Below are 72,089 nucleotides of genomic sequence, written 5' to 3'. Positions count from 1 at the left end.
CTCTAAGATGATAAATTCCTAAAAATAAAGGGAGGTGTCAAACTTGTTCTTTGATCAGTGCCCTAAAGACATTTTATTCCTGAGAAAACAAAGACATAGACCCAACTTCAAAACAAGTCAAAGACTTCCCTTAAACTGGCTACTCAAAGTCCACCCTAGCTCCTCTCCCCTCCCTCCCTAAAAGATTTATATATGATAGAAATTAATTAAAATAATTTTTTCTCTGGCTTCTGTATAAATACAGTCAGAAAATGAGAAACTAACTTATAGGATTCTGGGTCATTCTTTATTTTGAAATCATGAAAGCATGAGTGTTTTGTATTATTGCCTCCTGTATCTCCAGTGCCTGGCACCTAGTAGTTTCTCAATAAATATTTTTGAATCCATTCAAGAAAACATGTATTCTCATTTGTATAAAAACAAACAAAGAAACAAAAAAAAACCCATGAATTCCTGGAGGCATGTGTAAGAAACAGTAGTTAAATCTGAGAAGAAGTGGTAGGGGGGAAGAATTTTGTATCTTTTTCACGTTTAAATGTTTACTGTGAGTTTGAATCACCTTTATAATTAGGATGAAAGACTAGTTAAAAATAAATCACTTTTGGGTTCACTTAAGAAATGGTTTTAGCAGAAGCAAGGAAGAAAAAATCTTTCCCCTCGAGCTTGAGCAGTGGCCTTGCAGAATGCCCTTGGCGCCAGGGGCCGGGTGGGGGCTGAGTTCAGAACTACTGGATGTAACCTTTGAGTGAGACCTATAGGCTATTTGTGTCAAAGCTTATGTTTTTGTTTTATTTTGTTTCATGTAGAGTTAGGAAACTTTATTAAAAATAAAATATATTAGGTCAGATAGCTCAGTTGGTTAAAGTGTCATTCCAATATGCCAAGTTGTGGGTTCAATCCCCAGTCAGGGCACACATACAACCAACCACTGAATACATAAATAAGTGGAACAACAAGTTGATGTTCTCCTCTCTCCCTCCTTCCCTCTCCCTGTCTCTCCTTTCCTTTCTCTAAAATCAATAAAAAGTTTTTAAAGAATATATATTAGATATCCAACTATCATGAGTATTCTTTTTTTTTCTATCTGCATATGTTTTTGCATGCATAATTCAGTATTGTAGGAACTGGCTACAAATATACATTTTCTTTTCTCATTAAACTTAGTGGGGTGACATTGGTTAATAAAATTATGCAGGTTTCAAATGTACAATTCTATGACACATCATTTGTATAAGGAGGCTGAAGACTGGGGTGGCGGGCACACAATGCAGGATACAGACAATGACGAATGCTTATGGTCCTTAGTCTCAGATGAAATACTAGGGAGAGCTACTTTGAGGGAGATTTTGAAGTTGTATAGCTACATCTGTTAAAGAGATGGAATGAAAAAGACCGAAGGCATTTAGCATGAAGTGTAAGGAGTCCGGAGGCAGATGGCCTGGGTTGGAGCCTTTCCCTTGCACGTGCTAGCTGCGCAGCTCATCTCCATCCGTTCATCTTGCTAGGCCTCAGTTTCTCATCTGTAAAACAGAGAGGAGAATAGTTCCTCAAGTTGCTGTGAAGATGGAACACGAGTCAATGTTTGAAGGCACCTAGGATAATGTCTAGCATCATAACGTACACTCAGTGTGTGTCAGCGTTTATGGACATACAGAAGCATTGGCAAAAAATTAAGTTAAAAAACACAATGTAGGCCCTGGCTGGTTGGCTCAGTGGTAGAGCGTCAGCCTGGTGTGCAGAAGTCCCGGGTTTGATTCCCGGCCAGGGCACACAGGAGAAGCACCCATCTGCTTCTCCACCCCTCCCCCTCTCCTTCCTCTCTGTCTTTCTTCCCCTCCCGCAGCCAAGGTTCCATTGGAGCAAAGATGGCCCGGGTGCTGGGGATGGCTCCTTGGCCTCTGCCCCAGGCGCTAGAGTGGCTCTGGTCGCAGCAGAGCGACGCCCCGGAGGAGCAGAGCATCGCCCCCTGGTGGGCAGAGCGTCACCCCCTGGTGGGCGTGCCGGGTGGATCCCGGTCGGGCGCATGCGGGAGTCTGTCTGACTGTCTCTCCCCATTTCCAGCTTCAGAAAAATACAAAAAAACCCCAACCCACAATGTATATATGTATATTGATGAAAATCTCAATGCCTCAGCTGTCTAGGTTCTGTCATACAAATACAGAAATGTACCAATATCCTTTTCCTTCCTTTTGTGCATGTTAAGTCGTTCTCAATTTGATATAGGCACAATTTCGTTTTTCTACCGGTAGAGATAAGGACAGCTCCAAAGGTAAAAAATAAAAGATCTGATGGTGAAATGAGAGTCTTTGGATATAAGTGATCATTGAACTGTCTTCTACTTTTACCTCCAAACAAACACATGTAAGAGAAAAGGCAGGAAAGCAAAAATCCAAACGTGGAAAACAGTGGCTGCACTCACACTGCACAAATGACTTGGGCTGTGCTTTTGTGAACATGCCTGTTTGTTCTCTGAAAGACAGATAATAATGTAGATTTCAAAAGAGACTGCAGGGCTTACTTGGAAGGTGGGTGGTGCAGTTGATTTCAGAGCATAAAACTTCACTTTCTGTGATCTGCCCACTTACAGCAATTTGCAGTCCTAAAGCACTTTGCTTGATGATCTCCCGAAGCCTCTAACCAAAGACCTAGCAGGAGGTCTGTCCACTCCTCGTGCTGAAGCAAGCTGGCCTTCCCCTCAGTTCTTTCTGTGTGTTTCATCCATTAAATACACTTCCTCTGTCTGCCACTCGCCCCCATGGGAACATGTCCTCACAGGTCTCCAAATCATCCTGCCCCTCGCTTCCCAGGGAAAATGCAGCTACTCAATTCAAAGTAAAATAAAGATTCTCTGTCAGATCAATCCAAATGACTTGAAAATCAATCTCCCCCCAGAAACCTTCATTGGGTATCAATTTGGGCCTTCTGCTGTTTTCATTGGATGCCAATCAGAAACACATTTCTATTGTTGCTTAGTCTTAGTGGAAAATTGTTTTAATCACATTTTTTTTCTCTATACCTCTCATTACTAATTTTTTTCACAACATTCATTTATCCTTTATTCCTTCCAAATACAGACCTATTTGTATTATGATCTGTGACATATAGAATAATTACAGTTATCTGGCAGATTTATACCCCCATCTTGTCTCCACCCCACTCACCGTTCTCTTGCGTCCTGAGGCAGCCACTGGTCCCTACCCTGCCTAATGCTGAGGTCCGACCACAGATCCCACCGCCACACAATTTGAACTTACCCTTTGACATGTGGTTCCTGCCGCCCCCCATGACTGACCACCTATGTGTCCACTTAATAACTGCCCCAGGGGAGGGCCAGTTGTCAGTGTACAGAGCAGGAGTTGCTCAGTGAGCCATCAGCACCCATTTGGAGAAAGTGACATCCCAAAGTTGATCTTGGTTTCTCAATAAAAATGTTAGCTGCTCCCTTGAAATCAGAGACATTTGGACTTTGAGCTTTGAGAGCATTTAAGAGGTAACATCAATTACCAGGTGAGCACTCTTTGCGAACCACGCACTTTCTACACCCTTTATGTGAATTAATTTGTTCAATCCTTGGCACAGCCCTACAAGGGTAGGTATTATTAATCCCATTTTACAGAATAGGAAACTGAGGCTCTGAGGCATTAAGTAATCTGCCCAAAGTCACACAATAGTAAGCTGAGGCCCTGGGAGACTAAGTAGTGAGCTCACTAGAAGAAAATAATGCCTCTCTTGAGTCTCTTCTGACATCATACACTTGTGCTCCCCACCTGGACCCCTCTCTGGTAAACTGGCAACTCTGTGTTTCCACTGTAACGCACACACATGCACGCATGCACACGCACAGTTCTTGCCTATCATCTGGACCACTTTTCTGCTCTTATCAGTGTGTACCAGGTCCCTGCTGCTACTGGGGGGTGGGGCCTTGACGTACTGATCTGTATGTTTCCAACACCTATCAAATTGCAGTCACTTATTCCCACTGCACATGGTTTTATTCTCTTATGTTTGTGTTGATCGATTGGTAGCAATTACCAGGAATGCTGCTCTGGGGGTCTGCAGTTCCGAGGCAGGAGTGACGGGGCTGATAAGCCATGGCTGCCGTGGGCGAGAGACCGGCGGTGCCTCCACCACACAGTCTCCTCCCCCGTCGCAGGCGTCTCCCCGGGACCCAGAACATGCACACCTGGTACATCTGGTTACGCTGTGCCTGAATGAGTATTTTGGGTTTGGTCCAGTTCCCTGCAGACCCAAGCATGTTTTGCCCATGAACCACGGTGCTTTCAGAAGTACTGCTGGACTGGAGTTCCATATTCTCTGGGAATAAATCACCATTTCTACAAATCCTTGTGATGATGACACCTAGGAATATCAATCCCTGGAAGTCCCAGAAAACTGTAGCAAATCAGAAAAAAACCAGAGCTGTGAGCAGAGATCTAAGAGTCTCTGTGCCCGAGTAGGTTGAAATGCCAGGAAGGAGGTCAGCACAGAGAAAGGGGGCCGAGGCTCCGGGCAGGTGCCAGGCAGGCAGGCAGGAGGAGAGCGTGGGAGGCTGTGCCAGGGGAGCCACGGGGGTGGGAGGGCTTCAAACAAGTGTTCACCCATCCAGGTGCTGCAGAGTGTGCCAGGCCCCCAAACAGGAGGGTCAGTAAGGCGCGGCGCCACGGCACACCAAGGAAGAGGCGGTGAGAACATTGTCTGCAGGGAATTTCAAAAAAACAACAGAGGCAACTAAAACCCCACTGCTTTTTATAAGCAATGCCGCTGATTAAAAAAAAAAAAAAGCTTTCAAAAAAATCTCTGATTGGTCTAAGTGCTCATCAATTGGTGTGCTTACTGTTGAGTTTTCACGATGCATATGTAAGATTTATATTAGCAGATTTTTATTTCCTATATTTTAGTGAACACTATAATGTACATGGGAAATAATTCAGACATCCCAATTACGTAATTGCCATCCATGTATATTTCTAACATAAGGAATTACAGTCTGAAATTATTTGAATGTGCTTCAAACTCAGCATGTCTCCAAACATCACATATTCCTGAGTTTAAACAGAAGATATAAAATTTTAAATGATAAAACATGGATTGCAAAGACGAAGAAATACAATTTGAGTCCTTTCAACTCTGCCATTCTCTGGGGGTTTTATTTGTATTTAAACAAAGACCTGCACATTATTGCAATTTCTGGAATTTATTGTCAAGTGGAATTTTTCTGAGTGTCTGCCAAACTCGGGTTCAGATCATTCCTCTATAGCTGTTGTTTTGTGTGAAAGAAACTTTTCAAAATTAAAAAATAAAAATTTTAATGAGTTATTTAATTAACCTTAAGAGAAAATAGATTGACAGATCTGGTTATCCATTAGACATGAATATGTAAAAAGAGTTATTTTGATAAAAATCATTGGCAAATGTGCAAGAGTCAATGAAACACATTGTAATACTGTCATTCAGTTCTGTAGCAGACCAATCGATAGACATGAACTTTTTCCTTGTGTTCAAAAAAACACAGGAATGTAATTAAAACACATTAACTTATTTTCTTTCTTTTTTTTTTTTTGCATTGTAATATTATATTTTTAACAGGCACAAATACATATATCCTCATATAACACACACACACACACACACACACACACACACACGACCTAATAACAGAAAATGTTTGCTCTCGCATTTCTTTCCTGGCCACTACTGTTCATTTAACTTTGTGATTATTACTGAATACCATGCAGTCATATTGAGGAAGGAGGTTTTCAGAGATGGTCTCCTTAGGATGTCAGATATGCTAAGTATGCCAGGGAATGGTCCCACCCTGGACATGCCTACAGACCCAGGACATGCAAGATAAGGTTACTAAAGGGCATGAGGGGTATGAAAGAAGCATGTGCAGGCAACAGTGGGAAATCTAGGCTTCCAGTACTAGAGGGGCGGGGGCTGGGCGGGCTATTTCAGGAGAATCCCTGTTATCCAGTTGTGGGAGTTTACGTCCATGCCTGGGCTATGCTTCCTGTGAAATGGTGAGGTCTGAATGGCAGCCTTGCCCTGTGGGAAGGAACATACCTGTACTTCTTTCCACTTACCTAGCTGTGAGACTTGGACAAATTTATGTAACGTCTCTGGGCCTCATAAGCAAAATTTTAAAAAAGGGTAATGATAGTACCTGCCTTGTTCACTGTTGTGAGAATTAAACAAGAATAGAGCTTAGAACAGTGTTTGGGCACGAGGACATGACTAAGTAACAGTAGTGAGGAGACCTTGCAGTGACTGCAGGGGTGTCATCCTGTAAAAGGTAAAGGAATGGCTGGACAGCTGGGCTGCAGGTCCCGGGGGATCCAGCCACACCTCCAGGAAGTCTGGCCCTGAATGGTTAAAGAAGCTACAGAAGAGGGAGACAGGAGGAAGAGAAACAATGCTGTGGATCTCATCACACTTCCGTCCCAAGCTGCGGGCTGTTTTAGGATGCTCTCTCCTGTACCCTTTCAATTGCTATCAGTCCCATCACCCTGTTCTATTTCCTACATGGCACTTGATGCTTGCTGGCATTGTCTTGTTCATTTATCTGTTGCTTGTCCTCCCCCCCCCCCACCGTCATCTCCTTCCACCCCGAGTGTGCGTGCCGTATCTACAAAGTCTAGGACAGTCCCTGACCGCTGCTCTTATTAATTCTTGATTTGAGGCCATATGTCTTCTGCCCCACCCACAGGGGTGATTTGAGCTCATTTGTCTGCAGAAAGAGTCCCGGCATGTAGGAAACCTTGACAAAGCAGAGAACAAGAATTATTAGAAGCCCAGCATCAGAAGCACAAACGGAGTGATTATCATGGGAGGAACGGAGAATGTCTCTTGCTGTGGAGGTTGGATTTCCTCTAGAGCTGACCCATATCCCTCTAGCTTTTACTCCCAGACTGCTGGGCTCTGACACCATGTCATCAGGCACATGCTGCAATTAATCGTCTTTATAAAATAGCTCAGAGGCTTCCACCCAGCAAGTAGCCAGCCAGCAGGCTTGTGGAGGTCCTCACAGCCTTTCCTTTATGTGCTGCTTTGCTTCCTAGAATAAGCAGGCCTTGTCTTACTCTTACAGAGACTCTAAAAGATGGCAGGAGAGGTGTGTGTACACCCTGCTCAGGAAGCTCCATACACACGGGGGAGGAAACCTTTTGGCTGAGACAAAACAGCTTATCTAAATGTGCTCAGCAAGTGAGTGCTCAAATTCCCAGAAAGTGCTTAGTAGAAAAGAGAGTCTCCATGTGTGGGGAAGAAGTGTCAGCTAAGACAAAGACCAGCAGAAAGAAGAGAATTCCCCTGACTTCTAAGCTTTAACAACAACAAATACCATGAAGTATAGCATAGTGCCTAAAATGAAGGCTTCTCAGTTTGCTCTATATTTTAATGTAGGCACATGGGTACTACCTTTCTTGGGACATTTGTCCTAAATATACAGGGTTGGGCAAAAGTAGGTTTACAGTTGTGAGTGCATAAAACTTAGAGTTTATTTTTCTACTATTATTTATTATTATATTATTTTCCATACGGACAACTCTAAACCTACTTCTTCTCCAAGTTATTTATCTATAGTTATTTATCTTTGGAAAGGAATCTCATTGGAACACTTGGCAAAGATAAAAGTCAGTCCTTTATGACCACTGATGCAGAAATGCCAAAAACTCTGAGATCCATCGCAAACAGCACAATAAACAGTGAAACTAGAACTTCAAAAATGATCAAAAGATATTTCTCTTCAGCAATGGCAAAGAATACAGGTATCCCTTGTTTTTTAAAAGTTTGCTTTACGCCACTTTGCTTTTCTGAAAAACCCATGTTCTTACTTGTTTTCACTAATATTAGCGAGGCCACATGCTATCCTCCAGGGCTCCTGTGCTAGACATTTTTATAGACATCAGAGATACAGGGGCAAACATGACCAAAAGCTCATTTAGATGAAGAAGGTAGGTAGAGAAGAGAGAAAGGCTGAAGACGAACCTCTGGAGCACAACACTTAGAATCTGACAGAGTAGTAAAAAGAAGAAGGCAGAGAGACTATGGACTAACTTTGCATGACAGAAGGGGAATAGGGGAGCTTGGCATCATGAAAGCTTTCAAGACGATGTCTTCAAGGAGGGCATGCTTAACCTGGCAGTCATTATAGAGCAGGAGGCCACACACAATGAAGACAAAGGACTGACCACTTGATTTGGCAAGATTTCCGTCAACTAAGATGGTGGAAAGAGCAAATTTGTTGGAGTGGAAAGGGGAGAAAGCCAACTCAAGAAGGATGTGGAGATAACTGGGAGGCGAGAAAGTGGAAACATGTTTAAACAACTCTTTTAAGAAGCTTTGCCATAAAGGGGTTTTTTAAATGAAGCTAGTCTGGGATCTAAGTGAGTGGACTTCAGAAGACAGGGTGTGGTAAAACTAGAGACCCAGAACACCTCTACTTGGCTCAGCTTCTGCTTAGTGTGGCCATAGAGCAATTGAAGCCTCATGTGTCAGACTTCCAATTTTTCAAGAAAATCTAGAAGACCATATATTTTATAAACCTCCCAATTGTGCATGTTGATTCCATTTATTTTAAAAATTTATTGTGACGGTCAAACAAATCACATCTGTAGGCCAGATGTTTCAATAAAGGAAAGCCCTTGGTCTAGTGGTAAGAACTGGAAGGGAGGGAGGATGCCCATCTGTTCTCGAGTCTACCTCTGTTCTCTTTCCGAATAGCATCGACCTCTCATACTCACTTTTCTATATTCTGTTCTAAAATGGAAAAAAATTTAACCACTTAATTTTTGTTGAAGTGATAACAATTCATTTTACTTTTTCTCAATTGAATTATTTTGATTTATTCAATTAAGTCTTTAGTAACCCAACAAAAAAACAAAACTTTAAAAGCAGTACTATTTAACTTTTTTTCTTTTTTGTGGTGAGAGCACCCAAGATCTACCACTTAGCAAATTTCAAGTACACACATGATATTGTGAACTATGCTTACATGGCTGTATACCAGCACTCCAGAACTTACTCATCTCGCGTAACTGAAACTTTGTACACCTTGACCAACATCTTCTCATTTCCCCCTTCCCCCCCCCATCCCTGGCAACCACCATTCCACTTTCTATTTCTATGAATTTGACTATTTTAGATTTCACATATGAGTGAGATCATATAGTATTTGCCCTTATATGATTTTACTTAGCATCATGTACTCATTCATTCATGTTGTCACAAATGGCAAGATTTCCTTTTTATTTTACGTTAATATTCCATTGTGTGTGTGTGTGTCACATTTTCTTTACCCACTCATCTGTAGACGCATATTTAGGTTGTTTCCATATCTTAGCTATTGTGACTATATGCTGAATATTTCACATTGTACACATCAATCCGGTCATCGGGTTATAAACCTTTTAATACATACAATTTTTATTGGCAATTATACATTAATAAAGCTGGGGGGAAAGAATGATCAGATATTACCTGTAGCATGCATACATACTCCATGCAGGTAAAAGGACAGAAGAAAGTGCACACCTGGGACGCTGCCAGGTATTCCAACCAACTGAAGAAGCTCTGCTGTGGTGAAGCTTCAGTCTGTAAAGTGAACTACGTGTAGGATGACATCAAAACAAAAAGCAAGAACATTTACTGTAGCAGCAAGACATCAGATACCTAAAGTATAAATCTAACAGAAGATGGAGAAAACCTCTACACTTACAAACCTATAAACCATTACTAAGAGAAAATAAAGATGATATGAAATAAATGGAAAGTTATTCCATGTTCAGTGATTGGATTCATATTCAATATATGAATAGTATCATTTTTTTCCCAGTTGACCTATAAATCAATAGCTGCCAAATATCCCAGAAGTTTTCCTTGTGGAAATCGGCAAGGAGATTCTAAAATCTGAATGGAAATGCAAAAGGCCAAGAATGTCGAGGTAACATTGAAGACAACGAAGTTAGATAGCAAGATTCATTGTGAAGCTACAATAATGAAAACGATGTGGTGTCAGTACTAGATCAGACCAGTTAAACAATGGAGCAGACTGTAGAATCCAGGAGGAGACCTAAGAATGTAATTATTTCATTTATGATGAAAGATGGCCTTTCCCTGGTGCTGGAACAATTAGATAATGAGTTTTGACCCCACCATGCATAAAAATCAATCCAGTTATATTTTAGATCTAAGTGTGAAAAGAAAAACAAGGTATCTATAAAAAAATAAAAGAATATCTTCATGACCTTCAAATAGTCAAAGATTTTTACACTAGACATGAAAAACATTAAAGTGCCATAAAATGAAAAGTTTGATTAATTGAATCATGTGAAAATAAGTTCTGTTTATTAAAACTACTGTTAGGAGAATGAAAAGACAAGCCTTGATGTAGGAGAATATATTGGTAGTACCTCTAGCTAAACAAAGGGCATGTTCAAAATATATGTGGAGCTCCTTCAAAGTGAAAAAGGACCAATAGCCCAATTAAAATAAAAAATGGTCACAAGATTTAAAGAACACTTCACACAAGGGGATATTCACATTACCAGAAACATATGAATAGGTGATTGATATTAGTCACCAGAGAAATACAAATTAAGGCCACAAAGAATTATCCTTACAGCTCCACCAGACTGGCTATTATTTAAATGGATAATCTCAAATTTTGGCAAGCGTTGAGGGTTAACTGAAACTCATATACTGTTAAGAAGAATGTAAATTGGTATGATCACTTGGAAAACTTGGGTAGTTTCTAAAAATATTTAACATATGCGTGGAAGAATTTACTCATATGACCCAACAGTTCTATTTCTAGGTATATTTTCAACAGATTCGTGTGTGTGCGTCTCTGTGTGTGTGTGTGTGTGTGTGTGTGTGTGCATGCATGCATGCGCCAAAAGACATAGCCAAGAATATTGATATCAATATTACTTTTAAGAGCCCCCAAACCCAAATAGCTATCAACAGAAGAATAGCTAAATTATGATGTCCATATAAGGTCATGTTATTTAATAAAAGAATGAACAGATTTAAACTACATACAAGGATATAGATGAAACTCTCAAGCATATTGTTGAACAAAAAAAACACATCAGAGGCAAATGAGTGCATACAGCATAATTGCATTTACTGAAAGTCCAAAATCTGGCAGACCTCATCTATAGTGATTGAGGTCAGGATGGTGTTTATTTTCTTAGGGGTAGTGACTGGGATGGGGCATGGTGTCGTCTGGGTGCTAGTAACCTGCTATTTCCTGATCTTGGTGGTAGTATTCACATCATGAAAAGTTATCATGCTATGCACTTTTCTCTGTACTCTTTCTTGTATGTATGTTTATATTCAATAAACAGGTAGAAGGGACATAGTAATAAACAAGAGTAACATGGACCCTGACCTCATGGGACTAAGTCCAACAAGGGATTAAATGAACTAGCTATTTATTTCTTTGTGTAGAAACAACAGACCATCTTGAAGTTCAAAGATAGATGTACAGAAAACCCAAGTTTAGTGGCTGTTCCTTTATTGGGTTTTTATATTAGCTAGATGGATGAAGGGATGGATGGATGGATGGATGGATGGATGGATGGATGGATGGATGGATGAATGTAGGATACAAATATACAACTACTATGCAGAATATTTATAGTCCTTTATTTTAGCTCCAATGCATCTTAAAAATATATTTGAACAACAATCCTTTAGTGAGTCAGTTCCTGGTATGTCAATTGAAGACTGAGAAGACGGAATATCTTCTGGTGATACAAAATATTTATTTCTCATAATTTCAACACTGCCCAATATGGGATGGTTGAGTTGTGTCAATCACAAGTGACTCCATCCTATGCTAATTGATTACCTACTAGCGTGGTTAAGCTACTAAATATATATATAAAGGAAGTACAGTTGACCCTTGAACAATGGGGGTTAGGGGCATTGACCATCACTCAGTTGAAAATCCAAGTATAAATTTTGACTCCCCCCAAACTTAACTATAATGCTCCCTCAGCATCTGCAGGGATTGGTCCCAGGACCCTTGAAGATACCAAAATCCCTAGTGCTCAAGTCCCTTACATAAAGTGGTGGAGGACAATGTATACTATTGGCAGAGGGCCAATAGTATACATTGTCCTAACTATGGATCAAAAATACTGTTTTCCATGTACAGTTGGTTAAATCCACAGTGGGAAACCTCAGGATATGGAAGGCCAACTGTATATTTACTGGGGGGGGGGGGAGATCCACAATAAGTGGACCCATGCAATTCAAACCCATGTTGTTCAAGTCAACTATAGTTTATAGCTCTCAAAAGGTTCTCTTTTGTAACTGGTATTTGCTACAAGTTCCTCAATGTGAACTTTCTTAGCAAAATAAATCAGTGATATATCCCCCAAAAACTGAATTAGTGACTTGGCAATTAAAAATAGCATCATCGGCTCAGCGGTAGAGCATCGGCCTAGCGTGCGGAGGACCCGGGTTCGATTCCCGGCCAGGGCACATAGGAGAAGCGCCCATTTGCTTCTCCACCCTTCCGCCACGCTTTCCTCTCTGTCTCTCTCTTTCCTTCCCGCAGCCAAGGCTCCATTGGAGCAAAGATGGCCCGGGCGCTGGGGATGGCTCTGTGGCCTCTGCCTCAGGCGCTAGAGTGGCTCTGGTTGCAACATGGAGATGCCCAGGATGGGCAGAGCATCGCCCCCTGGTGGGCAGAGCGTCGCCCCTGGTGGGTGTGCCGGGTGGATCCCGGTAGGGCGCATGCGGGAGTCTGTCTGACTGTCTCTCCCTGTTTCCAGCTTCAGAAAAATGAAAAAAAAAAAAAAAAAATAGCATCATCTGTAACCTAGCAAGCCAGTGCCACAAGCTTGCCAAAAGCATCCAATACATATTCTTGTTTGAGATGCTTTATGGCCTGTCTTCCCACATTAACTTTCCTTACTCTCAGCCTGAATGGGCCCTCAGTAGTCATTTACTACTATAGGACCCCCTCCCACTGGCCACTCTTGACTAGACAAAGGTTGGAAACTGGGCACAGACTAAGCTCATCAGAGATTCTTGGGTAATTTGAAGATCCAACTGGTTTTGTAGTATTTGAGTTTGAGAGCCATGGGCTACCAGTTTCTACTATGAGAACTGGGGAGCAGCAAAAGCAGGACATCAGAGAATAAAAATGAGCTAGAAATGTGGCGAGAAGCAGAGGCAAGTGGCAGAGAGGGGCTGTGACCTGAGTTCACAGTGGTTTTACACTTCCAGATACTTCTGAGGCCCAGCTGTACTTCCTGCCATGAGCTTTCCTAAGAAAAAATTCTCTTATAAATTAGTGAAATTATATATACGTAACACATAGATACAGATAACAAGACAGCAAATCCCAGATGGAAGTGGGGAGGGAGTTAGGGGGAGAGGGCAAAGGGGGTGTATTGGGGGACATGAGGGTGGGGGTGAGGGAGTTATATTGAGTGAGACACATGAATCCATGTTAACACAATAAATTAAAATTAATAATAATTATTGAAAAAAAAGGTAGTCCTTCATGTATAGCTTACATTGGTTCCTATAACTTGAAACCAGGATGTCCTAAATAATATAATACAAGTTCTCATTCTGTTGTCTTGGAGGGAACATTAATGGTTCTAATCCTTCCATTAGGCTAATCTAGTTTTAACTAATTTTGACTTATATATAGTAAAAATTGATCTATGATCATGATGTAAGCATATGAAGAGAAAAGTAAAAACCACTCTCGTTCCTCCATCCCTAAATAACTACCCTTAACAGTACCTAATATAGCTCCTAAGAAAATGTTTATAAATATCTAGGCAGGTATATTTCTATAGAAATGAAATCATTTTATAAATGTCCTGTAGCTTGTTTTTTTATGTAGTAATATATCCACTCTGTCTCAATGTCAGAAAATATAAATCTATCTTATTATCTATAAAAGCTATATGATATTCTGTTACCTGGAAATATGGCAATTCATTTAACAAATCCCCTAGGATGAAGGCTGTTTTTAGTTCTTTAGCATTATAATCAATGCTGCAAAGTCTTGTCCATGTATCTTTAAGTACTCTTGTGAGTCTATTTGAAGTATAAGTTTCTAAATTGTATTTGCTGAGGCCCATCATTAGGCTATTGTTTAATCTCCCCTCCAGCACCATCACCACCACCCCTGATGACTCTAACTTTGAAGGAAGGGGCGCTAAAACCTCAGTAAGTGGGGCCAGAGCTGGTGTGGAGTAGTGAGTCAGATGAAGCTGGGAACACTGAGATGTGAAAGAAAATGCAATTTTGTATGACAAAAGCCAACCGATCTTTGATTCTTCCTAATCTGATATAACCAAGGTCATTTTGTTCTTAATGGACCAAATTGAGTCACTGTCATATAGATTTACATTCACCCACATCCTGTCTGGTAGAGTGAGATTTGACAACTGAAGCCCAGTCTTTCTGTGGCTGAGAATTCGTGAATTCCAGAGATACTTGTGAATTCTTTCATCTTTCTGAACAAAACAGGAAAATAGTAAGGATTTCTCCACTATCTAGATCAGTGGTAGTCAACCTGGTCCCTACCGACCCACTTGTGGGCATTCCAGCTTTCATGGTGGGTGGTAGCGAAGCAGCCACAGTATAAATAAAAAGATAGATTTAACTATAGTAAGTTGTTTTATAAAGATTTATTCTGCCAAACTTAGCGAAAATCCGACATAAAGTATGATACTTGGTAAATAATTATTATATGCTTTAACTTGCTGCAACTCTGCTTTATAAATTTTATAAAGTAAAGTTACTTCCCTACTTTATAAATCACCATTACTGTGGAATCAGTGGGTGGTTAGAAAATTTGACTACTAACAGAGATACAAAAGTGGGCGGTAGGTATAAAAAGGTTGACTAACGCTGGTCTAAAGATTTATATGGCACTCAGGTTAGAAAGCACATTTCAGTTCTTATAGGACTTCTTGGGTAGCTATAACTCTAATACCCATTTCACAGATGGTGAAACTAAAAGCCAAAAGTATTTGATGACTTTTCCACAGTAATAGAACCAGTAAGTTTTAGAGTCTGGGTTCAAACCAAGGGCTTCTCATTGAAAAACAGGCTGCCTTAGAACAGTGCCAATTAGCTGGAATAACTGATTTTGATCCCCAAAATAAAGCATTTATTTGTATTAGTACAAACTGTTAAGTGATAATTAGCTTTTTAACCATGGAAAGAAAGCTCCCCTTATGGTTTGAGTCTTTGAACTTCCTCTCAAGTTACTGGATCAAAGCCCACCACGTGTTAGGAAAGGATGAACTTCACTTAGCTGAGAGTTTATTAAGCATGAGCTCTTAGGAAATGGATGAGTAAATACTTCTGATAATTAGTCCAAAAGTCCTAAATTAGCACAGCTTTCTGAGAAATTTTGACATGTTAGGAAACCCTAGGAACTATATAACTGGCTTTCTGCAACCACACTCCACCCCCACCTTCACCCCCACCTCCCCCACCACACACACAAACTACCAAAGGTCATTCTTAAATTTCCTTGCGGTTTGAGTTCTGTTGCCAAATCAGCGGCAGTACATGTTGGCACACAGGGGCACACCACTCTCTGTGTCCAGTCGCCATGAATCTCCGTTGGGAAATACAGTTCCCTCAAGTGACAAGGGCATTGCGTTGTAACCATGAATGTTAAAAATAGATGTGTACAAGCAAGAGGAACAACCATGGAAAGTGGGTTTTGGCATTTCCCTTGGTTATGTGTACATCTGTTACCCACCAACTGATTTCTAGAATGTGATTACGGGTGCTTACAATAACAAGTTTTATACCAAATACCTCATTAATAAAAATGGGTGACTCTTCAGAGGTACAAATGCAAAGTATGGTAACAGAATTGAAATAACTATTAGGATGATTCAGACCCTAAAATTAAATAAATTAGCATAGGCTATAGGCTTAAATATTTAAGGTGTTTGTCTCCCTATCCTCTCCTTTTCTTTATATATACTTTCCATCATGATCTCCTTCAGAACCAGGAGCCAAGCACCAGTGAAGTCATAGCTTCATCTCCAGGCTGTGACCTCTCCACTGAGCTTAAAACTTGTGTAGCCAACTACCCTTGACATCTCCAAATGATTGTCTAAAAAGTGCCTCAAACTTAACAGATATACAAATAAACAAAAAAAGAATCTTGTGCATTTTTCCCCCTCAAGACCTATTTCTTTCCTGTTTTTAACCCAGAAGAGTAAATGTTTCCATTATTCACCCAGTTGCTCAAGCCCACCCTTAGGAATCATCATGGATCTCACTGTTTCTCTCATGTCCAATTTATTAATCAGCAGATTAGTGGAGATCTTTTCATAGCTACACCTGTTCTTCTTATCCAAGCCTCCATGTCTCACCTCTACTAAACTATGCCCCTGATTCCTGACAACCCAGTCCCCCTTGCTCACACCCTCTGTCTTCTCATCACACTTAGAATAAAGTGCACGTGCTTCATCAAGACCATAATGGATCCAGCTCCTACCTCCCTGTCTGACTCAGCTCATTACGCAATACAGACGCTCAGTAAGCTCCCTCCAGTGTACTCATTTCTCTTCCTCAAACATGCCAGCCTTGAACCTTCTTCTTCTTCCTAGAATGCTCTCCACTCAGATCTTCAGAGGGTTGGCTCCTGTTGTCATTCAAGTCTCAATTGAACCACCCCCTCTGGAGACCTTCTCTGAGAACCCAAATTTGTATTATTCCTTCCAACCCATACTTACTGTCACTTCAACATGTTTTCTTTTCTTTTTCTTTAACTGAATTTATTAGGGTGCCACTAGTTATCATAATTATACATATTTCAGATGCCCAATCCTACAACACATTTCTGTACAGCACATTGTGTGTTCACCTCCCCAAGTCAAGTCTTCATCCATCACCATTTATTCCCCATACCCTCCTCCACCTCCGTCTCTCCCAGCAATCACCACACTGTTGTCCGTGACCATGAGTTGTTTTGTTTGGTTTTGTTTTTTGTCCTTTTTTGCTCTATCCCTCCCCCTCTTCTGCCCAGCCTCCCCCCCCCACCCCACCCACTTCTGCCATAGCTGTCAGCCAGCTCTCAAAGTATGAGTCTGTCTCTATTTTCAATATGGTTGCCATCACTACCTGAAATTATATTTTCTGTTTTTTAATTTTGGGCCTCCTCCATTTGAAGGTGAATTCTTTGAGGATTGGGGACATCATCTAATTCCTCACTGAATTCCCAAAATGTGACCCAAGTTGAATGAACTCTTACTAATTTTTGTAGATATAGGCAAAGCCTATGTTTGACTGTTGATCCAGGCAGCATGAGGCTGCATTACTCCAAATGAGAAGTTGTTCATTTTGTCTCTGCCTCACCTAGGAATTCTTCTAGGGAGAGAATGGAAATCCCTACCAGGGCTCTCTGATAAGTGAGGCAGTTTTGTCACCAACTTAATCTAGTTTGCTGCTTTGTGTTCCCAGAAACATAAAGAACCAGAAAGCTCGTGACAGATTCATGATTTCATTTACTCTACAAATATTTATCGAGAGCCTCCTATATGCAGAAACTGGGGCAGGGAGTGAGAACTCGGTGCTGAGCGAGACAGGAACAGACTCTGCTCTTGTCGAACTCCTAGTCTGCTGGAGGAGACACAGTTAAGAATTAACTACACAAATAAATGTTTAATTATCTTGTGAGGGAAACTGGGAGGAAAGCACAGGATGCACAGACAGGGAGACCTATGTGCCCTGGAGATACAGAGAAAGACTCCCTGTAGAACCACCAGGCTGGATCAACCTTGAGGCAAATTGAGAGAATGAACCACTAGCACCGGGCCAGTCCTCTGATCTGCCACATTTTCCTTCTCCTCTCTTCTAGTGGCAGTCTCCTTTACTAGAAAGGAAGGCATTTTCTTCTACACAAGCAGCACAAGGCGTGGTGACCCCACTGAGTTTGACAGCTGGTCTTGTAGGACCTGCCCAGGGCAGCAGAGGGAAAACAGATGACCCACTTCAGAGACCTTTTCTGTGAGCTGCTCACTCCCGTCCTTGCTCATAGTCACTGAAGTCAGCCAAGAGCTTACCCAGTTGGAAACATACCACCGTGACCACCAATACTACCCCATCATCATCCTCATTGGCCAGCATTCACTCAGAGTATCCTGTGCACTGTCCAGCATCCTAAGCATTTACTTTCCTGATCTCCTTCCATCTTAACTACTATTGTGGTTGCTACAGCCATTTATGTCCCTTTTCAGATGAGAAAAGTGAAATATAACGAATTTAAGTAACTTGTTCAAGGCCACATGAGAAAGTGACAAACATAGAATTTAAACTCAGGGCTGTCAGCCCACTCTCGGCTGTCATCCTTATGCCACTTCTCTGTGTTAGACATCAACCAGTGGAACATTCTCTAGAGCAGTCTGACTTGCTCAAGAAGTTGTACTAGATATGTCTAGGGTCCTATGATTCCCGACATAACTTGAGATAGAAGGAGAAGCTTCACTTACATTCAAAGCTTTGCATTACTTGACTTTCCCGGATGTGAACTCTCCAGGGTAATCGCTTTACTAGTCACATTTTGTACTTTCAAGGCTCTGTGTACTTTGAAGATAAGGCCCTTTTCATTCTCAGAAACTTTATTTGAGTCAGAAACCATTGTGACCACTTTTGCTGATAAGGCAACTGAGGCAGAGGATCGACAAATTAATATGGCCCAAATCTCCTAAATTGTATCAGAAGCAGATGACAAGCTGCAGGCCCCTTCTCTTGTGGCTTAGGCTGGTCCCCACTGTCTCTGAGCTTCAGCCCACTCATCCACAGCACGAGGGACCCTGACAAGGGCTTCTCTGAGAATCGCCCTTTTCCCCGAATTCACGTGCACCAGTGTTGGGAGTAGTGGTTACCAGTTAGCTCTGCCTGCCCAACAAGCATGATCTCTTCTTTTGGTGGCAGCTTGTTAATGTTCCTGTGTGGTGCCAACTTGTTAGTGTTCTTGTGGGGCACTGCCCTTCCTTGGGAATCCAAGTGCAGCTCCCTACTCAGCTGAGGGTGGGGCATGTGGACCAATAACAGTCTCGCATCTATAGCGGGGGGCGTGGCTTCCCAAAAGGAAATGAAGATGTCATTAAGCAAAATCCACTATGTCCATCACCAGGAACTACTCGGCATGCTTGAAAATGTAAGCATTCTCCCAGGGTGTGAGAAGCCCTAGGCTTGGGCTCAGTCACTAAGAAGGGAGATCCCTTGATACAGGAGGACAAGAAAGGCGTTGGAGGAAACAAAGGACAGCATGGAGTCGAATAACTTTTTCAAGGTGAGGCTCTGAGAAAGGAATGCAGACTGCAGCTCTATATCCAAATGTTTATCCAATGGCTCTGCTCCTTCTCTTCGAAGCCTGTCCAAGGCGCTGTGTTCTCCCATCGCACAAGGAAACTTTGTTTTTATTCTTAAACTTTCCAAAGGAAGATCACTGTTTCTTCTTCCTCCATGAAGGAATGAAAAACTCTGGACTAATTTAAAGCCACGTTGACAAGAGGAAACAAATGTGACTCCGAGCCAAGAAGGAACTAGTGAGATAATGGAAGAAAACAGTGGTGGCACTCCAGACCAGGAATGGTGGCGGTGGCCGGAAGGTGGATGCAGGCCTCTGACGTGTTATTCAGCTGTTACAGTGGGGTTTTTTGATTGACCTAATGGCCAACATTTAAAAATCACATAAAAAGATTTCATGTGGGAGCACTAGGCTAAAAACACCATATAAATTCTCTGTCCTTTATGTCTCTTGAAGACTACTCTTCATTAATATTATCTGCTAGGTCCCCAGAACCATCTGTATTCTACAACAGTGGCCCCCAACCTTTTTTAGGCCACGGACCGGTTTAATGTCAGAAAATATTTTCACGGACGGGCCTTTAAGGTGGGACGGATAAATGTATCATGTGACCGAGACAAGTGTCAAGAGTGAGTCTTAGATGGATGTAACAGAGGGAATCTGATCATTTTTAAAAAATAAAACATCGTTCAGGCTTAAATATAAATAAAATGGAAATAATGTAAGTTATTTATTCTTTCTCTGCTGATCGGTACCAAATGGCCCATGAACCGGTACCGGTCTGCGGCCTGGGGGTTGGGGACCACTGTTCTACAAGCTCTCTCTAGATAATTCTACAGCAGCAGCTGCAGCCACCAGAAGCTAATGAAGACGTTTCCCTGAACTTTCATCCCCGCCCCCCCCCTGAAACTGAGCTGCTCCTAAGAATGTCGTCTGTACCTGTGCCGTTTATCTTGTCACACTTGGTCAGCCCTCACTAGGAGGAAAAGAGCCTAAATCAATACCCAGCCTAGCTGGAGAAAGTAAAAATCCATTATAGATGGAGCTTACATTTCTCTTAGGCTTCTGCTGCCAGACCCAGGAGTTACCTAGAACAGCTTGAAGGATGGTCAGTCAATGAGGATGGGATAGAATGAAATTAAGAACTGCACCCTGCTGAACATCTGCCAGGCAGGCGACCCAGCCAGCTTCTAGAAACTGCCGAAGCCTGGATGGGGCCAGGCGGAAGAAAAAGCCCTGGTTAAAACTCTGAGCCCTCTGAGCCCATAAAGGAACTAGAGAATAACACAGAATAGTAACACGCAAGATGTCTGAAATGTATATACAGGGATACTTCAAAGATTTTGCATAATTTTGTATTCGATAGATAGATAGATAGATAAGACAGATAGATAATTTATTCCAGACCACCACAATAAAGTGAATATTGCAATGAAGCGAGTCACACAAAACTTTTGTTTCTCAGTGCATAGAAAAGTCATTCTCTCTATACTGTTGTCAGTTAAGTGTGCAATAGCATTGTCTAAAGAACCATATATATAATTTAATTTAAAAATCCCTTATTGCTAAAAAATGCTAACTATCATGTAAGCCTTCAGGGAGTCCTAATCTTTTTGCTGGTGGGGAGTGTCTTATCTCAATGTTGACGGCTGCTGACTGGTCAGAGCGGTGGCTTTCAGAGGTTGGAGTGTATGCAGCAACTTCTTAAAATAAGACAGAAGAAGTTTGCCATGTGGACTGACTCTTCTTTCGTGAACAATTGCCCTGTAGCATGTGATGCTGTGATAGTGTTTTACCTGTAACAGAACTTCTTCCAAAACTGGAATCAGTTCTCTAAAACCCCGCCTCTGCTTTATCAACTAAGTTTAATATTCTAAATGTTTTGTTGTCATTTCAACAATCTCAGCCTGACCAGGCAGTGGCGCAGTGGATAGAATGTCGGACTGGGATGTGGAGGACTCAGGTTCAAGACTCTGAGGTCACCAGCTTGAGCATGGGCTCATCTGGTTTGAGCAAAGCTCACCAGCTTGAGCCCAGGGTTGCTGGCTCGAGCAAGGGGTCACTCGGTCAGCTGTAGCTCCCCCTACCCCCCCCCCCATCAAGGTACATATGAGAAAGCAATCAATGAACAACTAAGGAGCCACAAGGAAGAATTGATGTTTCTCATCTCTCCCTTCCTGTCTGCCTGTCCCTATCTGTCCGTCTCTCTGACTCTCTCTGTCTCCGCCACACACACACACACACACACACACATACACACACACAAAACAAACAACAATCTCAACAGCATCTTCACCCATAGTAGATTCCATCTTGAGAAACTACCTTCTTTGCTCATCCATAAGAAGAAACTCCTCATTCATTAAAGCTTGATTGTGAGATTATAGCCATTCGGTCACACCGTTGGGCTCCACTTCTAATTCTAATTCTCTTGCTCTTTCCACCACAACTGCATTCACTTCCTCCACTGAAGTCGTCAAACCCTCCAAGTCATCCATGAGGACTGGGATCAACTTTTTCCAAATCCTGTTAGTGTTGATATTTTTACCTCTTCCCATACATCGTGAATGTTTTCTTTTTCTTTTAAGATTTTATTTATTGATTTATGGGGGATGGAGGGGGGAAACAAGAGGTATCAACTCATAGTTGCCTTCACTTTTAGTTGTTCATTGATTGCTTATCACATGTACCTTGACCAGGCAAGCCCAGGGCTTCAAACCAGCAACCTCAGCATTCAAAGTCAGCGTTCTGTCCAGTGTGCCACCACAGGCCAGGCCTGAATGTTCTTGATGACATTTATAGTGATGAATTCCTTCCAGAAGGTTTTCAATGGACTTTTCCCTGATCCATCTTAGGAATTACTGTCTGTGGCAGTTATAGCCTTACAAAATCTATTTCTTATTGATAAGACTTTCAAGTGGAAATGGCTCCTTGATCTGTGGGCTGCAGAATGGATGTTGAATTAGCAGGCATGAAAACAGCATTAATCTCCTTGTATATCTCCTCAGAGCTCTTGGGTGACCAGCTGCATTGTCAATGAGCAGTGATACATTGAAATCTTTCTTTCTAAGCATTAGGTCTCAACAGTGGACTTAAAATATTCAGTAAAACATAGTGAATGTGTTGTAAATAGATGTGCTGTCATCGGGCTTTGTTGTCCCATTTATGGAGCACAGTAGATTTAGCATAATTCTTAAGGGATGATAAGTGAGCACTGGCTTCAAGTCAAAGTCACCAGCTGCATGAGTCCCTGTTAACCTGTCCTTTGAAGCTTTGAAGGCAGGCATTTCTCCAGCTATGAAAGTCCTAGATGGCTACTTCTTCCATTAGAAGGCTGTTTCATCTGCGTTGAAAATCTGTTTGTTTTTTAAGTGAGAGGAGGGGAGATAGAGAGACAGACTCCTGCATGCACCCCAACTGGGATCTACCCAGCATGCCCATCTGGGGCCAACACTCGATCCAATTGAGCTACGTCTGCAGGAAGGAAAGAGAGAGCAGAAGGGGAGAGGGAGGGGGAGAGAAACAGATGGTCACTTCTCCTGTGTGCCCTGACCAGGAATAGAACCTGGAACATCCCTACTCTGGGCTGATGCTCTATCTGCTGAGTCGACCCACCAGGGCTGAAAATATGTTGTTTTGTGCAGCCACTTTCATTAATTATCTCAGCTAGATCTTGCGGACAACTTGCTGCAGCTTCTACACCAGCACTTGCCACTTTACCTCGCACTTTTATGTTATGGAGGAGGCTTCCTTTAAATCTCATGAACCAACTTCTGCTAACTTCAGACTTGTCTTCTGCAGCTTCCTCATCCCTCTCGGCCTTCACAGAATCAGAGAGAGTTTGCACCTTATTCTGGATTAGGTTTTGGCTTAAGGCAACATTGTGACGAGTTTGATCTTCTAATCCAGACCACTGAAACTTTCTCCATTTCAGCAATAAGGTTGTTTTTCTTTCTTATCATTCGTGTGTTCACTGGAATAGCAATTTTAATTTTCTTTAAGACCTTTTCCTTTGCATTCACAACCTGGCATAAGAGGCCTAGCTTGCAGCCTATCTCGGTTTTTGACAAGCCTTCCTCACTAAGCTTAATCATTTCTGGCTTTCGACTTAAAGTGAGAGGCATGGGACTCTTCCTTTCACTTGAACCCTGAGAGGCTATTCTAGAGTTATTACCTGGCCTGATTTTACTATTGTTGTATCTCAGAATAGGGAGGCCCGAGGAGAGGTAAAGAGAAGGAGAGTGGCTGGTTGACAGAGCGGTCAGAACAAACAAAAAGTATTAGTTAAGTTTGCCGTCTTACGAGGGCATGGTTTGTGGGCCCCAGAACAATTACAACAGTAACATCAAAGATCACTGATCACAGATCGTTATAACAAATATAATAATAACGAAAAAATTTTAAATATTGCCAGAATTTTGCAAATGTGCCACAGAGACCCAAAGTAAGCAAATTCTGTTAGAAAAAATGATGCCGATAGGCTTGATAGGGTTGCCACAAAGCTTCAATCAGTCAACAATGTTCTATGTGCAACATGTAGTAAAGCTAAGAGCAATAAAATGAGATATGCCGCTAGTCAAGTGAAGGAGGGCTTGACAGTTCTGTTCATTGGTGAGTGTACGTGATGACAGAAAGATAATAGGTAAATTTTACATCAGAATTAATTTTATTTTCATTCAGTGAAGTAGTTCTTCGTTTAGTCATTCTGCAAACATTTCGTGAACACCTATGCGTCAGACATTCTACTGGGCCTTGGAAAGGATGAGCCCGGGCGAGGAGCACAAGACTAGTTTTACCTTGTTATTTTTACTTGGTATAGTTTATTGATATAATTTTGGCTTAGGTTTGCCCTAAATTTCTGTAGTATATGACAATAAAATCCTAGAGTTTAAATTTCAGGGGTGGAGCTAAAAGAGCTTCCCACACAGGTAACAGATACATAGCATCAGAGGAAAAGCCACATTATCGGTTAAAAGCTTTCTGACATCATCCCATATCTGTGTATTTGTTATGTTTATAAATTACATATATAATTATAAGTGATATATATTCACGGTTTAATACATTTATATATAATAATTATTATAATTATATATGTTAGAGTATATTTTGTACATTATGGAATATACAAAGGAATTAATGATTTGACAAAAATACCCTTTTAAATTTTTTGTTTATTTACTATATTAAAAAATGGAAGGCCTAATAGTTCCCTGACAGCCTGCCATGAATTGTTCTGTGCTCTTTCTGGGGTACCACCCCATGGTGGGAACCAGCTCCTAACGTCGGGGGGCTGTATGGGGAGCATACTCGACGTTCCCATCAATAGGAATGACATTATCTCCACGGATCCAGTGCCGTGGCTGATGCTTGCCAGCTCGGCATCTGCCCAAGGTGTCTAAGGGCCCATGAATCTTTAGTCCACTTCACTCACAGAGTACAGGGTGATCGTGCCCAGAATAAACTGCTATGGCACTCCCCACCCCTTATAGCCCTTTGAGGGCTGTCCTTGTGGGACCATAGAGCACAGAACCCCCAGGGCACACTCAGCCATGCCTCTGTCCCACCTCCCACCACCCGCACCTCTCCCCACTCCTGATCTCCTTCAGGTCCTGCAGCCACAGGGCTCCTTCTGCCCCAGGCCACTCACCTTGCTCTGAGGCCCTTCACCCATTTCTCACCTGGAGGTCACCTCTTAGGGGCCTTTCCCTAACCCTCCCATTCTAAGTCCAGTCACCCATTAATAGTCTCTCATCACATTTTTATTTTTCCTTTACAGTAGTTGTAATAATTTGGAATCACAAATACACTTGTATGCTTCCTGTTGAACATCTCTCTCCCCAACGGAAACTCAGCTCTGAGAAACAAGGATTATTGATTGGGGCCTTTGTAGCTGCCCTGTGGCCTGACCAATGATGGCACTTAGCAATGCTCAACAAAGATGTGTTAGAGGAAAGATGGGAACAGAAAGAAGATTAAAATGAAATCCTCCACATTTAGGCACATGCATGTGTTTTTTCAGAGTCCTGAGAAAGAAAGAGAAATTTCCAAGGAAATAGATTCTAGAAAAAACATTGGTGAGTTTTCCTAATAATATCCCCCTGTGAGACAGATCATTAAATGTGTCTGTAATTACCGGAAAGAGGAAAGAAAATGTCAGCTAAGCTAGACCAGCAATATACACTCAAAAGGAGTAATTCAGGTATTCTTAAGTGCTGGGTTCATGATCAATACTAATAAATAAATAAATACTTGTTGAAAGACTGAAAGAATGAACAAATGATTGAACAAGGTATAAAGAGACCAGAAAAATATTTAACACTAAAATAATAACAAAAATATTGTTCAGTGATGATAAACTAGCTAAACAAAAGTAGTAGGAATGTCTAAGTGATACCACAAGGTAGTAATACATTAAAACTATAAAGTAGTGAATATAGATGTTATTTTATACAGATACCATTTCAGAAGCTTTACATATATTAACTCATTTAATTCTCACAACCATGCTTATGAGATAGGTTCTATTATCTCCATTTTATAAACTAAGGAAGTTGAGGCCCAGCAAGTGCATAAGAAGCCCGCTGCCTTGTGGCTGGTAAGGGACAGACTTACGATCCAGCCCAGGGCACCTGCCTCTGGTCTCTGAGATCTTAATCATTGCACTGACCCTGCCACTTTTCATTAATTGAAAATATGAATGTATATGGTGGCACTGGTTGTTTCCAAGAGCAAATTTATTCTCACCCATGTCTCATAAAGACATTTACTCCAGACTTATTTATATGCTATTAAAAAAAGGGATATTTATCACTGAAGTTAAAAGTGAGTCTTGAAAAGGGATGAATGCCACCCAAGGATTATAAGTCTTTATAGGAGAGAATCCATTTATCCAGCAAATTTTTATATCTACTAAGTCTGAGTCACAGCTCAGACCTGGGGATTCAGTGGTGATCCAAACAAGCCTCTACCCTCGAGAAGCTTATGAGGGGGAAGGGGAGAGTGGCAATAAACAAACAGCTCCCCATTCATTCCTGTCGTGAAAGTGGTTAGGGAAGACACAACAGGGTGCAGTGAGCAGGGCGAGATCAGCCCTGGTGGGCACTTCAGAGCAAAGGGAGGCTCTAGAGCTGTTGTCTTAGCCCCCGACACGGGCTTGCCCCACTGGCCATGGAAGACACTTGTCTGATCAAATCCTGCCCTGCCCTCTCCTACTCCCCACCCAACGGGTGACGTTGGGCAAGTCATGACACCCCTCGGTGCCTCTGTTTTCACATCTGTCAAAATGTGGGTAATAATACTACTCATCTTCCAGAAGGATTATGAGGATTGCATGAGATAATAATTGTACAGAACTTAGAACTGTGCTGAGAAGGTAGTCAGTACTAAATAAGTATCAGCTTATTGCTATCATTATTACTATAATCGTATTATCTCAAAACCAGGAGTCAGAATCTAACAAAATAAGGGGCCAGGTGGGTATCGATATGAAGTAATACTTTAAGCTCGTAACCAAGATGAATTTTCCCGCCACATCACTAAGGGGTTTGTTGAAGCGCCTACACGATCTGCCGAAATGGCTCTCCTGAGAGTGTCCCTGTGTCTCCTGGGTTCATCCCGAGTCAGAGAAAGAGGAGTCTACACTGGCTTTTCCCCAAAACTTAACTGAGTGTAGCTGGTGTCCCGGACACCCCACCCTGAGATTTTGGAGATTAATCAAGTTTCTTGGGGTTTTGTAGGAAAGATCTTGGATCCCCCTCCACCTTTTGCCAATTTTTGATGTATTATTATGAAATTATAGTAACCATAATTCTCCATTATTTTAAGTAAGTTTAAAATTCCCCAACATTAGCATTTATCATTACTTTAAAACACAACAAAAATCCTATTCAAACCAACTCACATTACTTCCGTTTCCTTGTGGCTAGAAAACACGTTGCCTTGAATTTTATTTTGCACTTGCCAGGTTTCTAGATGTCCAGGATCAGAAAAATAATTGGAGACTCAGTTCGCCTGTACCCACCAGAAAAAGTCCTACGGGAGTGGACCTTCCTGGGAGCCTCGCCCTGCCAGCCAGCATGGCTTCCCATCACGTTCTCAGGCCTGTCACGTACGGGAAAGATGGGGAAATACCCACTTCAGGGACTCACAAGGAAGTACAGGAAAGAGAACAGAGAGAGTTGATCACCAGGCCTGAACAAAGGAAGAGAAATATTTACCCCTCCCGTGAGTCATCCAGAAAATTCTCTCCAGCCTGCTCAGGGGCCTCTTGAACTTTGAGACTTGGCATCAGTCCAGATACAAAATATGGAAAGGCCCTCTCTGTGCAGTGCTTTCATCACCACAGCCATTCCGCCTGCCTTCCGTCTCGGTTCAGAGACAGAAGACAGGTACTTGTAACGACTCCCGACGATCGCCATGATAACAACGTTGTTTACATGGAAATTAGGAAGAGTTCGGAACCAAACGACATGTGGGCACTATAATCAAGAAAATATCTTTATGTCCACAAGACTGTGCCCATATGGTAGTGATTCCATAGAGATGCTAATTCTCATTCCCTTCTTTCCTGGTATGTTGAACAGTGTTCAGCATTGCTGGCTGTTGAGCAAGCCAGAGACTTGGACCTTTGTTTATACGAGGCCATGGCGTTGGTTGAGTGACCAGAAAAGAGAATTCATCAAGATTGTAGAAAACATATACACACGAGCACATACTTGTCAGATAGCTCTTCCCAAATCACTTAAATTCCTGATGAAGAGGCTGCCAGTTCTAAACCAGTAATCCCAGCCTCACCATGTGGGCAGATGTCTCCTCAGCGGCTGGGCTCACGCTATCCCTATCCCAGAGAGAGGAGCCAAGTGTCCTGCAGAAAGCAGAAGATTTTACCCTGGGAGCTACAGTCAGCTGTCCCAAGGTTCTGTCTGTCCCCTTTAAGCAAATCTTCCTCACAAAAGAAAGATATGTTTATTTGTGTTTTCAGTCAAGTTGACTCTTTTCCACATTTCCTGCTGATGAGTCATTTATGCAGTTTATTGAAAAAAATAAATAAATGGAGAACTACAGTGCTGCAAAATGAAGGATCCAAGATGCACAACTGACGTAAGCCCCAAATAGGTATGGGTGAAGAATTTAATCAGCAAACAGATCAGTCAGCACATGAGGACAGCACTGCCAAGAAGGCTGGGCTTGGGGATTGTTTTGCCCTGGGGTCAGCAGAGCCTGCCTCTGCGGAGCACCTCTGTTGGTTTTGCTCATCAGATACTTGTAAACAAAGCACGCACAGGTATTTTGGTCAAAGAACCAAACCACATTTGCCTGGAGACAATGTGAGGAAAGATCTGTCTCAGGCTCATTCCATGTGGTACCTGTATGAGAAGCGGATAGGTTTGTCTCTGTAAATCAGAGGCCTGAGCTGAAGGAAACCATAGGAAGTTTGCCCGTGTTTACATTGTGCAAAGGCTGAGAGAAGCACAGTGTGCAGCATCAGACTCGGCTGTGCTCCTGGGGCAACAGACGTGAGACCCCCCCCCATACCCTTTTCGTGGCTGGCTCTGCATTCTACACACAGACACATGTGTTCTTTTCAAACTCTGCAAAGCTGGAGGATGAGTGTTACTTTCATTTCTTCCTCTGAACACATTTTATTCAACGTTTAAAAAAAAGCAATCAGAGAAGCAGATATACATAAACAAAATAGCTTCACTGAACTATCTAGAGTAATTAATAACATCACCAGGGAGCTCAGCAATGGATACAAATAACATGTATTTAGTGAGCATGGATTATGTACCACATGCATTACCCTGCCGATTAATTCTCAACAGTCCTCTGAAGACCTTTCTGTTATTACTTTCTTTTCACAGATGAAGAACCTTGATATGACTTTGCTAATGTCCATAGAAAGGAAAGGGTTGTCCATTGTGACTCCAGCTTCTGAGACATTATTATGCTGTCTCCCTTTGAAGATTAGTCAAAACTGTCTGCATCTGATTGTTTTATTGTATCAAATTCTTTCTACTTTGTAAAGAACCAGTTATCCAAATTAAGAGCTTCTTAATACACACAGTCTATAAAGTACACCTTTGGACTGTCACATACATTTTCTCTACAATGAACAAAGAGAAGACAGTTTTTCATTCAACTGGTTGAAACACTGGCCTTCACATGTTGCCTAGCATAAGAAGTGAAGTTACACGATCATATTATAGCCCCAGTTCTATCTCTCTACTATTATGACCTCCAGCCTTTATTTGTTTTTATTGATTGATTGATTTTTAGAGAGAGCGAGGGAAACACTGCTTCGCTGTTCCACTTATCCTGTTATTGGCTGACTCTTGTATGTGCCCTGACTGGTGATTTAACTTGTAACCTCAGCATATAGGCTAGTGCTCTAACCATTTAGCTACCCAGCTAGGGCCATACATAACCTCCAGCGTTTAGAGGACTGTCCTGATATGAAGCCCACCAGGTTCTCTGGAACTCCCACAGTTCTGCACTCCCCAAGTGCTCAGCCGTGTGTATGGGTTATGTTCTCAGCAGTCTCAGGGGTCCCAGATGTCCTAACTTCCCTGAAGGGAGACAACATTGTTGCTGAATTCTCTTTCTCCTTTAATGAAACTACTTTCAACTAAAGCTTCCCCTGACCTCCTACAACCTCATTCTTCTCAGATTTGCATGTTTCAACAAGTGCAATACTATTGAACCACAGTGAACATTCCACTGTTGTCCAAGACCACATAGTGCCTGTGACTTCACCAAGAGCTGAAGGAACAGCTTTAGAAGTCAGCCACTATGTTCTCTCCCCTTCTCTCTCATCTGCTTGGGCACCCCCAGCTCTCTACATCTACTCTCTGTAGATGATGACTAGTCCTGAAAGTAAGACAATAAGAGTGCCCCACATTAGTCTTTATTTTCTAAAGCTCAGCTTAGAATATCTGAAATGGAATCAGTTACATATGAATTTCCAGTTTGCAAGCCAATAACCCACTTTCTTAAACATATATTCACCCCAAATCACTCATCAACAGAGCATTTTAATAATCACTCATGAGATCACTCTCTTCCACTCACTGGGACCCAGTTTGCCCATCTATAAAATTAAAGGAGTGGATTAAACCATTTTTGAGGTCACATCCAGCTCTAAGACTCTTTGATTCTAAACTAGGTTTCCTATTTTCTACACTGGAGTTTCCTTCTATCTATCCATTTATTTATTCATTCATTAAAAAAATTATATATGGAGTGCCTACTGTGGACTAAAGAGGCAAAAGGATTAGGTAATATGAGCACAGACAACATCTCTCCCCTCCAGGATTTATAATATTCTCTATTTCCCCCAAATAATTTGGTAGAGTTGATCCAACAGTGTTGCATAATGGAGTGAAACCTGAGTTCAAATTCCCTGACTTCCTGCATAATCTTGTATAAGTCACTCTCTCTGAAACTTACTTTAGATAGAAAAAGTGAGCCTGACGAGGCATCAGTCTGGGATGCAGAGTATCCAGGTTCGAAACCCTGAGGTCGCCAGTTTGAGTGTAGGCTCACCAACTTGATCTGCAGGGTCACTAGCTTGAGCATGGGATTATAGACATGACCCCATGGTCTCCGGCTTGAGCACATAGGTCACTGGCTTGAAGCCCAAGGTCACTGGCTTGAGCAAGGGGTCACTGGTTCAGCAGGAGCCCCCAGGTCAAGGCACATATGAGAAAGAAAGCAATAAACCACTAAGGTGCACAACAAAGAATTGATGCTTCTCATCTCTCTCCCTTCCTCTTTTTCTTTCTCACTAAAAAAATAAAAATAAAGAATAAAAAGGAAAAGAAAAAGACAAACAGAAACAAAAACAAAATAGAAAAAGACCAAAACCTACATCATGGAGTTGATATAAAGAACAGAGATGTGTGCCGAGAGCCTAGCATATAGCAAGCGCTCAGTCATGGCACATAGTATTATTATTATGAGCACTAAGAGCTATTAATGCACCCAACATGTTTCCCTTGGATAACTCTCCTTGTTTTTGTTTAACTGAGGGATATTGCCTATAATTTAATCGGGACTTTACTACCTTTGTTAAAGAGCGTGGGATTACAATATAACGAGCCAATGGGAGGTACCCTGTACTTGTTTTCTATTGCTGTTGTAACAAATCACCACAAACTTAGTGGCTAAAAACAGTACAAATGTATTATCTTACAGTTCTGAAGGTCAGACATTTGAAATGGGTCCCAAGGTGTCAGCAGAGCTACATTGCTCTGGAGGCCCCAGGGGAGAATCAGTTACACTGACTTTTTCAGGCGCCTCTTGCAATCCCTTAGCTCATAGCCCCTTCCTGCATCTTCAAAGCCAGCTGTGCAGCATCTTCAAATCTCCCTGCTTTCCGAAGGACTTGGAGTTTCCATTGGGCCCACCTAGATAATCCAAGATTTTATCTCCCTATTTGAAGGTCAGATGCAATCATAATTCCTCTTTGCCATGCAAGCCAACACACGCACAGACCCTGGAGATTAGGCCGTGGACATCTTCGGGAGGTCATGGCTGTGGCTACAACACTCCCCACAGGTGTCTCTCATCCATCACCTTTGCATTCCCATCACTTCCTCCCTAACTGTGCCTCTAGTCCTGTAGAGGTTTTTCCTCTTGACCTTGTCCATGTTTTGCTCGATGCCTGACAGAGGTTTCTGCTTTCCCCACGACCTGAGCGCCCCCACAGATGCTGAGCACAGACTTACTCAGAGAGGCAGCTTCCTGTCACATGGAGGACTCCGGAATTAGTTTCCAGCCACAGCCAGTCTGGAAGGGCCTGGGCCCATCCCTGTTGACCCTCTGGCTGGTCCCAAGGTCCACGCTCACGATGCTGCCTTTACAGGTGTAGCCCTGGCTGCCCAGTTGCTGTCTCCCCAGTGGGAAGGGGACAGTCTAGTAGTTCTTCACAGGCCTCTTCCAGGAATGAGCGAGAAGGCAGACTCTGACTGGGCGCTGGAGCAGGGCTTTCTGTGTGGGAACAGGGAGAGAAGCCTGGAGTGCCATTTGGGAGCCTGAGTGGGGGTATAGAGAACCTGCCAGGGGTTAAAATAAAGCACCACTTCCTGCTCATGTCAGGGCCTTATGTTTCCATGTACAGCTCCTTCCCATCCATAAACGCCCGGCTTCACATGGGGAGGAGGGATCACTTTATCACTGGTATTCAGGAGCTAATCTACCCACATCAAGTCAGGGGCCTAGCTCTGCCACTTCCTGGTTTACTCATCTAAGTCACTTAAAAGCTCTGAGCCTTAGATTCCTCGCTGTAAAGTGGCCATAATGCCTACTGGACAGCAAGAACTGTTGTAGGAGGCAGGGTTCATCAATAACAACAATGACAATATTGACACATACCAGTCTGTGAGCATTTACAGTGTGCAGACCTTGTGCAATAAACTCTAAATGTATTAAATCTTTGAATTTGCACAACTAGCTTCTGAGGGAGAGCCTCTTAGTATTCCCATTTTGGAGATGAGGACACTGAGGTTGCAGAGAGGTTCAGCCACTTGCCGGTCACCCGCCGGTACACTGTGAGGGGATCCATATGACTTTCCATTACCCTTAAGCTCGGGCTCCAGAGCCCAGCGGCACAGAGTGACACCCAGACTGCAGCGCAGTGGCTGGGTGACCTCTGTTCACCCGCCCCTTCCTCAGTCTGGCCACGCAGCTCTGCGGCGATGATTTCCCAGGAAGTACCCTGCTCACCTTGATAGTGGCCCCAGCCACTTGACGGGGTGGTCATTTATAGGGAGCTCAGTTCAGTAGAATAGAGCCACATCCATAAAGCCTGCATTTCTGTCCTCTGAATACGTAAAGACAGTGTTCTAACTGAGCTTTACTTAGTACAGCTCGCTGTTCCTCATCCTCCGGGCCGGTTGTCTTCCAGACTCAAGACGCTGACTATACTTCCAATACCTGCCCTTGTTATTCTGTCCTTCTAAAGAGGACCGAGAAGTAGGTGGGGTTCGTAGTCGTCCACGGGACTGTCGGCGTTCTAACCCAAAAAGGGCTCTCTATGCAGTGGCAGAATTGGGACGACTATAAAGTAAAAATTGTTCCCGGTGGTAAAAGTCAGACCAAATAGTGTCAGCCTGGGTGTCTTCTGGGTAAACAGTCTGGACTCCTATTTCCTCTGGAATCACCAGCTCAGTGAATTGGCTCTTGGTATTTACCAGACATTTTGAAGACATGGATTTGCTGCAGGAAACAGAGCTCCACTGCGCTGACCCCACCCTGCCCGTAAAGCAAACTGCCTTTACCATACAAGCCAAGCCACTTCTCCAGCCAGAAAAGAGGCCTTTGCTGAATTGAAAAAGGCAACTGAGAAGGAAAGCTGTGGAGGGGGTGAGAATCTCAGGATGACTCTGCCTCAAAAACACACATGAATGGTTTTTCATCGATATGCTCACAGTACCACAAGGAGGACACAGGCAGGCACTGTGTGGGGTTGTTGGGAGCGTTTAATTCTTACAGTGAGCAACTGAATTGCAGAATGCACTCCTTTTTGGTAGATAAGGAAATAAGGCCCAGAGAGGTAGAGGAACTCTCCCACAGTCACAGAGCCTGTGAGGGCCAGTGGAACTCAGATCTGAATCTGTAGACTCCAAAGCCCTGTTCTCCTCCATGCGCCCTTGCAAGCTGGGAGGATTTTGTCTCTTGGGCTGAGAAATCCCTACGCCCCCTCCACACTCCTACCATGAAGCAGCTTCAGAGATCGAACAAAAGTGAAGCCGACAATTGAGTTAAGATCAGGAGAGAGAGCGCTGTGCGTATTTTTGGTTATGTCTGTGCAAGAAGGGACAGCTACTAGTGAAAAGAGGAACATTTCCGTCTAATAACGGGGCTTACTGTCTGCATGACAACAAGCAGAACTTGTTCAGCTGATGTTACCAGTGAGCAGCATGGGGACGTATAGGCTCAGGTCTGTAGTTGAAGTAATTAGTTAAATTGGCTAAACTTTCCGCTTACAGACAGAACCAAGGTGCTCAGTGCATAAGCTTTGCCATGTGACGAACTCCCTAGAATCCTAGGTTTGACTCTAAAAGATTAAGTTGGAGGCCGCCTTGCCCACCAGATGGTCAGAATGTCAGAGGTCACTGAAGCTTCCCAAACATTTATGACTTCACTGGAGATATTCTATTCCTGCCTAATGCCCACAGTGGCATTTTGGACACCAGTGGAATTTTAAATGTAATTTTATGTTTTAGCGAGAGTTTTACATGAGTACACGCTCAGAATAGAAAACCTCAAATGATATAGCAATATATTTTAAAAAGTTAATATTCCTTGGCCTATCCTAGTCCCCATTTCCACTTTATTTCCTTTCCTAGAAATAGCTGCTCTAATAAGTTACACACATCCTTCCATGCTTTTTCCATATAATTAAGTAAGTAGGTAGGCAGGTAGGCAGATAGATAGATAGATAGATGATAGATAGATAAATAGATAGATAGATGATAGATGAATAGATAAATAGATAGATGATAGATAGCAGGCAGGCAGGCAGAGAGGAAGACAGAATATATATTTGTATAGGCTTTTCAAAAAGTCATAGTTGGTATTAAACTATATAAATTATTCCAAACATGCTTTTTGTTACTCAGTAATCTCTTTGCATTCAGTATATTGTGGTCTGTATTATTCTTTCAAACTGTTGTATAGCATCCCATTACTTATTTAAGCATATCCCTATAATTAGACATTTAAGTTATACACAACTTTTCACTATTCTAAGCATTGTTATAATGAACTTACTTATACATTTCTCCTTGCACATTCTCTGAAATGTATCTGAGGGCAGATTCCTAGAAATTGAATTGCAGAGTCAAAGGACATGTATTTTTATGTCCATTTTTATTTTGATAAGAAAACTGCCAATTTGCTTCTTTTCTCAGAAAAAGAAATATAAAAATAATAGCCATTTCCTCTCCACCCAACAGTATATAAAAGAAAATGTGGGAACTTTGCAATACCAACTTCTTAAGAAGCTGCATTCCAGCCAAAATGCTATTCTCAGTACCAGAACTTCCCGGTAGCTGATAAGCTCTCTGTGCCTGGTTCTGTGGTGGTCCTTGGTAAACTGCCCCTGCCCTGCCTTAGCTAGAAGACCAACAACAGTCCACTCTGTTCTGTGTTCTTCCTAACACCCATCTTTCCATATTGTCACTTATCCGGTCACATTCTGGCTCTTCAGCTAGGGACTAGCCTCCTCTAGGGAAGAGGCCAAGCCTTAGTCACCTTTGTATTCCCAACACCTACCATGGCATCTGACACTTGCCACTGCTCTCTGAGCTGCTGTTTGAATGGATGGCAAGAGGGAGGGAAGAGGGGAAAGGGAGGGCAAGAAGGTAGATTGGTTCCCAGACAACACTGTGAGGGTCCCACGCCCTCTGAGATTTAGTAAATCCCTGTGTGAAGTAGAGAGACTCCAGGTCCTTCTGCACCTAGAAATCTGAACATTTGGAACAGAGAAAGAATGCAGTGTATTCTTTTGTCACACCTGAGGTGGGTATGACATGGTGCATCTCCAATCTAGAAACTGCAAGATAAAACACAGCATTTTTGAGACCAAAAAGCCCCATTCGTTTTGTTCTTACGAGTTTTCCATGCCCACTTCACTCTTGACTCTTCCTGCAGCTGTCTTAGATACTGACAACGTTGTGTTTGCAAAGAAATGAAAATTGGGGAGATTCTGGTTTGACTCCAGTCTTAACTCTTTCCCAGGTTCTGTCTCCTTAGCACTCAGAGACCTTCCTAGCGCTCCCCCCGTTGTCTTTCCCACTTAAGTTTCCAGACTTCCCGCAAGCCTCCTGCCCACTCCATCCTGCTTAGCGTCCTTTCCTACTCAAAGGAACCCCCTGAAGAGAATCCTGTGGCCGTTATTTCAACAGCTGGAAAACGGCTTTGTCTTTTCTCTCCCCACATGTTCGATTCAGACCTTAGAAGCCATGTTTTATCATTGACTCCTGGGCTGACTCAGGCAATTTCCAAGAAATATTTTTAAAATTTCCCAAATGCAATCCACTTCAAGGACCTGACTACAGCTAAACTTGCTTAAACCCTATCTGAGGGTCCCAGCATTTAATGGTCTCAAGTATAAGAGGAGAATCTGAACATAAAAGGCCAGCATCTACACACAGGGAAAGAAAGAAAAAAAAAAAGAAAGATGGAGAACGAGGAGGGAGAGAGAGAAAACTATCTTAAAAGAAGGACATGAAAAGATAAATATCCCAGTGAGTTTTGAAATGTATTGCTCCTGTAACCTTCCCCCTAGAAAGATACAGAACATTTTCATTATCCTAGAAAACGTCCCTTCACAGTCAATCCTCCGTCTCCTTCCCAAACAACTAAAGTTTGAACTTGTTTCACTAACAGTTTTTCTGGAAGTTCTACAACTTCAAATCATACAATAATACAGTATGTATTCTTTTGTGTTGGGCTTCTTTTAGCTCAGCATACTGCCTGTGAGATTCATAGGGGCTGTATCAGTAGTTCTTTTTTTTTTTTTTTTTAATCTTTTTCTGAGAAGTATTTCCTAATATGTAAATACCTCACGATTTGTTTCTTCATTCTCCTGTTGACATTTGAGATGTTTTCACTTTTCTTGCTGTTGTGCAGGAAGCTGCTGTGAACATTGTTGTACAAAAAAATATATATTGGAAAAATAAAAAGGACATCAACATTGTAGTCGAAGGAACTGCCTAAAGGTACGTGTCTTATTTGAATCAACTAAAATGATGGACCCGCCCATACTGCCCCTCTGCGGAGGCCCCGCCTACGTCCAGGTTCCATCCGCAACGTTCACTATGTTCACTGCACTCATACCACTGAGCTGCCTGGAGCAGGTGTTTTTCTGTTACGGATCACGTGGTTATTCTATCAGCCAGCTGCTTTAATACCCCAGGCCTCTGAGAGGGCTGTGATATGCCAGCCACACTGGGCTTCACTGTCTAGTCCAGCAATAGGTTAGCATTTCCTGTCCAGTCTCAGCACCTGCTGCCCTCAGGGGCTTTCTCTTCTTCCAGGAATACCTCTCCCGGGACTGTTCCTGAACACATAGCTTGATGACTGGAAGCCCTCTCTAGTAACTCTTCACGTTTTAGAGCCAAATAGAAGTACTTCCTGGTCTGCAGCTTTCATTTCCATTCCCGGTCTTCGTTCTCCTTCGCTGCTTATCGTGACTGCTCCCAGCATCCCAATCCAAGCTTTTTCTAAATGTTCTCTCTTGCTTTTAGATTTTATATATTTATATTTAATATTGTATGTATGTACATAGAATATCCTGTTTAATAACATAGTAGTTGTTATTGTGAGCATATTATTATTTATTTCATTTGTTAAACTGGTTAGGTTAAACTTCCTCTAATCCAGAGGTTCTCAGCCAGTGTTGAAAGGCTTGTTATGTGTATAGATGCTTTGAGGGGCAAGTTCCTAGCACTCAATTCTAAGTCCATTAAACAATAATAGGAATGCATTTGCTTCTATGACTAAAATATGTAAATAAGTAGACCATTGTGCACACGCACACACACACACACACACACACACACACTCACATTGTAGTTGTGTGGACTGTAGGCATATTCTTATGGGGCGCTAGCTCCTCTGATCTGCAGTTCTCGGCCCTGCTGGCTTTATGTCAAGCTGACTTCATAGTAGCTGAACGACAGCCACTGTCCTAGGTGTCAGGTCCGCAGCGCATCCTGAAACAGACCTTGTCCTCCTCACGCCATCCCTCCAACCCATCCATCGCAGCTCAGTCCTGGCTTTCTCTCCAAGAAAACAGAGGTCACATCCTTGCCCCTGAACCAAATGGAATCATAAGAGGTTTGCTTCAGTCAATCAGAGCCTATGGAGAGGGGGTGAGTCAATACCAACCTAACCCCGTAACGACTGTGCACTGTGGGAGGTAAGAAATGGGGCCGAAGAGGCTGACAGTAGTGTGCACAACAGCAGGCAGTGGAGGAAAGGGAGGATTTATAACTACTGAGCTCAGAATCGATCTGCAGAGTATGAGTGTCACAGTCCAGAAGTGCCCTGACTAATAATATAAGTGGGTTGAGCATGTGACATATTATCAAATGGGCATGACTCAGATGGTTGAGGACCTCTGTTCTAAACCATCAGCTAGCTACTCAAAGGCAGGAATTGCAGGTTATGTATCTTTGCTGCTGTAGCATGTGGCAAATGTAAACAGAATTTATTCCTGTTCTCCCTTACCACCTGACTGCCCCTCTCTGTTTCTCTCCTGTTACTATCCTGATGTTTGCTCTCCTCTTTCCTAGACCTGCCTTCAACCTCCTCAAAAGATTCACTCTAAGGGAAAGGCATACTCCCTCACACACCCCACCAACTCTTTTTTGAAGAATATAATTTGGAAAAAATAATATAAACACTAGAATGTGTGATCAAGGGAAGTAACTTCACTGGAAGGGTCAACTATAGAATGACGTGTTTCCTGTGCGACCAGCAAGAAGCGGCATGCATCCCTGGGCCTCGCTACCATTTGTCCACAGAGCAGTGAGGTGCAGCCCTGGAGCTGCATAAGGCTTTGATGCACTTGGATTTTATAAAACAAGAGTTTTATTTAGACTGAGATGTGCTACTTGTCACATGCAGAGATGACACTCTGGCCTCTTTTTTTAAGATGTGCGTGTCCCATTATTCAGTTGGGACCGTTGAATTAGAGCTGAGCTGCGGATGCTTTCTCTCGGTCCCCCGTGGGATGGCGCTTGTGGAAGGTCTGTTTGAACAGTCTGGGGTATAATCTCTGGCCCTACATCAGGATTTCTTCCACTCCAAGGGAACTGGTTTAAACAAAGCTGAATTATGATATTTACAAATGACAAGCATTGACAGGTGCTGGTGTCCTCCTGTCTATTGTTGAAAACAAAGCAGTGCTTAACTGGAAAAGACAAAATTTACATGCTTGCAAAGATCAGAGTAACTTCATTTTGGCTTCAGAGATGGCAACATTCTGAATAAATTCAATTAATCTGAATTCCTCTCCTTTCTCTCTCTTTACAACTCTCTTTTAGTGCCCTTGCTTTGCTGATGATGGGACTTTAGGGAAATGCTGATTCTGTCTTTTTGAATACCAGCCCCGGTCCTGGAGGAAATCAGAAAACTCCCTCTTTGCTCAACGAGTTTCACTATTCTAACCTGCTAAACAAACTCCCTGGAAAATAAAACAGAGCAAAATACACAAACAGACAAAAACCAGACAGGTAGAAAGCCTGAGGGCAGTTTGGGTCTAGCAAAGACAATGTTGAGGTCACCAAAAGGATCCAACCTCCCAGGGGACTGAAACCGCCAGCTGCTGCCAGTATGTGGTGACCTCATGTTGAGAAAAGTGCCTTCTTTTTTTTTTTTTTCTTTTTACAGGGACAGAGAGAGAGTCAGAGAGAGGGATAGATAGGGACAGACAGGAACGGAGAGAGATGAGAAGCATCAGTCATCAGTTTTTCGTTGCAACACCTTAGTTGTTCATTGCCTTCTCATATGTGCCTTGACTGCAGGCATTCAGCAGACCAAGTAACCCCTTGCTTGAGCCAGCGACCTCGGGTCCAAGCTGGTGAGCTTTTTTGCTCAAGCCTCAAGCTGGCGACCTCAGGGTCTCGAACCTGGGTCCTTCCGCATCCCAGCCCAACGCTCTATCCACTGCCCCACCGCCTGGTCAGGCGAAAAGTACCCTCTTTAACCAAGAAATAAGAGCTACTCAAGAGTTCACTTCCCTCAGCCCCATTGATGGACCACATTCTTATCCTGTGCTCCTATCTAAAACACTTGACCCAATCCCCTCTAGCACTCAAAGATAAAACTTCAGGGCCCTGGCCGGTTGGCTCAGCGGTAGAGCGTCGGCCTAGCGTGCGGAGGACCCGGGTTCGATTCCCGGCCAGGGCACACAGGAGAAGCGCCCATTTGCTTCTCCACCCCTCCCCCTCTCCTTCCTCTCTGTCTCTCTCTTCCCCTCCCGCAGCCAAGGCTCCATTGGAGCAGAGATGGCCCGGGCGCTGGGCATGGCTCTGTGGCCTCTGCCTCAGGCGCTAGAGTGGCTCTGGTCGCAATATGGCGACGCCCAGGATGGGCAGAGCATCGCCCCCTGGGGGGCAGAGCACCGCCCCTGGTGGGCGGGCCGGGTGGATCCCAGGCGGGCGCATGCGGGAGTCTGTCTGTCTCTCCCTGTTTCCAGCTTCAGAAAAATGAAAAAAAAAAAAAAAAAAAGATAAAACTTCAGCAATTCTTCCCTCCCTTCTCCCTATCCTCAGAACTCTCTCCTCTTTACCAGATCATTCCCACCAGCCAACAAACATTCCATTGCTTCTCTTATCTTTAATAATAATATTAATAACCACTAAATCTCCTACAGCTACACCCTATTTCTCTACTCTTCTTGACAATAACACTCCTCAAAACGTTGTCTCTTCTTATTAGAGACTCGAGTTCCTTTCCTCCCAAGGTCTTAAAACCATTCCAGCCAGGTTTCTCCCCTCACCCATCAAAAATGTTCTCTTCAAGGTCATCAGTAACCTCCACGTCACTAAATCCAATGGCCAACATTCAGCTTTGACATGGGTTCATAGGGCATCACTCTCCTGGTTTTCTGTCTCCCTACTGAGGCTCTCCAACTCAGTCTTCCTTGATTGTTCCTCTTCTCCTCAATAAGGTTGAAGTGCCCCAGGGACTCCATTTGTTTTCATATCACACTCTTTCCCTTGGTGATCTCACTTATCTCATGACTTTACTCTTAGGCTGACAACTTCAAAAATTCTGTCTCTCTCCTGAACCTCAGAGCTAACTCAACACCTCCACTGCAATGTCTAATAAATAATTGTGTGTTTTTTCTCAACATATCTAAGAATAACTCTTATTTTTCCCTTCCACTCACTTCTGTCCCTAACAAACCTGTTCTATCTTAAGTCTTTCATCTCAGTTGATGGGACCCAAAGTTCTCTTTTGTTTAAGACTCTACCAATCCATCAGTATATCTGTATCTTCAAGATGGAACCAGAGCCCAGCCTTTTCAACCATTACTACCTGGTCCAGACGTCGCCAGGATTACTGACCACCTTGCTTCCACCTTGTCCCCTGTAGTCTATTCTCAACCTAGTAGCCACACTAATCCACATAAGACATAAATCAGATCATGGTACTGCAGTGGCTTAGGTAAAAGCCAAGGTCACATATATTCTCTTTACACAAATGGTTATGTAGTCTATCTTTAATTCTGCAACTTGCCTTTTCAATTCCACATTATATTTTCAGTATTTATCTATGTTGATATTTGTAGATCTGTGTTAACTGTTTTAACTACTGAATAGCATTCTATTGAATAAATGAGCTATTATTTATCTATTTGTATATTGGTGAATATTAAACATATTTCCAATTTTGCTATTACAAAAATTGCTGTAACGAGCTGTCCTGTACATATGTATCCTGTGCGTGTCGAGACACTCCAGTGTGTGTGTGTATGTGTGTGTGTGTGTGTGTGTGTGTATACTTACATCTACGAGAGAACTCCTGCCACACAGGCTGTGCATATCTGTGCAGTTTCAACTTCTCTTGGCATTGCCAAATTATTCTCCAGAGTGCGTGCACCAGTTTACACAACTGACCTGCCAGCAGCATATCAGACATTCTTACATCCTCACCAGCAATATTATTGTCAGAGTTTGAAATATTTCCCTATCTAATACATATAAAATTATTCTTTTTTTTTTTTGTATTTTTCTGAAGTTGGAAACGGGGAGGCAGTCAGACAGACTCCCACATGTGCCCAACCGGGATCCACCCAGCATGCCCACCAGGGGGCGATGCTCCGCCCATCTGGGGCGTCGCTCTGTTGCAACCAGAGCCATTCTAGCGCCTAAGGCGAGACCATGGAGCCATCCTCAGCACCCGGGCCAACTTTGCTCCAATGGAGCCTTGGCTGCGGGAGGGGAACAGAGAGACAGAGAAGAAAGGGGGGGGGGAGTGGAGAAGCAGATGGGTGCCTCTCCTGTGTGCCCTGGCTGGGAATAAAATTATTCTTTTGATTATAATTTTCCAATGACTACTAACCATGACCATCTTTTCATATCTTGACTGGCCAATCAGTTTCCAGTCAATTTTTTCCTTCTAGAAATTGTTTATTTATCTCTTTTGCCCTTCTTTGAGAAAAAAAGAAAAAGGATGGTCTGTCTTTTTATGGTTCATTTGTAATTCATTATATAATCCAGAAAGAAATTCTTTGCTCATTATAACAAGTGTAAACATCTTTTCCCAGCTGATTGCTTACTTATTTAACTTCATTTAGAGTGCCTGGAACTGATTTAACACAGTCAAATGTGTCAGTCTTTTGCAGTGTGTACTTTCTGGGTCTTGTATGAGAAGCCCTCTCTACCCTAAGAGGGTTCTTTTTTATTTCTTTTTTTTTTAAGTTGTCAGGAGGTCTCTATTTTTTTAATTATTTTTATTTATTTATTCATTTTAGAGAAGAGAGAGAGAGAGAGAGAGAAGGGAGGAGGAGTAGGAGGCATCAACTCCCATATGTACCTTGACCGGGCAAGCCCAGGGTTTTGAACCAGTGACCTCAGCGTTCCAGGTTGACACTTGATCCACTGCGCCACCACAGGTCAGGCCCTGAGAGGGTTCTTAGAGGTGACCTGGATGCTATCAAGGAAGGAGGGAAGTGGGAAGGTCCCAGATTTATAGACTGTTCTGTCTCCACTCCACTCAGAGTAGCACCTCATATGTCTGTTTGATATTTGGGCTCCTACAAGAGTTTTGCATTGAAGAAGTTGTCTTGCTATTTAAACATTTTTTTTATTTTGAATATTGTTGTGTTTGCTCTGAGATTACTTGTCCACCAAAACAGAAAGAAAGATGGTGAGTTGCATTAAGTCATAAGAGAAAATAAAACACGAATATATGTGTCATGTAGCTTTTGTCTCTGTGAACAGGAGAATGACCAGTGTGCTGGGAGACAGAAACTTAGCACAAAGTTCTAGTACAGAGTGTCACACGGACCCGTGTGTAAAGAAAGAACTCAATAAGTGATAGCATAAACAGGTTTGGGAAGGTTCAGAAAGATTCTCATATGGCCTTGCTTATGGAACGAGGAGACAGAGTTCATCTCAAAATTCAGGCTTTTTTGGGGGGGGATCTAACAAAAGAAGAAAGTATGTGGGTTCTGACAATGTCCAGATCTGCTCTGAGCTCCAAGTAAGAGCTCTGATTTGTGCCTTCGCATCTGGTGAAGCTCTCCCCTCTTCACGCGTTCATCCTACCTTTCAGCTTCTGCTCTCCTTTCTCTTCCCTTTCCGACAAGAGTAAGGCGTGTTACTATTTAATGACCTTATGTCCTTCATGTTTTGAAGGGTGCATGCATCCAGCAGCCTGCAAAGGTGAAATAGACACACACAAATCACTGCTACCTTCCCGTTTATAGAACATCTCCCACTCACAAGCCCTCATTTATGAAGGCAGTGCCAATCATCCTAGAGAGCTGTCGCTCCTTCTTTATTGTGGCGATGGCTGGAGAGCCCCTCTTAGCTGGACGATTTGATTTTGAAACATAACACACACCTTCAGCAATATGTTTCTATCCCTGGCAGAAATACAAAGGTGAATGAATTAAATGTTTTACTTTATTATTAACTTGGCTTCTCCTTTAACTCTTTTATTCCTCCTCACATAGTTCTATTTTCCCTTTTTTTTGTTTGGTTTGTATTATAGTTTCATTTTACATTCTCTCTATAAGGGTTCCTTGGTTATGTTTCAGTTTGTGTGTGTGTGTGTGTGTGTGTGTGTGTGTGTGTGTAACCTGCTTAGGTTTAAATGATCTGTTTTCTTAAGCAGGGTTAGCACACGCGATAATACATTTCCTGGCCTTCTGCCACCGCCCTGTCACCCAGCTTTCTGGGTTTCAGGCTTGTTTTTCAGGAATGTGCAGAACTGCTCTGAATAGAAATAAAGAATTCAAAGCTCTTCTTCCAAGAAAGGTATGCAGAGCAATTTTTCACACCTGTACTGTAAAGAGATTGCACAAAGCATTTCTTTTGAGTGGTAAGAATATGATAATTAAGTAATATTTAGCCAGATTTTTTGAAACCCCACCCTGGGGTATGTATCAGTGGGACTTCTACTGTGTGTCAATTCGTAGACATTTCCCCCACGAAGTCTTTGTTGTACAGGTCTGGGAATTGAACCAAGTAACAGGAACACGTAGGTTTCTCCCATATTGTGAAAGATCGGTAGGTCCAGCTCCAAACAACTACACGGCCAACACACATGCAGTCTCAAGTGTTTACTCAGAAAACGTCATGTACTTCCACTTATATGCCTTCCAAAGTACAAAGGAACTGGATTCACTCACTATCATCAAGGTCCTGGCAGGCAAGAAACAGAATTCCACTCATAGGGTTTCACAAAGAGACTGTAATACAGGAATTATTTATAGAGTATATCAAGCCAACAAAGGATGTTAAAGCTTTGAGGACCAGCAACAGCAAGAAGACTTCTCCACCCCTAGTGCTAACAAGAAAAAGGGGGAACGGTATTGTGGGAGCCCAGTGAAAGGAGGAATTGAGGGACAAGGCTGCCTGGCAGCAGCTGGGGCCACAGGGGAGTGTGGCCAGATGGCAGTGGGGAGAGAAAGAAGGAGCTGGCACAAGCTGTTCCAGCCCCTCTCCTTCCTGCCTCTGGTCTTGTGCTTCCATTGGCCAAACCCAATCAGCAAAGCTGGCAGGCTGTGGAGCAGGGGACGCAGCCCACGGACCAGCCTCTGGAGGCCCGGAGACGGGCTGGGAGGGTTGGTGGCAGTGGGCACATGGAAAGTATCCAGCATTTGTTAGGAGGGAGAAGGATTGAAATTTGATCAAGACTATCTTTCCAAGAACCATCTGATTCAGTTCAGGGGACTTGGGGTATAGGAGATAAGTGGTTTCATTGATTGTGACCTGGGCCTGCTAAGACTAGGAGCTGAGACACCGCTAAGAGAACTCTACTGACCTGGGAAATAATAAAATGTAAAATGTCTGAGCTGGAAGGGACCTTTTAGAAAGAATCTAACTCAACCATTGTTCTTCAGAAGTAGAGAAAATTAAGTTCATAATGTTCCTTCTTCCTTCCTTTTTTCCTTCCTTTTTTCCTTCCTTTTTTCCTTCCTTCCTTCCTTCCTTCCTTCCTTCCTTCCTTCCTCCCTTCCTTCTTTCCTTTATAACAAAATAAATACATAAATATTTCTTGACTGCCTACTAGGTAGCAGGCACTGCTTTCATATGAGAATTCAACAGGGAATAAAACAAAAATTCATCCTCATGGGCTTACTTTCTACTCGGGGAGAGACAATAAACAACGATAACAAAAACATATGCTACGTCAAAAGGAAATATGTACTATGAAGAGAAATAAAGCAAAATAAAGGGTGAGAGAGTAAAGGAAGACAAGGGATGGGGTTTCTCCTTCATGTGGTAGATGTGGAAGACCTCTGTGACAGGCACCGTTTGAGCAGGGACCCAAAGGAGGCAGGAATGAGCCATGTGGACATCCGGGCAAGAGCACTCCAAGCAGAAGGCACCGGAAGTGAAAGGTCCCCAAGAGGGATGGTGCTTGGTGCAGGGCTCAGTGAGAGAAGGCAGGATGGTAGGACACGAGACTGGCAGCCGGCTGTGAGCAGGGCTGAGGAGCCCTGTGGGCTGTGTGGGACTTGGCTTTGTTCTCAGGATGATGGGAAGCCATTGGAGGGTACAGAGCAAAGCAGTGACAAGATCTCACTTGTAGCTGAGTCAGACCCCTCTGGCTGCCGTGTGAGAGCAGACTGAGGGAGGGCAAGGACAGGAGCAGGGGGCTGGGGGAGGCTGGTGCAACAGTCCAGGAGAGGGGTGATGGTGGGACCAGCGCAGAAGTGGTAGAGTGGTGACAGTGGTTAGGTTCTGGATGTATTTGAATGGGGAGCCCAGGACTTGCTGATGGAGGTGATGGGTGGTAGTGAGACAGAGGAATCAGGATGACTCCTAGCTGTTTGGCTTGAGCATCAGGCAGATAGAACTGACCTTCCCTAGCCGGGAGAGAAGGTTTGGTGGAAAAGGGGGAGACCCAGGAGTGTGCACAGGACTTGTGGGGCTTCAAACACCTATCAGATGCCTCTGCCAATAAAGCCCAACATACATACACGTACCTATACACACCTACACACTATACATGTATACATACATGTGTGTGTATGATCATGAATCTTAGGAGTGGGGGTGAGATGAGGTATAAATACAGTCATGAGAAAAGGAGGTTATCTACAGAGTGACCATATCTATAAAAAACAACACTGAGGCCTGGCCTGTGGTGGCGCAGTGGATAAAGCATTGACCTGGAATGCGGAGGTTGCTGGTTCAAAACCCTGGGCTTGCCTGGTCAAGGCACATATGGGAGTTGATGCTTCCTGCTTCTCCCCCTTCTCTCTCTCTCTCCTCTCTAAAATGAATAAATAAATATCTAAAATAATAAAAAATTTAAAAAAACCAACAACACTGAGCCCTAGAACACACTAGTAATAATATTAATATTTATTAAATTATTATTCTAATGCCTATTCAGTACTAAGAATGTGTCAAGCAAGGTGTCAGCAATTCACATAGCTTACATTATTTAATTCTCATGACAAGCCTGTGAGAAATTCCCTAGTATCTCCGTTTTACATATAGTAAAACTGAGGCTCTGAGCAATTAATCAGGCTGCCGGAGTCACATTGCTGGTATGTGACAGTGGAAGTCAGGCCCAGACAGTCTGACTCCAGATGAAGCCACCAGCCCAAGCTTACATAGCAAGTCTGTGGCGGGAAATGTCTGGTAAGCTGCTCTCTGTGCTCCCCTGCCCCTGCTGAGTAAGGCCTTTCCCTTTCGTGGGGAATTACCCAAAGTGCAGAGTCACACTTGAACAGAAAGCATCCAGAGACCACACACACCCCCGTGCCCAGCCCATTTCTACATTTGATCACATCTCTTCCCCCAGCGTTATGAAGTGCTCAGTTCCTCCATGCAGAGGCCAAGGTTCCAAACCATCTATCTTTCATGTGTGTCTGTGCTCAGCAGGGGATTCTCTCCACGAAAACTGCTCTGTTCGTGGACCGACTGATCCAGGTCCACTGTGACTTCCCTGTCTTGTCTCAAAGGTGAGACAGAGAGTGGGAAGGGAAGTCTTGCCCTCGTGGCCGAGGTTGTAAACTAGGGCCAAGAAGAAACCCACTGTTTGGAAGGCACACAAGACAGAGGACTTCCTAGTTTTAGCTGTGATATGATGACTTGTCTAGAATGAATTATGACTGATGACGTGCACAGGAAGGAGATCGACGTCCATTCTAGAGGCTGTATTTACTCTCAACAGGGGCTTCGCTGTGCCTGTCCCGAGCAGGGCTCCCCTCTAAGACTGGTGTTTTGCAGCGCTGTGTGCCCAGGCAGGCAGCATAGATAGCAACACTCTGGCTTTCCACTGCTAGATTTCAGAGATGTGATGGAACCGTAATTGGGATCTTTCAAAGAGCTTTTTGGGTAAACAGACTCAGTTCTCAGTTAAAAATAAACTGCTATCAGCCATCTAAAAAAGACAAAATGATAGCAATGTACCAAAACACAAAGGAACACAAACCTCAAAATGCCAAGCTACCCAAGACCTGTTGTGTAATTTGTAACTTCCACCACCTCCACTTCCCAATTGATCAGGATCATGGTGTAAGGAAAATAGCTCAGGCTGTGGAGTCTGACAGGCCTGGACTGATTCTAGCTTGATGTTCTCTAGTGGTGATCTTGGGCTCAGTGTTTAATTCCTTAGCACCTCATCATCCTCATTCAGAAAGTGGGGAGAGAGGGGCTATGCTTCCTAGTCCATAAGGTAGCTAGCTGTGAGGATATAAACAGACTAGATCTGCAAAGCACCAGTATGGTACTTGGTAAATGATAGGGCCAGGACCGATGATGTTGATGGTGGCAATAAGAGTGATAATGATGATGGTGATGATAATGGTGATGACAGTGATGGTTTTGATAGTGATGGCAATGATATTGATGCTGATAATGGTAGTGATGATGATAATGTTCATGGTAGCAGTTACAGCGTTGAGGATGGTGATGATGGTAGCGTTGTCATGTTGGTAGTGATAACAGGAAGTGATAATGATGGTAATGTTGGTGTAAACCTCATCACCTAGTAGTATTTGTGGACCTGGGTTGGGCCCTCAACTCTACAAGATATGATCTGGAAGTCTGAGAGAGAATTGCTACTAAAATGAAAAAATAATAAATAAAGAGGAATATTTGGTGAGATTGAACTAAAATGCTTAAAAAACTAATTATGCGACTGTTTTTTATTATGGACCATGAGAATATTGAATATTATTCACTGTTCACTATGTGTCAGGCATGGCATCAAGTAGTTTGTGTGTATTTCAGTTAATCTTCACAATACCCCTTAAGAAAACAAAGTAGAATTATGTTCATGTGAGAATAGAAACCAGAGGCTCAGAAAGGTTCAAGTGTCTGATCTGAGGTCACCCAGCTGGAAAGAGCTAAAACAGGAAGTTAAGCCCAGGGCTGTCTGATTCCAGAGCCCAGGCTCATAACCACCGCACCATACTGCCTGACCAGATGAACAATAGCTATTCTAAGAGGAAGAAGGTCAGGATTCTCTGAGACAGAAGGGGCTATGAGGGAGTTATGCTGATACTTCTTGTGTATGAGAAATTAACACAGGTAACTAAGTCTGTTTCAGATACATAGGTGATTGTGAACAAGCAAATCAGAGAGATACCTTCTGGACCCCAAATAGCAATTCTACATTGAAGATTGAATTTCACTTTTGAAATTCAGATTTCTTGTTTTTCTTAGAAAGTAAGAGGATATAGAAAAACTAGACTGTATTCCAGAAAGTCTTCAATGACCTGGAGCAGCTGTGATCTCTAGCTTAGGTATATGTTCTTGTCATTGTCCAGAACTCCCTGTTTCTTTTTCCTGCAAATTTCTCCGGTTTGTACAACTGGCCTGAGCCTATAGATATTTGAAGGACACCCTGCTATTGAGGTTCATACATGGATCAGGGCACTGTCAGGTTGCAGTTAATGTTACAGAACAGAAAGGGTGTGTCTACCCAGCGCTAGCAGAAACAAACACTAGACACTGAGGACTGCAGTGGAGAAAGATGGGCTATTGTATTGATGAATGGCGCCATCCAGGAGAACGGGAAGCTAATGCTCAAAAGCCCGAACTCCCCCGTGGTGGGAGTTACAGACTGTATGGGGGAAAATTACAAAACATGGTGGGTTAGGGGTTTGGGGATCGTACTGGGAGCTGATTGGTCGGAGGTAAGGTGGTGAATCATTTCTCCAGGTCTTGAGGACAGTTCTGAAACCTGTTCAGTGTCCCTCCGGTTTCATGGGAAGGTAGCCAGGGGGTCATTCCACTGTAGGTCTCAGGAGATGAAACATAACTAAGGTCAAGCATGCCAGAGGTCCCGATGGACCAACCATGTGACCATTAGTCTTGTTCAAGCTACTGCTTTCTGCTGCCTCAAGGGTTTTTGTTTTTAATGAGGGGAAGGGGGCTAGGTCTCTTAGGGGTAGAGAGAGAGAGAGAAAGAAATATGAGATTTCTAGAGCTAGGATTTAAAGCTAAATTTAATCAAAGTCATGAGGACCCTTGGTTTTGTTAGCAGGCAGGCAGAGGTCAGTACCCAGTAAACGCCAGAGCTGAGGAGCGTGAGGGGGGCCTAGACCTCGCGTGGTCCAGGCCACCTCCACCTGGGAAAGCTCAGGCTGCTCTGTGTGGGTTGGCTGTGATCAGCCCCACCATCAGCCAAGGTCACCTGGTTACCTGTCGCCTGCTCTTCCCGCCCACCTTGCTGACTGCTGAACATGGGCTCTTCCTTCTCCTTCTTACAGTATTTTTGTTCACCTTTCTTGCTGCCCCATTGATTCTACTGGGGGCTTCCTCTGGAAGGTATTTAGGAAGGTTATTTTCTTCTCATTTAAAAATATCTCGTTTTCCACTTTCCAATATCAATCCCCACGTTCATGAGAGAGCAGGACCCTCGCAATCCAACAAAACAATATAAGACCTCCCCTTGCACCTCCTCACAAGAGACAGGTGTAGATGAAAATAAACCTAAGAAAACATCCTGTGAATATCAAGGAACAGTCACATCTCTCTTTTTGGTCCTCCAAACAACCCAACGAGGAGTCAAGTGTTCCCGTTCCCCAGGTTACAGCTCAGCAGGGAGGCACTCTCAAAGGTTCAGTGGTCAGAAGGCAGGAGGGTATGGATTAGTGCCCGGGCCTGGCCTGCAGTGAACCCACCCCGACTGAACTCCGTTCTTGGCTCGCCACATTTGGTTTAGTGCCTTATCGTGGACTTCCACCCTGAGAGAACTGAAACTGAAACCCAAAGGCCAAGGGTCTGCTCATTCTCCGGCCCTTCCTCTCCTCATTCATTCCTTCTTGCCACAGCGGGCCAGGCGTGGCGCTGACCCTAATGGTGACATCCGTGTGAGTAATGCCGAGAGAAGATGGCTCCAGTGAGGCAGGAATGCCACCTTGTAAGCCTTTTCCTGATATTCACAGGCATTCTGCAGCAACCCACGTGCTGAGTGTGTGCCCATTCTCCAGATGGAATTTAGCCTCTGGAAAGCTAAGCAACACAGCCAGTAAGCCAGAAAGCTGAAATTCAAACCCAGGTCTTCATACTTTGGGCTCAGTGCTCTTTTCACTACTGATAATCCTTGCACCTAACAGTGCCTGACACACAGTAGGTACTCAAGAAATGTTTGCAGAACATGAATTAACATCACCCTGCCTCTCAAAATGACTGAAAGCAGCTAACATTAACATTTCTTCTTCAAGGCCAAAAACCGTGCAAACCTGTCGTTCAGTAAAAGCCAACAATGCCTGAAACTATCATATTACTTTCATCCAAAGCAACATATGAAGCTGGAGAGATATAAAAACAAACACCTCTGCGGAGGCAGGACCTGCAGATAAAGCTTCTTAGGTCTGTTAACACTCTTCCTTGCCCAAGGACAGTCTGTTAAGAAGAAAATATGTTTCCCTATCTACTTCAAACCACATTCCAAGCGCAAAGTCCAATATTGGATAGTAAGGGGTAGATTGCATACCGTTCTTGGGCTCTTTTTCCTCAGATGAGTTTCTAAGTCCACCCTAGAGAGGGTCCCAAGAGCCTCCTCCTTGATTCTTGTTCTTTTTTTATAATTTGGTGGGAGATGCATGGGGTGTCATGTGATAGGAACACTGGCTTGGCCTGGTTCGATCCTCAGTACAGAAACTTGGGTAAGCGATTCAAGAACCAACTCTGTGGTTTGCCCTTCCCCATCGGAGTTCTGGCTGGCTACATCCACTGCCTTGGAATGGTCCGAGGTGATCTGTTGCCTGGTACTTCTTTCTAATCTGGTCCATCGCTGTCTGGCAGAAGGCCCAGGCACAGTCAGTGATCCCTTTGGAAAGAGCCCCTGGATGTTGGTGGGCAACAGAGTTGCTGTATACCTCACCAAGTTCACGGCCTCCTCGTCCCTCTGTACCAGCGGCCTCCCTTGCCTTTCTGATGTTCAAGCACATCTCCAGCCCTCCCAGAATTACTAGGCACGTTGGACTGGTGGTGGAAGTGATAGACAGCAAGCGTGTGGACCCCGTAGACAGAGGCTATGGAGCTGTAAGGGAAGGCACTTTTATATTTAACCATCTTTGCCATTCTTGCTTCCTTGTCTTGCACTGTTTAAATCTGCCAGTGCTTCCCAAAGTGTCACCACTGGACCAGCAGCATCAACACCACAGGTGACTTTGTCAGAAATGCAGATATTCAGGTCCCACCCCAGACCTTCTGAATCTTTCTGGGTGGGGCCCAGCAATCTGTGTCTTAGCTAGCCCTGCAGGTGAACCTGATGCCTACTCAAGTCTGAGAACCACTGGTCCGAATCTGGTCCAAAAAATTTCTTCCTGCCACTGGATATTATTCTCCTAGTTCCACTCACAGCTTTCTATTTTCTAATATCCATATGTGTGTATGTGTGTGTGTGTGTGTGTGTATATATATATATATATATATATATATATATATATATAGACAGAGCTTTTGTGATCACACTAGTACAGAATCTTCAAATCATAATCTTCGAGATGAGGTCAGAATAAGTGTCAACCTCTGAAAATTCAGCTGAAAGCAGTCAGTAAGGTGTTGTAGAGAGAGCATGGAGTCTTACAGCAGACAGCTCTGGGTTCAAGTCCACCAGATATCCAAATCCACCCCTGCTGGCTGTGGGGTTTTAGGTTAGTTATTCACACCTTCTGTGCATTGTCCATGAAATGTGGATGAAAGACTGAAGTTATGTGTTTACCATGAAGGATAACTAAAATAGCACATATAGAGTGACCATAACACATGTCAGTCACTCGGGACACATTCCCTTCTTCCTCTTCACCCTGTCTTCAGGAGGACCACAATAACACACACACCTGACCGTGGTGTTCCTCCTGACCTCTCCCTCTCCCGAGGCTTTATCAAGGAGCTCAGGCTATCTCCTGAGGTCAAAAGACCAAAGTATCTCTCAGTCTGCTGTCTAATCAAGATGCCCAGCCTCTATCCCCAGGGTTCAAATGTGGCTAATAAAAATAACTTAAAATGTAATCCTGTTATGTGATCTAATAGCTTGGTGACTGTCAATGAAAGAAGGTGGAAGTGGGCATGAAAGCTAGGGAGTGGAGATGCAGTGTGAGAACTTGTTGGTATTCAGCCAGACCTATCCAACAGAGAGGAAGTGACTGGTGCTGTGCCGGAGGAACTCGAATGGTTTGGGCCCCTAAAAAGGAGGAGGGGAAGTTCAAACTTTTCCCTAGTCTGGACAGAACAGTCCTTAAAAACAGTCTATCCCCTTGTGCTGAGTGTGTACTAATAATTTCTCATCTATTGACTTCTTACTGTGTGCCAGATTCTAAGCTGTGAAATGCTGCACATGCATTAATGCTTTTGAGTCCTTACAGGCAATTACTATTACACCCCCTTCCCTCTGCAACCATCAATATACAGATGAGAAAACAGATTAAGAATCGAAAGGCAACTTGCCTAAGATCACCCAGACCTGGATTTGAACTTGGGATTTCACTCTAGGATCTGAACTCTTATCTACTAAACCTTGAATTCCTAATTCAATTTCCCAGATAGCTCAATACCAGAGAGTGAATCTCCTGAGTAGTGGAAACCAGTGTTCTCCCCATTGGAAAGTTTAATGCTCCCACTATGAATCAATCAGTTGGCATTCTGATTTCTAAATCTGTCTCCAGTTAGTTTTCGTATGAGTCAATCCCAGGAGCTTGATAAACTCAGAGATAGCTGATTGGATAAATTGTCTAAAGCTACAAAGGTGAGTGTTAGGTCTTATCCTGAGCATACCTCACCTAGAAATTGCCTACCTGAGCAGACTTGCTGGAAGCAGCTAGCCAGCCAATTACCTTCTTTCATAACCATTTTAAATGCAGTACAATTCAACTGCTGCTTTATAATACCAGGTAATTCAGAGAAAATGTTAGGACAATTAAGTTGGAAGGAGCAAGCCTCTAGGAGCTTTAAAGATATAGTGGAAACTTACATGCTGCCAGAAATTCGAAGTTAAAGATGACAAATAGGTTTCATTTCAAGTGATACATTCACTTGGTGGGGCGATTGCCTGGGACTCTGCATTAAAAAACTTATGAGCCTGACCAGTGATGACACAGTGGATAGAGCATTTATCTGGGACACTGAGGTCCCAGGTTTGAACCTCTGTGTTTGAACCACTAATGTTACTGGCTTGAGCACAGGCTCATCAGCATGAGCACAGGATCACCAGCTTGAGTGTGGGGTCATTGGCATGATCCCGTGGTCACTGGTGTGATCCCAAAAGTCGCTGGCTTGAAGCCCAAGATCACTGGCTTGAGCAAGAGGTCACTGGCTCTTCTTGAGCCCCCTTGGTCAAGGCACGTATGAAAAGCAATCAATGAACAACTAATGTGATGCAACTACGAGTTGATGCTTCTCATCTCTCTCCCTTGCTCACTCTCTGTCTAAAATCGAAAGACAGAGAGAGAGAGAGAGAGAGAGAGAGAGAGAGAGAGAGAGAGAAAGAAAGAGGAAAAGATTATGAGGCCACTTCCAGTCTAAATAGTAGAGAATATAATGATTGATTAGCAATGTCTGCCTTGATCACAGGAGGTGGGTATGGGGGCCCATGTGTCATATTCATTATCTTTTCCATAAGTGCTAGAATCTCAGTTGATATTGACAATAACATTGAATGGAGTGTCCAGTTACATTTAAGTAGAAAATAAGGTATTTACCAATGAGGAATTGTATGAAATCATATGGGAGGGTGCTTGCTAGTATTTGTGCAAATTTGAATTTACTTTTCAGCACTTTGTCCCCAAAGATTTACTTTCCACCTTAGCATAGTATCAATAAATGTAAAAGAGAAAATTTTTTCAGTGTAAGAAAGTTGGGGGTTCATTTGGGAGCTAAATTTTCCTGTAAATAGGCATAGATGTTGCTTTCAGGACATGGATCTGTTTATCCCACATAATCACAAAAATCATAAGTTAAACATTTTAAAAGAGTAAAAGAATTTGCTTCTCATTTAAAATGTTCTGATGAGAGCTGTGTCTATTCTGCAAATTGGAAATTTAAGTCCTCAAAACTACATTTTAACTGTCATGATTTGCAGATGATATGATTATGTACACAAACTTAAAAATATTTACAGATGGGCTATTGAAATTAATAACTGAATTTAGCAAGCTTGGTGGATACAATGTCAGTTTACAAAAAAATCAATTGTATTTTAGTATGCCACAATAATTAGAAAATAAAGATTTTAAAATACAATATACAGGGTAGGACTGATGTAGGTTTACAGTTGTTCATATGGAAAATAATACAATAGTTAATAAATAATAACACAAGAATAAACTCTGTTTTGCATACTCACAACTGTAAATTTACATTTGCCACATCCTGTATAATAGCATCAAACAAGCAAGAAATAAGTTAGGACTAATCTACTGAAAGTTGTATAAGACTGCTACACTGAAAACTAGAAACAGAAATTAAAGAAGACCTAAATACATTAATGAAGGGCTCTACCATGTTTGTTCATTAAAAGGCTTATTATTTTTGTTCCCCGACTAGTCTATAGATTGAATGCAATCTGAATCAAAATCATAGCAGATTTATCTGTGTGTATGTGTGTGTGTGAATATGCACACACACACACACAAAAAAAAGTTGTCAAGTTGTTAGTGAAGATAAGCTTTAAGAAGAAGAAACCTGGAAGACTTTCATTACTGAATCTTAAGATTTATTATAAAGTACAGCAATTAAGAAGTGCAGTGATGGCATAAGAACAGACAAATCAATGAAATAAAACCCAGAGATGATTTCCACATATATGGTGACCAGATTTCTGACAACAGTTTCATTACTGTGCAATGAGAAAAAGATAGTCTTTACAACAAATCATGCCGAGTCAGTTGGATTTCCATATGGGGATAATAAAGTAAATCGTGACCCCTACCTCACACCACTCACAGAAATGAACTTCAGATGTGAGAGGAAAAACAATATTCTTCTAGAGATAACATAGGAAAATAGTTTCATCACATTGGTACGAGCAATGATTTCTTAAACAGGACATGAAAAGCAGCAACTATGAGGGGAAAAAATGGAAAAATTGAACTATATTAAAATTTAAAACTTCTCATCAATACATATTGTCAAGAGAATGCAAAGGCAAGCTACAGAGTGGGAACAGATATTTGCATACATTATACAAAGGATATGTATTTATTATATATATATTTTAGAAATTAAATATAATGGCATGACATTGATCAATAAGAGTACATAGGTTTTAGGTAAACATCTTTATAGAATTTGAACTGTTGAATGCATTGTGCTCACATCACCCAAAGTCAAATTATTTTTCGTCAGCATATATTTTTAAAACTCTCATGAATTAGTAAGAAAAGGGTATCTGATGCAATGGAAAAATGAGCAAAAGAACTTAAGTAGGCACTTCGCAAAAAAGAGGCTATGAGAATGGCCAGCTTATATAAGGGCTCAAGATCTTTCTCACCAGGGAAATGCAAATAAAAACCACAGTGAGATAACCAGCAGAATAGCGAAATTTTTAAAAAGAAACTTCCTAAGTGTTGATGGGACTGTAGAGCAACTGGAACTCTCATGCACCCCTCACGAGTAAATTGGTACAACATGGAAAGTTGTTTGGTATTATCTACTAAAACTAAACACATAAACACTCTCTGATATAGCCAATGTCACTCTTACATATATATATGTTATGTATCTATATATGAACCAGAAATCAGAAATGTATCTATATATGAACCAGAAAAAAAGACCTATAGATAAGTCCACAGCAAAAAGAACTGGAAACAGCACCAATATTCATCGACAATTAAATGGACAAATAGATAGTGACTGTTGATAGGATGCAGTACTGTGCAGCAGTGAGAAGACATGAACGTCTGCTCCACACAGCACCATGTGTGAATCTCACAAGGAAGCATATGGTTGAGTAAAAGAAAACCTGACACAGAAAGAGCACATACTGTCTGATCTCAGTCCATGCAGACAAATTCAAACCCCGGACTTATTGCGTTAGAAGTCAAAAGAATAATTCTTCTTTGAGTAAAGTAGAGGTCCATCTGGGCTGAGGAAAATGTTCTTTATTTTTATGTAGATGGTGGGGAAGACAATGATTTCACCCTAAAAACTAATCTATAGTGATGGAAGTCAGGGTAGTGGGAATAGTGTGTTTGAAGGGGCACAGGGGGCTACTGGGAGCTGGTGGTACTACCCATATTGATCTAATTGATGGGTATAATGTTTACTTTGTAAGCATTCATCAACACTTACTATTTCTGCCCCTTTCAGTGTGGACCTTTACCTTAATAAAATTTTATTTTGAAAAAAAATAGTTGTGTATTTGAGGAAGAGAAGGCAGTAGAAGCCCAAATAATATAAAACTCATCATCTTCATTGCTGGCAATAAATAATAGAAAACATTTATTGAGTGTGTAATACAAGCCAAGTATGGGGCTAATTACTATCTGTGGACACTCTCATTTAATTCTCACATGAGAATCAGTCCTATTATTACCCCCATTTGCAGGTGAAGAATCTCAGGCGTGGCAAGCTGGTGGGATTGCCTGAGATCTTAGGGTTACTAAGCAGCAAGGCTGGATGTCGGCCCTGGTAGTCGGTCAAATGGGAGGATGGAATTCAAATAATGTTTCTTTTTAAAGGGAGAAAGAAAAAGGAATGTGTGTCCCTGACATCTGGTCATGGATGCACTCAGAAAGCTGCCCTCCATCCATCTGCCCAGGGGACTGGCCCTCTGTCTCCCCGGCCCGACAGAAGATGCTGTGAATTGGTTCCTTCACATGTCCTCAGCCTCCAGGACAGGAGAGGAGTGGGCATGTTTGCATTGGATCCCAGGGAATGGCTGTGGCTGTGGCTGGCACTCACTGGATTTCCTGTAACTGGGAAAGAGTGATGTAATGGTGTTCAACCAGAGTGGAAAACAGCCTCACCATGAGCGCTGTGCAAAAGTGCCCTCCATGATGCCCAGCCTCACCAGGCCCTTGGCACACACACGTCTCTGACACACACACCCCTGCACACCTCCTCTCCGAGCCCCCTGAGACCACTCTCTTCTAAGAACCCCATGACTGAAATGACAGTCATTTCCAAGCACTGCCTTTCACTGAGAACTTTGAATTGCTCACCAGCTAGAAATGTTTCCCTAGTCTGAGCTGGAAGGTAGGATGGGACATTTTGCTGGGAGAAATTCTACAGAAGTTTCTCAGAGACCTCACGGTGAGTGATTTCTGTCATTTTTTAAAGACTGTACATAAACCCAAATAACAGGCGGCCATGAAACTCCACGAGTCAGGGAAGGTTCCAGCATTTCCAGGCCAGGAACTTCTTTGGGGTGTGTGGGGGAGCCAGAGACAGACTCAGGAATGGAGACCTTTAGCTTCCCACAGAAATAAAGGCATGATGTCTGAGCAGCCAAGGGTCACACCCTCTCTCCACCTTCAGTTACTGACTCAGCTGTGACAGTTCCCTTACTCCCAGGGTTCCAGAGTGACGCCATGAGATTCCACCTTTCCCACGGAGGCCACAAGTGCTTAAAATAAGTTTTACCAATATTTCTAGAAAAATCACCAGCACCCAACAAGTAAGTCTCCTAAGCCAGTGGTTTTCCACTGGGTTGCCCTGTAGTTATACTACATTGATCCATTCTCATGATTTCCACTTACGTACTTTTTAAAATTAATTTATTCATCAGCATACTCTCTTACTCATTTAACAAAGGTTTATTGACTACCTACTATGTGCTCCTGGGAACCAGCTGTGAATCAAAGACACTCTTCTTCTCTTTCCCAAGTTATACAGCTAAGTGTTCCCAACTCAATTATTATAGATAATTGTACATCCAGATAGAATTTATTGAGTGCCTACTATGTGCTAGGCACTGTTCTATCGGTTTTGCATGTATTAATCTCATTAATCCTCAAAGTACTCCAGGAGAAACTTCTATTTTATAGATGAGGACATTGAGACAGAGAGGCTGAAAATAATTTTCATTAGGGTCCCCAGCTGATACATGACACAGCTGGGGTGTAAGCCAGGTAATGTTATTCCACAGTCCATGTCCTAACCACTTCCTAGCTCTATACAGATGAATAGAAAATAACCCTGAAAGGCTCTAATCAAATGTCAGTTAGTTATGTTGTTATATGGATGTAGGAAGAGGGTAGAATAACCAGCATTTGAAGAGCAGGGTAGCAGAAGAGACCCCGTGCGGGGGGTGGCTGGTGGGCAGGAGCTTGCGTTCAGGCCGATGAAGACACCGTTCCCTCGGGAAGCTCCACATGTGAAAGGGATGCATCTCCAACTCAAGATCCATTTGGCTTCTCTGCCCAACCTGTAAGTGTCTGTGGTGACACTGCCTGGTATTTGCAACTAGGAAGCTTCTAAAGTCGGGAGGGTTTTTAGTGGCCATGCCAGCTGCATGAGAACAATGTGTGCTCAGGGAACAAACATGTTGCATAATCACCAGCCCAGAGAAGGTTAACTGCACAAAAATACCTGCTTTGGAGTCAGGCTTGGTGTCAGCTCAGTCACTATGACAAGGGGCCAGTGACCCGAGCTGCAGATGCCTCTGTGCTCCAACTGTTACCCTGTAGTCCAGTAAACAGTTATGTTATTTTTATTTCAGTGACATTCTCTTATTCTGATGTGAGTACGTTTGTTTATTTACAACAATAAAAAGCAAGTGCTGTCTCATGTGCTCAAGGAGAAGAACCCTGAATTCCACATTCACAGTGTGGCGTTTTGCCTTTTAAGTCATTTCATTTTCACAGCAAATGTACGAAGTAAAATAGGACCATTCCACTTTACTGATGGGGAAACTGAGGCTCAGAGAGGTTAAATGACTCATCATCTAGCAGTGGTGCGGGAAATGGGCTGATAATCAAAAGGAAGAAAGAATGAACTTAAGAAAAATGTTGCTGCCAAACAAAAGACCCCACCAGATCACCCACATAGATGTTGAAAATGAAGGGGTTGGGAAGACATCTACTCTTTTGAGAATCCACTTGCTTTTCGTAAAGTAGACCTAAAAGCATATTTGGTCACCCAATGACATATTCAGACCCAAATCCTATCTTCTACACCCAACATGGTGAGGTTACTTTGGGAGGTTGTATTTAATTCCAAGAGCAACATGAAGCCATTGAAAAGTGTTTTACCAAGGAGTTGACCTGATCTGATTGGTGGTCCAAACTCATGCTGGATGCTTAGGGGACACTGGATTAAATGTTTACCTCCCCAGGTGGACAGTAAGCCCTGTTCTTGCTTGCTGTTTATTCACTTAGATCTGTCTTTATCCATTCAGGTGCCAGCTCCATGGAAATAGGGACCTTGTGGATTCGTGGCTGGAACAGTGTTTGGTCCAGAGCAGACTTCCGACACATGTTTGTTGAATGAATAAATGAGTGAATTAATACAAGAACAAGTGAATGAATGAAGCATCACACAGATGAACAGAAAGTGTGGTGAGTGCTACGAAAGCAAAGCATAGGAGGGCCAGGAAAGCACACAGGAGAAGCATTTGACTAGGAGCAGGAAGGCAGTCATGGTTGTGGCTTGGAGGCAGAAATGAAGAGAAGTGATTCCAGGCATATTTGTGGCATGAAATGAATGGGACTTGCTGATGTATTTGATATGGGATATGGAGGTCGAGGGTGGCACTGGATGAAGGTGAGCTTCATTTCCTTGGCCCTCCAATCTGGATATTCGATTCAATTCAACTTAAGATGAGTGAGTGACTGTTTTCCAAGCTGTTTATTAGCAATCTGTACAGAAAACCTGCAGAAGAGTGAGCCAGATTTTCTAAATAATGTGATTCTCTCACTGAAAATAGGGGAATGAGAGCGATTATTTGTATAAGATCTACAGAAATCAGTTGATAGCAGTCTCTCTATGATGCCTCTTCAACACTCCCTCCCTTAATCTCCTGATATTTCTATAAGGTTTCCATGGCTAGGTTTCCATGACATCACAACAGTCAGTTTCATCCATTCTGTCAAAAAAAAATTGGTTAAATGGTTAGAACAAAGCCTTTTTCTCTTTCCTGCACCTGAATGAATGCACCCACTCTCCACCCCCACCAAGATACACACACACACACACACACACACACTGCTCCTAGCACAGAAGTACACATACATTCACAACAACCATCGATTGATTTGCCTACCTGAGCTAAAATAGCTTTCATATCTTACAGACTTCTGTGGACCTGGACCACCTGATTAATATTTATAAAGAGTAAATTCCAAGCGAAATGTTCTTCTATCCTAGACTCTGACAGTGATTCTCTAGAGATTAGTTGTTGAAGACAAACACTATTGTTTTATAAGTTAACAAAATTCCTCTCATGTTTTCATCCTTAAAGATCTACTGTTTCTTTAATATCTTGATTTCAAAAGTGAGTAGCCAAGGAGATTATTTTCACACATGTGTATGAAGTGTAGATTTTCCTTTTCCCTTCAGCCTCCTTGTTCAGAATTTGTTGGCTAGGCCTGAGCCCTGGTGAGCTTGCCCTGTGATGGATTTTATTTGCAATTTCTGTTTCTTTGACACGAATGTTTTGGTTGAGCGCACAGAGGGTTCATTCACAAGTTTCAGGAGGTCCTCACTCTCCAGATCCAAGGTGTGCTTTTCTGCCACACAGTGGGCTATTGACTCCCTGTTGGATACATTTCGCTATTAATGTGTCCAAACCATAGAGCTAGGATGACTAAATAAACACATGTGCACTCCATCACTTCAGGATTCCTCCTTTGACTGTAGCATGTTGACTTTTCTTGGGTGGGTGCACCTGTCTGTACATGGTGGACAATTTTTACGAAAACAGTTGAGAGGCTATGGTATCTTCTTAGGCCAAATGCTTCTGCAAGGAACTAGCCACATAAAACACATCTTAGTCATCAAAACTCTGTGGGAGTCAAATAACAGGGTGAGCAAACAGTGGGCTCTCTGATGCCAAAGATGTTGTCTGGGGGTCTCAGAAATGCCCACACCCATTGAATGTTCTAACTCAGGTTGCAAAACATCAAATTTCTATTGCTCTTCCAGCTTGTCCCTGTAAGTGTGAGGTTCTATGATGAACACAGTGAAAGCCCAAACCACGAACTGAGCTACCGTCTGTGGGTCTTGCTGGGAATTGTGTGCCTTCTTGATGTCTGCAGGCTGCTCATATACATTTAAGTGTCTCAGTTTCATAAAGGGCTCCACAAAGGGGCTCTCTGATGCACAACTGACAAAAATAAAGCAATGTTTCCATTTTTAAAAATCTCTTTAGGAATTTCTCTGCCATAGCTGTGCCCAGAACCCTGAATAAGAATATGAGACAATTTTAAAGTATATCACAGTGCCCCACTGGCTTTTGGATATACATTTCCTTCTTGTTTACTTTGTGTATAATGTGTACGGGCCAGGGGAAGAGAAGCATAGTTGATCATGTTTCCAACTCTGCAAAGTTTTTCATTGCATCTATTTCTTGTCATAGCTGACAACGCAGAGCACGTTCTAAGCCCTGCTTTTCCTCATTTCCTGTTTAGTCACTTGAGACCCTGCTCCTGTGGGGTCCACTCACCTGTCATTTTTTTTCACTTCCTTCACACCTTCATCTCCCTTCCCAGATGCCTTCATACATACAGTTTCTAGTGCTGGAAAACTCACACCACACACACACGCCCATGCACACTCATTCACCCACCACACGTATACTCATCCATCACAAACTGTCTTCTACCCAGTTCGCTCCTACTCATTCATCCTATCTTAATTTAAGCACCACTTCTGCAGGAAAGCCTACCCTGACCCTCCCAGATTAGATTAAGTTCTCATTTTATCCATTCTCATAGAACCTATACTTTTCCTGCAGAACACTTAGCTCAGTTGGCAATTATATAACCATTTGGACAATTCTTTATCAATGGTAGTCTCTACTCAAGATTTTTGTAAACTCTGTGCCTAGAAGCTGCATCTTTTTTTTTTTTTTTTTTTTTTTTTTTTTTTTTTTACAGGGACAGAGAGAGAGTCAGAGAGAGGGATAGATAGGACAGACAGACAGGAGCGGAGAGAGATGAGAAGCATCAATCATCAGTTTTTCATTGCAACACCTTAGTTGTTCATTGATTGCTTTCTCATATGTGCCTTGACCACGGGCCTTCAGCAGACCGAGTAACCCCTTGCTCGAGCCAACGACCTTGGGTCTAAGCTGGTGAGCTTTTTGCTCAAGCCAGAGAAGCCCCGCGCTGAAACTGGCGACCTCAGGGTCTCGAACCTGAGTCCTCCACATCCCAGTCTGACACTCTATCCACTGCGCCACCACCTGGTCAGGCAGGCTGCATCTTTTTTTTTTTTTTCTGATCACTGTAACTTCTGTCCCACACATAGGACCTAGCAACTAGTTCACTAGCTATAAATGATAGATGGATGGATGGATGGATGGATGGATGGATGGATGGATGGATATGTACGAGTTTATGTATGTTTCTGCCAGGGAATGGGAATACTGCTAATGTAACTTCCATAGTATATTTTTGTTTTCCTTTAATTCAAGGTATTCTGCTAAACAGAAAGTAGAATCGACAATATTCTTCATATGACTCAACTTCTTTTCCAGTTCTGCTTCTAGAGTCAGCATTCATTCAGTCACATGTGCACCATAAATGATTCATGTGCCTCTGGTTAGCATTTAAAGAAAAAAGAACTATACGACTTACAAATATCATATAAATATCATGTCTTGTTAACTATGTGTCTGTGTTCATTTCAACTTAATCACAGAAACAGCACTTACTCCTCTCTAATACCATTAACAACCGCATAATGTGCCAGAGATAAATTACTCAACAAACAGATGGTTAAGTACATTAGCAGGGACCAACTGAGTGTTATGTTACACACTCTGGACAGTCAGCAGCAGTCACCTTTCAGTCATTGTCCCCTTCCCTCTCCCCCGCCCTGCAGTGGAGCAGCCTGTGGAATTTGGGAGCGCTCCATCAAATGGATAGGATGAGGAGTACATATACAGACGCAGAAGCTTAAAGAGAACCGATACAGAAAGGCCCATCACCCACTACTGACTGGTACAATGCAGCTGGGAATGCGCTTTTGATTATGTACCAGATAATTCAAATAGTTGTAGAATGGAGAAAGGTTGATAAAAAGCACATGGGGAACCAGAGAGCTTAAAATAGTCAAGATTGCATACCAAGGCCAGGCTTGAATTCTAGCTACAAGTGGTGCGTGCCCATCCAAAAGCTGGCTTGGGGGAAAAGGGTCATAATATACTTCTGCTAGTAAAATTTCATTTAAACATGGAAACCAAGGCCTTTTGAGAATTACCTTGTACCTCAGCTTCCATATTTGTAGTCTGGTCTTGCCTAAAGGGTCTAACAATCCATGAATCATGGAAAGTGGGTTTTCTGGTTCATTAAAAATGCCCTCTTCCAGAGCTTAATCTATAAGGTTGATAGATTATAGTGGTGAGAGTTCTTCGGCAACAGAGATCAAATGCCCATAATATAGTTCTGACCTGTAGCTTCTATTTTCTTTTAAAATTCATCAAACAGAATAACTAATTTTTTAAAGCATAAATTAATTTGTGTGAATTTACCATCATAGAAACTATCCTCCTGAATGTATTGTTTGGGCTGTTTTGAAAAATAAAAGCAATACATGCTCACTGAAATATATATATATATATTTATTTATAGGTATATATAAAAATACACATATCTATATACTATATAAATATATAAATCTCTATAAATCTATATTTATATAAATACATACATATAAATATCTGCATAAAATAGTACTAATGTTTATAAATTAAGAAGTAAAAGGCCTTCATTTGCTCCTTCTTCTGCTGTAAACCATATCCTGTTCTCCAGAGATAGTCAGTGCTAACAATCTGATATATTTACTTTTATTTTCGATTTCTTCTTTTTTTAAAAAAAAAAAAAAGTACTATAGTTGATTCATTCACACCAGTTTTATTGATTTTAGTAAGAGAGAGGGAACAGAGAGAGAGAGAGAGAGAGAGAGAGTCAAGAATAATGAGCTGTTCTGTGTGTGCCCTGACCGGGGATCGAAACAGCAACTTGGATGCACGTCCAACACTCTTCACAGGTTAACTGGCCAGGGCGGGTTGATATATTTACTTTTATTTTAACACAAATAGGATGCTACCACATACACTATTCTGTAACCCTCTCTTTTGTGTGTGTTTTTTCTTTGAGATGTATTTTAAATATCCTTTTGGGGAATAATGGATAAAGGTACATGGGATTTATTTTGTAGCTTCTCGGGAGTCCATAAATATCAATATTTCAGACTAGCATGTTTTTTAAAAAACAATAAAGTTTTCATTTTTAAAAAGCTTTAGTTATCATTGCCACCTGGGTACATTCTAACTACCTCATTCTGTTGAATGAGTTACTAATAGTTTGTTGTTAAGATATATGATAATTCTTTTAACTAGTTTCCTGTTTATAGTCATTTAGGTTATTTCTCAGTTTTTCAATATTATAATAATGATGTAACAGACAACCTTGTACTTTTACCTCTAGTTGTGATACAATTTGACAAAACTACGCACCTCACTTGTTTCAACTGCTCTTCTGTAGGAAGCTTGAATCTAAACCACTATTTCAGGCAATTGTGTCCCAGAAAGTTTTCATATTAGCAGATTTGCATTTTTGTAAGAGACATCTAGCCAGAGCAGACACAAGTATGTTACTGGAAGTTTTGTGACTGCTCTCCCAAAGTTGTCTCTGCTTCCAGCTGTGGTTTATCCTGGAGCGGGCACGTGCTCACCCTCTCCTTCCACGTGTTCGCAGGAAACTTGAGGAGGCCTGCATGACTGAGCAGCCTTCAACCCTGACACAATCAAACAAACAAAACCCATCTGCACATTCAACAAAGAGGAGAGAAAGAGCTTCCCCAGTTGGTTGAAAACAAAAGGCTTCTAAAAAACAATTGCTTAAAATGGGGCAGCTGCCAGGCCTCCAAAATTTGGCACCTCTTCCTATTTGAGAACCAGTGATAATTAACACTTCATCCCTAGGATGAAGCCAGGCTTGCTTTTCAGTGTTAATATTTGCCATCATAAGACATATCCATTTTTATCATTGTTAACATAACAAATTGGGAAGACTCCACTACGTGCAGGGCACTATGACATTGGTATTAAAATACAAAGATAAATAAGACACCCTCTGTATCCCCCAAAAGCACTCTGACCCAGCAGTTTTTAGCCTCTTCTGCACCCACTGACCCCTTTGAGAAGCCGATGAATACTGGAACCAGGAAAATGTGCATGCGCACATACACCCAAGTGATCTGAGCTAGTACCCTAACTTGGAAGCCAACCATGAAGCTATGGACCTAGGTTAAGAACCCTTTGTCTAAGAGACATGCCAGAGGGCAACTGGAAAAATTAGAGAACATCTATCTGAAAAGATTCTCTAATGAAAAATGTAGTCATACCTTATAGTACTTCTCATTTACAAACTGCTTTCTCCTGTCAACATCCTCCCGTAGTAAGCCAACTCTATTTTTGTCAGATGAGGTAGTATGCTCAGAGAGATGATGTGATTAGCCCAAGGCCACTCAGCTATCAGCTGGAAGAACTCTGACCAGAATCCAGGTCTAGAACATGTACCCTGTTTTGCCAAATGGAGTAGATGACTAATATGAAATGCCATGAGCAAGGTTTCAGAAACAGATCCAAGTGTCCATCATACAGGGATGAAAAGTTCTGACTAGTCATTAGGATTACCTTTATATATGCACCTTTTTAAGTGTTAGAAATTACACTACTCACAAAAATTAGGGGATATTTCAAAATGAATATGAAGCGATGAAAAAAGAAGCATTTGATTTTATTTTATTAAACAAGAACATCAGAAAAGCAAACAAGTCAAAGAAAGCTGTTCAATTATGCAAATGAGATGGAAAACCAACTTTTATTTCATTGGTGAAAATGCACTGTACAAAAGGCTGAAAGTACTAGACTATCTGCATAATCCCTGATCCCCTAATTTTTGTGAGCAGTGTATTTCTCTCTTTTCCTCCCTCTCTCCTTCTCTCCTTCATCCTCTCTCTTGCTTTCTCACTTAGTATATATTTGTTTCAACTATCAGTCCCACTTATTAAATTGCATATTCCTTGAGGACAAGAACTATAATTGGTTTATTTCCCTTTTCTCAGCACCTAGCAAAGTGCCTGGCATAGTCAGCACTTGTCTGTTGAGTGAATGCAAAGCTATTATACAAAGAAAGAAGTTAGCAGTGTTATCTTCTAGTAACTGTGTTCCTCAGTTCATGTTCTGCTTTCAAAGATTTTCTCTAGGACCTGAAAAGCATCAGCAGTTCATTGGAATATTACTCTTTGCTTTTTCTGCATTTCTTGTTCTCTCTACTCCCTAATTATTTTTTGAAACTGTCTATGATATTTGATAAGTGGAACCAAGCTGGGTTGACTCTAGTTTAAACATTTAACACTAAGCAGTCTTTCACTTCATATAATCAAAAAATTTCTATGTTATCTGCCCAAATAGAAGACATCTTAGACAATATTTTTTTAATTAGTTGCAGGGTTTAGTTATCTTTTAGCTAAAAGCTTATTTAAAAAATAAATAAGGAAAAAGCCAAACTGTAACTTACCACTCGACCCAAGCCAAATAACATCTCTAAAAGCGATGTGGTTGCTAAAACAATAAATTAATGGTTTAACGCCTCTTGCATCTTAGAAACTACTCACCTTTGCCAGGAAGAAGGGAAAAGGTCTGTCATTTATGCACACTGAAGTCCTTGAGGGCAAGGTCTGTTTCTGATCCATCTTTGTATTCTAGAAGATGTTCTAACACATGGTGAATACTCAGTAAATTTTTACTAAATTAAGTTGAATTTTTGCAATATTTATACATATCTGTAATGTATGTTTATATGTGTATATGTATTATATAAATACCTATGTGGGTGGATATCCTAAAAGAGCAGGCTGTGCCCCATTTCTTCCCATATACAAACTGTAAAAAGCCCGTAATACTTATTTGTGTGTAATAACAGCTAAAGTCAGTTGTGTTACTAATACCATTTAGTATGTGCATACTCTAGTTAAAACCACCTCTTTAATGCTAATTTTTTTTAATATGGTCTTAAACATTTTTCTAAAAACAAAGGTAAAATTATTCATTATAGTACATACTTAGTATATAATTTTAACCCCAGGCCAGTAAAGGGAACAATATTACCCCTCTCCAGCCAGTTTTCCTAAACCACACAGCCCACCATTTTGGCCCTGTGGGGTGGGAGGGTCCCACTGCACCATCTAGAGCTGAGTATTGTTCAATGTTGTCTGTTGTCACCCTACAACAATGGCTTCTTCCTGCCATTCATTTTGGCCTTGATGGACAGTCCTGATTCACAGTGGCTGATGAAGGCGAGAGCTAGTTAAGCTGGACTCACAGTAAAGAAGCTAAGGAAAGGCAAAACACAATGTTAATGCCAGTCTGGGGAAGGCTCAATATCTTTTCAAGGAAATGGTTGACAAAACAGAGGATTAAGTCAGCAGGTAATTGAGGATTAATGGAAGTTATGCAACAGGATCAAGAGTTTTGAAATGTCACTATAGCCAGGAGGACAACCTATCGCTGGAAGCAACTGGGGCCCAAGGTGAGTCAGGATACAGAGCATTGAAGAAACCAGAAGAGCAATTGTCAAAGCTCTTGTCAATGGTCAAAAGAACATACTTCAACAACTCTATGCGCAGATTCAGTTAGAATTCCCATACTCAGGGATGCGTGGCATACTCATGCCATGAAGTTCTTAGGTGTCCTGCTACTTGGAAGCACCTTGTCATTACAGGAACAATAAGGTGGCCCTGAAGAAAGTGCCAACTTACCTTCTTCTCTAATCTACTCTTGCAACAATGAAAACTAAATTTGGCAAAACACTTGGGGCCAATGTACATTCAATGTACAATCAATCCACTTTCTCTAAAATCACCTCTCCCTATTTGGGGCGTGAATCCTAAGGGCTCTGAGGAAGGCAGCCAGGAGGACTCCACATCTCTCTGCTTTGTGCTTTTCAAACCCACACTGCTGGATAAAATGTAACCACTCTCTACCAACACCTACTTTAACACCCTGGCACTTAATAAATATTCAATGCTATCAAATGTACTTATAGGGAAACAGCTTGGAAATGAATTGCCTCCTTTTTAAGCAGCTGCTTGGGAAATGTGCATTTTGCAAAAACTGAATTAACTTGTTGATAAAACCAAATGACTCCATGAGATTCTTTTAGTTTTAGTTTCAAAGCCACACAATCCAGAAAATAGCTCCCTTACTAAGAGGCAATGATTCCATTTTATAATTAAAATGATGGTGATATTCATCTGATCATTCAGCAAATATCTGAGCACCTATTATGTGCCCAGTGCTGTTCTAGGCACTGGCAATGCAGTGGTGAACAATAAGACAAGTTTTTATGGTGATTACATTCTAACAAGCAAAAGTAAATATACAGTTAAATAGGTTTGTATAATAACATGAACTATGAAGAGAAAGAAAGAAGAGAAAAGGGATAGAGAGTAATGAGAAATATTATTTTACAAAGAATAAAAGGTATCTCAGAAGAGATGACATTCAAGTAAGTGACCAAACTGGAATGACATTGCAAGGCGTAGGAGTATGTAGAGAGCTCCAGGTTGATGGGAGAGCCTGCAGCAGGACCATGGTGGCCATACTTAAACAGCGAGGGAGCCTGTATGTTTGGATGAGTGAGGAAGAAATGAGAAGATGAACTTGAAGAAGTAGCAGGAAGTCAGACTTGGCCATACTTTACAGGCCACGGTGAGGGCTTTGTACATCATTCCAAGCATGATGGAAAGTTACTGAAGGCCTTTAAGATGAAACTTTGGGTTAAACACCCCCAAACCACTTTAAAACCACGTAAGTAAAAACTTCTGATTCCAATGTTGAACTAGATATTTAGGGGACCCATTCCTCTAACAGCATATCTAAAAGTGACAGGCATACAAGTGTTTGTTGGCCTTGTAAAACTGTAACAAAATTCCTTGGAGGATAAAAATATAAGTCCAGAAGGGTAATTAAGCACTGAAGTAGCATTTGCTGTGGGATTATCTGCCAATTTCTAATGACTTAGAATCTTAATTTTAAAAAGTCTTTCATCTAAAGGATCAAGGCAAATCCTGAGATATAAGCAAAGTAGGACTCATAGTTTACACCTCATTAGTTAAAAATAGAAAAGAGTCACCTGACCAGGTGGTGGCGCAGTGGATAGAGCATCGGACTGAGATGCAGAGGACCCAGGTTCGAGACCTCGAGGTCGCTAGCTTGAGTGCAGGCTCATCTGGTTTGAGCAAAATCCCACCAGCTTGAACCCAAGGTCGCTGGCTCCAGCAAGGGGTTATTTGGTCTGCTGAAGGCCCACAGTCAAGGCACATATGAGAAAGCAATCAGTGAACAAGTAAGGTGTTATAACACGCAGTGAAAAACTAATGATTGATGCTTCTCATCTCTCTTCGTTCCTGTCTGTCTGTCCCTGTCTATACCTCTCTGATTCACTCTCTGTCTCTGTAAAAAATGAATGAATGAATGAATGAATGAATAAATAAATAAGTAAGTAAATAGAAGAAGAAGAAAAGAGTCATCCTACAGAGGGAAATTGTGAAGATATGTACCTCTTTGGGTTAAGGCCTTAGGTGACATGTTAAAAAATAGAGTCCTCTGAGAATTCCTAAATAGAATACTGTAATCACAGATTTGGGGTCATAATTCATGAAGACTTTGTGGAAGAAGAAAGAGGAGAATGAGAAGGAGAAGAAGAGGAAGAAAAGGAGGAAAAAGAAGAGGAGAGAGGAAAGAAGGAAGAAGAGAAGAAAATTTTAAATGCTATGGGGTCAGGAGTTTTCCTAAAAGCTTACTTCTGCCAACACAAATCCTCTTGGGAATAATGTAATTGAAAAATAAACCTCAACAAAACTCACAGATAAAGTTTGCCAGTAACATGAGATCACCATCTAAAATCAATCAATGCATAAGGAAATAAGCCACCATGAGTGAGAGACAGTAAAGCTACAAACTATCGAATCAGCCAACCAATGCGTCTACTTATATTTGAAGTGTCAGCTACAGAACATTAATATATTTGAATAAATGTTTAAATAAATGAAAGATGGTATTGAAATTATAACAAAGAAATTAAAAATTATCAAGATTGACATGACAGACATAAAAAAACAAAACATATTTTCTGTAATTTTAAAATTAAAAAATTCAATGGGAAGATTAGAAAACTGATTAGATATAACTAGAGAAAATGAATGAACTGGAAGATAGAACAGAAGAAGATATACAGAAAGAAGAACAAAGATAAAACACTATAAAAATACGAGAGGTAAGACACAAGAAAGAATAATGAAGTATATATATATATATACATTCATTAGCATTACAAAAGAAAATTATAGGGAGATATAAAATATTTGAAGAAGAAAGGACTTAGAAATTTCTAGAACTGATGAAACATTTAAATTTAGAAATCCCAAGTATGATTTGGAAGGAGAAGGAGAAAGGAAAAAATGAATGAACAATTGAAATGAAATAATACATGCTTAGACATATAGTGAATATTGCATAACTGGAAACAAAAAAAATGTCTGAATTGTGAAGTTTTTGAAAATTAGTATAGAAGTAAAATATTTATACTTGACAACAATAGTATATGTGCACTCCTGCTAAAGCAGTAGTTGAAGGGAAATATAATTAGACAATAAGAAAGGCTGTAAATTATCTGGGTAAATATCTACTTTGGATGTTAGGGGAATTTTTTAAAAGATAAAAGGAAAGATATAATAAAGATAAGAGTGAAAATCATACTCATTGATCAATGTCACCATGTTAAATTTAATTTTCTAAGTAAAATTTAAAAATTAAAAAAAAGCAATGATCCAAAAAAGTTGGCTCTTTGAAAGAATAAAATTTACAATACAATAAATAATTAGTAAGATTTATTAAGGTCATGAAAGAAGGCGTAAATAAACAATAT

Source organism: Saccopteryx bilineata, chromosome 4 (genome assembly GCF_036850765.1).
Source record: "Saccopteryx bilineata isolate mSacBil1 chromosome 4, mSacBil1_pri_phased_curated, whole genome shotgun sequence".
NCBI lineage: Eukaryota > Metazoa > Chordata > Mammalia > Chiroptera > Emballonuridae > Saccopteryx > Saccopteryx bilineata.
This window is presented reverse-complemented; position numbering follows the sequence as displayed.